At 43.1% G+C, this 72,089-nt stretch overlaps 1 protein-coding gene across 2 annotated transcripts; it reads right to left on the reverse strand.

Moving 5' to 3' along the window:
* Window positions 1-4,916: 4,916 nt before the first annotated feature.
* Window positions 4,917-41,888, reverse strand: COP1 (Transducin/WD40 repeat-like superfamily protein). Of its 2 annotated transcripts, XM_086499376.1 has the most exons (14): window positions 41,088-41,888; window positions 40,621-40,833; window positions 30,747-30,824; window positions 30,481-30,636; window positions 30,022-30,399; window positions 29,476-29,648; window positions 29,315-29,380; window positions 7,417-7,495; window positions 7,196-7,351; window positions 7,014-7,112; window positions 6,508-6,612; window positions 5,789-5,968; window positions 5,605-5,715; window positions 4,917-5,450 (listed from the first exon to the last, which is right to left on the reverse strand). In XM_086499376.1, the coding sequence occupies exons 1-14, from the start codon at window positions 41,373-41,375 to the stop codon at window positions 5,283-5,285; spliced, it is 2,250 nt and encodes a 749-aa protein (XP_086355502.1). In that variant the 5' UTR covers window positions 41,376-41,888; the 3' UTR covers window positions 4,917-5,282. The 2 variants fall into 2 exon arrangements, with proteins under 2 accessions (XP_086355502.1, XP_086355503.1); XM_086499377.1 differs by lacking the exon at window positions 40,621-40,833 and having other exon boundaries at window positions 41,088-41,886.
* Between the last annotated feature and the right edge of the window lie 30,201 nt (window positions 41,889-72,089).

Genomic DNA, 72,089 nt, shown 5'->3' on the forward strand with positions numbered 1-72,089 from the left:
TCTTTGTGCTTACTTATGCATAGTTTTTGCTTGAGGGTTTTGAACACTGCTTTGGTAGAGCTACATTGAGCTATAGGTTGTATATGTGAGCATCAGATTGATGCATTGATTATGATTATGATTGTATAGTAGTTGAGTGACTTTCCACTTTGATGCATACATACTATTCACTGATTTAACATCATATGTGACGAGTCAACAATGATAACTCATGAAAAACGGCGGTCTCATTCTTACCAGTTTATGTGATGTTGGCATTGTAGTCACACAAAGCACATTAAGCATCGTTGCTTTTGACGTATGAGACAGCGACAATAATGTATACAAAATGTCGATATGATTTTGACACATGCTAGAGAGGTACTGAGTTTTCCAGTGATAGTGATGACGCGTTTATCTTTAACATTTCTTTTGCTTACATATTTGGTATAGGTGACACTTCTTCTAGTTGGTTACCAAGTGAGGATGAAATTTACCACATCACATCAAGTTGTGAATAGTTTAGTACTTTCTCTAGTGAGGATTTTGGTAGTACGTATTTTACATATGGTTTAGCATATGAAAGGTGCGTGAGATACATATTTGTCATTGCCCAGTGGTGCATCTTATGCTACAACATGTGCATTATGTTCCTCAGTTGAAATAAAGTTTGATCTCAATGAAATAGCTAGCAAACATTAGATGTCATTTAATGTTTTGGGAGTAGTCTTTTTAGATGCATTGCGGATCATTAGTGATTGCACTCAAAATACTTTGGGCATATATCTGAGGTTCGATATGATTCAATCTCAATTTGGTTACAGACGTGTCAGCAAAAGATGAAACAAATCTCTTTCGCAGATCTTTAGATTGTTGTGCACGATGTGTCTGTAAAGACAAAGTTGGAGTGGCTATGCTCTAGCAGATACCAATGCATTTTTTAAGATAAAGATGTCTCCTACTATGGAGATAGATGATATGGAATTTTTTATATGTACTTGCTAAAGTCTAAAATGGTGATGTCAGGACATGTAGATCCACTAATGAATGACAAGGACGTGATGACCATCCCTATGTCGATTACGGCAGCACATCTATGTGCCAAGTAGTCTTGATAATATAGAGAATGCACATAGCATTGAAGTACCTACCACAGATAGATTGACAAAGGTCATCGAGTATTCATACGAATACTAAGGATTGACTAATAAATATCATGCAATTATCATCGGCCTTCAAAAGTCTCATGTACAACCTTTTGGCGTTGTCAACCGTATGATGACTGACACTAGCATGATGCATCATGGAGCTATGCATGTCATTACGGGACATTTGCAAATGTATGTGTACTCTAGTAGAGATACGTGCTTTCACACATTGTTAGAGACTGCACGATGGCATGCATGTATTTTGAGAGAGACAATGGATGTAGGTTGAGTGTCTCTCACCTATCATTGTATATTTTACTAAATTCTAAAGCTTATCAATGCACTCACCTTTAAGTGAGAGGTTGTTGAGATAAAGGCGGTGTGCCTTACCCTACACGATACATAGTGTTGTTAAGCAAGAGGTTATTGAGGTAAAGGTGGTGTGCATTACCTCGAAAAACACATAGTTTTCAATTGTCCACTTATTCTATATACCTTATTCATCATAGTATAGAGAATAGCTCCTCTCATTCTGTGAAGTTAGCTCCACCCCAAACTCTCTCTTCTTCTCGTTCCTCTTCGCACACATGCATCACATGCTTTCTCTACAATGATTCATCTTGCTTAGGAGGAGAAAGACAATTTAAGCAACAAGCTCAATCTTAGAGAAAGCAATACTATTTAGAGACATAGTAATTGCTCGAGAGCAGGGGGGAAACCTTTTGACGCACAAGGAATTGATTAGAATAATGAAAAATTATTCAACCTCATAATACTTGCTCTAAAGGGAGAAAATCCTTATGAGAGAATAAGGAACCGTATAGAAGAATAGAGGAAAACAACAAGAATCTTGATCAATGGATACATGATTAAGTGGTCCAAATTTTAGTAGTTGATATACCTGTAGGATTTGACTTGGAGTCTCAAATTGGGAAGAAAATGATATCGGTTGGGAGGTCCATAGTTGAGAGTTGTTGCACATGTACTTAACTACAAAAATCTCAATTTAAGGAATATCTTGTTTTCACAAGTGGGGTTATAAAAGGTTATATTACCTTTGCATGCATCCACCTTGATCCAAGAGGAGAATAAAATCGTGTCGCGGACACTATATGTCGTCTCCTAGGAAGGGAAGGAATTCCTCTCTTTCAAATCAAAAGCATCAACACGGAGAGCACAAGAGAGAAAATTATTGTGTCAACAACTAGTATGTTCAGCACTTTGTAGAGGAAAATCCACAAATAAGGCGATATCGAGACCACTCTTTTTTTTTTGTGGAAAATAAAGAAAAGGACAAATCCATGTTAAAGAAGGATCTTAAACAGTTGGCTCCTCTAATTTTAAATGTGATTTAAGTAAGGTTCACTTTGCTCTTAAAATATCAATAGAAGAGTAAATAAATAAACATTGAACTACTTTGATCTATGGATTCCAACATACAACCATTATTGAGCTATATTATGACTTAAGTGTGCAATAATTTCATCAATTTTTTTCTAAATGAGCTCAAATTGTTTCTCTTCATCAAAAAATACTTTCAATCATTGCATCAAAACTCAACCAAAATGTAAAAGTATGATATTCACTATCTAGTTTAAAGGAAAAAAAGTTCTAAGGCCTAGAACAAAAACAAGGCTTGGAAGCTAGCAAGAATAGCAATGTGCCACTAGCTACATGGAATATTCAAAAATGAGTAGCAAATGTTATTATAATTCTGATATTGTTTTTTCTCAACTTGAATTCCCAAACTTGACTTGAAATTGTTTGAGTTCTCAGAGGGACTCTACCTTATCGAATCATATGTCTTATTGAGAATTAGAAAAGTACCTTAGATTGCTCAATGTTGAATTGAGATAGCTTAGTTATCAAATTCTATCAAATGGCCAAACCCTTCTTGACCAAAGCAACACTTGCTTGCCAAGTTGGGGGGTTGGAACCACAGCTAGAAAGAATATAAGGTGGACAGGACCATAGATTGATCTTTGATCATCCATGTCAACCATAGAAAAGTTGGATAGACGAGAGAGAGAGAGAGAGAGAGAGAGAGAGAGAGAGAGAGAGAGAGAGAAAGAGAGCGAGCACCACTTTTGCAAGAATAACCCAACCAATACAACACTTTTGGAAAAAAACGATTTGTAATAACCTGTTTTGCATATTTTTCTATAATAGCATAGGTCCCTATGACTATGTAGGCATGCTTACAATCAACCTTCACCACCTTCAAAGGGTTCTTTACACGATGTGCTCCTCAACATCTATACTACAACAAAAAATATCACTCAATAGACAAGATCCTACTTCCCAAAAGCTTAAAAGAGAATTGTTTCATAGAAATATTGCCACGGTTAAGATTGCATGAAGCCTACTCTATTGTTAGATTTGTTGCAATTAGTAGCATTATGCCTACTATAATATTTACAGATTCCCAAAATATGATCACAAGGTTTATATAGGAGTTCGTGTTTTAAATGGTCATTAGGAGTTCATGTATCAATAACCATGTTCTAGAAGCTACGCGGAGTCAAAAATAAATTAAAACTCAAGTCTGTGGTGGGAGGCAGAGGAGATGGTGATTTGCTTTAATTATCCTTGTTATATACTAGACCACTTTGAACAAGCTTATGCTGTGAAGTTGATCTTTGGATATAGGAATTACCCACTTGTAGAAACAAGGTGAGGAGGCACGAAGGCCTGCTAAGTTAAAGGGAGATAGAGAATAAATTTAAATGAGTGCTTGCAATCACATGAAATTTTTAGTGTGTTTTAATATAGAATTGTATTATCTACATATATAATCACAAATGGTTTGTATATTACAAAGAGCCCCACTTCAATAATGTGAAAAATCCACATTGCACATCAACATTTTGAAACAAAACAAAATGAGAAATTAAAAAAACAAAAAACTCAAAGGAACCTTTATTGATACATCATGGGATCAAACTCCTATGAACACACTTTTTAGGTGAATATTACTTTTAAAAATAGCATCTAAAAGACCATGATTTCTTTTCATCCACAAAACTTTTAAGCCTCTTTTGGGACACTTGTCAACCAATGAAAATGAACGACCTTCACCCATAGTGCATTAAGGCCTTTCGCTGGCCAAAGAAGATGGCTGAAGGCATCTCTAGCTAAAAAAGATGGCTAAAGGCATCTCTAGATGGTTCTTGCATTTCCTGCTTTTGGAAGTGCCACACATTTCACGTGGCAAAATAAGTTCCCATTAGCTTGGACCATCATGTAGTGCAATAAAGAATAATCCAAGGCCTTTCGTAGTTTATGGCATACACTCGTGATCTACAATGAGATGCAACAGGCAGAGATTAGTTGCCTTGTTGAACAACATTTTTTTCTCCATGAGAAGGCATCAACCCACCACATATCTCGTTTGATGAGGCAATTCTTCTCTCTCTCTCTCTCTCTCTCTCTCTCTCTCTCTCTCACACACACACACACACACATACACACAAAGGATTTGCATTTTTCACTGACAGGATCCCAGAGACTGATAAGAGTATTATTGCGAATACAATAACAGTCCCAAAGGACAAAAGACCCGCAAATTGGGAGAAGAAGAGAAGAGAAGAAGAGAGATTTTGCCATTGCAAGAACAATCCCAAGAGACCTCAAAGAGTTATCCGACGAGTCTTGAACTCAAAGACTGCTACTCTAGAGGGAACAAGGATCACCACTTTACAAGACTGCTACTCTAGAGGGAACAGGGATCACCGCTTTACAAGGACAGCATGAGAGAGAGAGAGAGAGAGAGAGAGAGAGAGAGAGAGAGAGAGAGAAGACTTTTAAATATACATTAACAACTTACAAGGACAGCCTTAGATTCACCGATCTTGTGAAAAAACCCGGTGTAACCATCCACAAAAATGACATCAAATCTGTGTAGCCATTTGCACACAAAGTTACATCTTGTATGTATTATGCTAGAATACATGGCACCTGAGGAGGCAGAGACGGGCCACGAGCTTGCGCGCTAAAGAATGGGCGTGAATCAACCATAGATAAGAGAGTCCCGAACCGCTGTGTGGCATTAGGAGGCCATAACTATAACTCATATTGTTGTTGGCATCACATATGATGGCAGCTAGCATGAGGGGCCAAACATGTTTGAAAAGCCGCTAACCTCTATGATGTGTGTCACGGAGCCAGCACAAGCACCTTGATTGTCCCTTGGCTATTGGCAGCTAGCATTGTCGGACTCTCACTCTTCCAACACACTGCACTTATGAAATGAGAAGAGTCATCATCGCTATCTTCGAGGTCTGAAGATCCAAACCTATGCCAAGCTGCTGGTTTTGAAATTGCCTGTTCCAAAAAAAAGGTCATCATCTATATAGATAGGTTGATTTTGTGCATGCATACATGTGTGTGTGTGTGTGTGTGTGTGTGTGTGTGTGTGTGTGTGTGTGAGAGAGAGAGAGAGAGAGAGAGAGAGAGAGAGACTTCTGGTCCAGCTTACCTTATGGTAGACACAGACTTCATTTGTTTCACTGCCACAGGCAATGTAGTCACTGTTCACCGACAGCCCAACGAAGTTTTTCTCATTAGTATGTCCTTTCAAAGTCCGTATCTGACGACCAGTGCATAGTATGTCAGCAAGTTGGTATCTGTTTGCAAAATTTTAGTCAATCGGAGATACATACATGTGTATTCTCTGCAACATCCCAGAGGCGCAGCGTACTATCTGTGGATGCAGAAGCAAGTTCCGTGGACGAAGTAAACTTCACATATGAGACTGCCTTTCTGTGCCCACTGAAAATGTGCAATGGAGCAACCGTATTTCTTAAATCATAATAATGAATGTGATGATCAGCTGAACCCACCTGCCCAAAACAAAGAGTAAAATTACTACTCCAGCCACTTTGAAAGAGATTCCCTCTTCACATTGATCAAACAGAGAGAAACTCTCATAACGTTAGCCTATGACACCCCGCATCAGCCCCTAGATACACTTAATTTGCTACCTCGACTAAATCCACCCCTCTTGATTAAACACGGGGTGAAACGTAGGCTTTTTTCTCCAAGGACCTCTCTAGCATAAGAGCACGGCAAAAGGCTTACCACCCAACCATAAAAATCCCCATAGATATAGACTATGCCATTCACGCTTGGCCGGACACTGGCCAACCATGACCTAAGCCCACGATGTGCAGGTCTACACACCCCTGTGGCCGTCTAGACCTCCTCATATCCTATGTGGACTCCACACCTGAACTCTGCATCCACGGTGTGCACACTACACCTACCCGTGCAGGCCATCTGTGCTCTGTGGTCCCGATGCTATAGCTTGTGACATATGGGCATACCAATAATTCCAAGCTCAATATGCACTCAAACAGACAATTGGTTGTATGACTCTTACTGCCAGAAAATGGCTAGATCCAGGATTGTATTTGACGCAGCAAATATTGGCCTTCATATCAATATCAAGCACACTGGATTCCTGCTTCGTACACCACACTTTCACCTGCACCACCCATAAAGCAAACATGGGAAAGTTAGCTAGCCTGTGATGTAAAGCAAAGCAAAGAAAGTACGCCAATTCCTCTAAAATGAAAAAATCAAAGCAAGTTTGAATTGAAGGGTGACAAACCTTAGAAGATGAAAGATGAAAGAGAGAAAGAATTGCAAGGTCAAAATTAATACATTAGCTAGAAAAAGGTTTGTACATGCTGCATTTTCAACTTCATTCCTTTCATCCTTTAAACTTTCCTATAGCTTCCTTAGACCTTAGTCAAGAGCAGAGACAGTAGGAAGAAAATATATGACTGCAAATAAAAATCATCCCTACAACCCATTACGCGAAGCACACCACTTATGAGCTTATGCATAGATCCTACTTTTCAAAAACAGAGTTCAGATTGCAACCTTGCAATCATCACTTCCAGAAACGAGCATTGAAGGATCTGTTCGTGAAAAATCCACGCTCCATGCACGCTTTTCATGCTCTTCGTACTCCATAATGCTCTGGCCAAAAAGAAAGCTCACACTGAAAAATTGAACGAAGATTGATTTCTATGAGGTGGAAATGAAATAGTAAAGCATTTTACCTGCCGCGTATTAACATCCCAAACGGTAATAATGCCCTCATAGTCACTGCTGGCTATTTGATTTTTTATATACTTGTTCCAGCTGAGACTGCTTAACTTTGATCTTGTGGGCATCTCAACAACAGGAAAATGCACCTCTGCCGGAACATTCACCACCTGCTAATACAACCTTCAGTATCCAAAAAGGATATCAAATTAGAAAGCTCCAGCAGGCTACAGACCGTTGAAAATTCAAAGATCTTGATGCGTCTTGACACTCCAGCAGTTGCAAACAGTTTGTCGTCCCGGTCAAATTCAATGCTGAAATTTGGTAAACCAAAAACTCTAAGCCACGATTCACTTTTATACAAAATATAAGGGTAAAAACACTTGAACAAATTGCAAAATCAAAACACAAAAATTATGCAAGAAAGATCACAGCCAAGCAAGACTAGTTAAATATTAATTTATTGTGTTTACAAAACAAAGAAACAAAAGCCACTTAAAACGGACTTACTCAAGAGTCAAAAGAGGCAAACAACAAATGAAATGCTTAAGCTGAACTCAACTTTTCACCGTGCAAAAGAAAAATCTTGAAAATCACAGTACAAGCTACTTAAAACGACTTACACGAGACGGAAAAATAAATGAGAAGCACTGTTGAACTCAATTTTTCACCAGAACATGGAAGACAACCACCTAGACTCAATTCCTAAGCCTCATACTCATCCAGTACAGCGAAAGACAAGAAAATTTCTTAAGATCTTAAATTGAGATTCTACAGTCTCTCTCTCTCTCTCTCTCTCTCTCTCTCTCTCTCTCTCTCTCTCTCTCTAATCACTTCCGGTAAGTGATCGGACGAAAAGACAGACAGAGCCACAATCTACACATTGACAACACTTTTAGTACTTCAAAACAACTAGAAAAGAGAGAGAAGACGACACGGCACGTCGGAGTTCCGAGCCAAGACGCGTTGGCCCCAAAGACTGACGCCCTTTCAGTGTTCCTTTAATATTGATGATTAGCAAAGTAAAACAGCCGGGGAGCGGGGAGCACCTCCTTTGCAATCTGCGCATTGAAGAATGCCAGAGAGGGCCCCCAAGGCTCATATTTAAAAGCCCAAAGCCTCAAATATGAAAAGCTGAGTCCAAAAACCCACTTTCCTAAAATTACGGAATTTCCCTAAAAAACCACCGTGAATTCCACGATGTCCGTACAGGTGCCACATCATCATATTTTGAGGTTATAAACTAGTCTGACTTCGTTTCGGTCACTTTCGGGCGCTTTAAACAAGTTTTCTTTGACTTTTAGGATTTTTAGGCCCCTCGGCCGTTGATCTGTTAGTTGGTTAGGGATTCCTATTGTTTCTTCTTCTTCTTCTAGGTTTTAGGCCCCTCGACTGGGATCTATTCCTTTGGTCGGAACTTGGTGGGAACAATAGGCCGGTAAAACATTTTTTGCTGCTTTTGCTTCTTCTGTTACTTCTTCTTAGGGTTTAGGCCCCTCCGCCGTCGGGGTTCTACAGGTTGGCTCCATTCTTCAATGGCTTGAGACGTCAACAGTTTGTGACACTCTCTCCAGCGTTTCTCTCTTCTTTGTAGAGTTTCTTTGTCTAGTGTTTTTCCCCCGCTAGCATTTTTGCTAGATTGCCCTCCCCCTCTCTTCTGCCTTTGAGTTTTTGCAGGTTCTCTCTCCTACTATGGCCTCTCCTGCCCTACGCGAGTTGGTACCCTGCAAATCTAGGAGATCCCCGAGACGGGGTTGCTCTTGGAGGTTCCACATTCGGAGCTTGCTGCTGTCTGCCATCGCATACAATGGGTTGTGCACTTGTTGCCGCTGTTTTCAGCCATATCCGTTCATCTTCTGCTACCACTTCTCACAAGGTGTAAGAGCTGCGGCAACCTTGGAGCGTTTTTACCGCGAGTTCAATGCTTCTATAGAGTTTTGGGAGAGGAGCTTACTGTTTTTTCACATTCAGATGTGGTACTATCGCATTCAATGCAAGTTTTCAAGGATCGGGTACAAGTTTTGCAAGTACAAAGAGGTTGTCTATTGGCTGCAGTAAATTTCAGATTCGGAGCGGTCATTTGACGGAGTATAGAGCCAGATTTGGAGGTGACAAAGTGGTCAAGAGGAGGGACAATTGGCTCACTGGAACCGCCTAGGGGAACTGCAACATGCCCACGAATATCGAAATGGGACCATGGGTTGCCCCAAGGTTGGAGCTCTCTAAAGGAATGTACGGGAGAGACCTCCAAATCTTGCTGATTGCAGAAAAAATAGATGTCCTGACCAACTGCAGACGCTGCATGCAAGCCTGTCATCCATAGGATTTTGAAAAATCTATTGTCGAATATAAAGAATACGGTCCATAAGAGATTGAAAACCTATCCCACAAACACTACTGACAAGTTCACAAAAGGGCATAGGAGTGACCCAATCTGTAGGGCCACACTACCATCAATGAAGAGAAGACATGGAGATAGGAAGAGTCCATACTACAACAAAACTTCCTTGAACTGTTGTCATTGTCAACTAAGCATTTGGCACCACTACTACACCTCTAAACCTCATCATCCGAAGTCCGATGATCATACAAGAAGTGGTACTAGAGAGAGAAGAATCCCCGTCAAAGCCAACTTCAACACATGTACTAGAACATGCACCCGGTCTGCTGCATACGGGATGAACAAGAGTCAACTGAAGCCAGAATTGAAACTTCCATCCTCAACTTACTGAGAGTCAAGTTTTCAGGACTGGATTGTTGGAGTCGTCGTCTCTACCTGATCTACGTGATGACTCCTCGGCCTCCTTGAGTGGATTGCTCTTCGAGGAGACCACGTGCAAGACCAAGTCTTGCATGTGTTTGTCTTGCAGCGCCTTAAGCTCTAGCTCCATCGTTGCCCTCTTTTCTTCAGCCGCTATGCATTGAGCCATAGTTTTTCCATATTGCAACCACACGTTCGACGCACACGGGTTCGGAAGTACGGAATAAGTACGGATCAAACTACCCAAAAATTCCACACGTCAGATAGCCTACTGCATAGGATGCTTAAAAGCCTACATACTACACCACCATGTTTTAAACTTTATACACAAACACAAAACCATAGAAACTTTAGAAATTAAAATTTAGAGACTAGCTTGTTGCTCAATCTACACAGTGCACACGATACACCAATCAGTCAATGACCATCATGATTCATAACTAGACAAAATTGATTGGCTAAGGCCCAAAGGCATGTAGACAAAGAGTAAAAAGTGGAGGGATGGAGCCTCAAAGTAATGGAGTACGGAATCACTTTCCGTAAGCTTCCGTACTCAGACGACTATGGAAGTACGGCTGGGAATCCACACGCGTACGTAAAAAACTATGCGTTGAGCTTGCGTGTTTGTTCACACTCTAGCTCCATAGCTACCCTCCTTTCTTTAGCAACTACACATTGAGCTTCGCGTTCCCTCTCTAAAGCCATGTGCTCCCTTTCCACGGCAACCCATTGAGCCTCCTTTTCCCTTTTAGCTTCGGCCTCGCTTCGGCTTGTTGAGCTTCCTTTTCCCTCTGGGCGGCGGCTCATTGAGCCTCCTCTTGTAGCATCATCTCCATCATAGACTTTACCAAAGCCTCCATAGACTTTGGTGCAATCCGTGGCGTAGATGGGGACAAAGAAGAATCCAGAAATGGTCCTCCTGGTAAAGGGACTTCTTCTCCAATTCCACTTTCATCACCTTCATGCAAACTTGCATAGTTACTCGGAACGGGAACGGGGAACAAGAACGGAAGGGTCCGGAATGGGACGGGGACGGAGACGAAGAGGTGGAGGGGGACCGGAACGATCTACTAAAGTAAGGCTTGAATTACCTCCATTCAGCTTAGTCCCAAATCAACTCCAAAATTGCCCCCCAAATCTACCTCCAGACCTGCTCTCAAACTACCCCAAATATGTCTCCCAAACTACCCCAAATCTGCTCGCAAATGCCTACTTTTTGTCCCCCAAACACCTAGTTTTGCCTCTTCCGCCTCGCGTTCTCCCATTCCCACTCACATTCCACCCCGTTCCCCCCGTTTCAGAACACCGTTCCGGTTACACCCCATTCCGGAACGGTGTTTCGTCCCGACTCCATTTCGGGAACGGGACTCGCCCGGAACGCCGTTTCGAAACGTTTAGGCTGCGTTCCGCCCGTTCCCTGTTACACTGATGCAAAGTATCCATCCCGCTTATGGTGATGACCATGCACTCAATATTGGAGTACTTGGGTTCTTGGGTGCTGGGGTTCTTGATGAAGGAGTACGAACGGAAGTGCGACGCGAGAGAGAGTGCGAGAAGAAGAGCACGACGATATGGTGAACTCGCTCTAATGTAATGTGTAGAGCATAGTGAGTTCTTATTAGGTTATTACAAAAGAATATGTGTACATACCTGGCGGCCCGCCCACTTACCTGGGCGACCACATTGGGCTTTATACCCCAACAACCTCCCACTTAAAGTCCAATGTGGTACTTTAAGTGTGAGAGAAGCTACTATACAAGCTAATATACAAGAGATGTAGAGAAGTGATGTACTACCCTACACCTAACTGCTTGCGAAAATGCGCAAAGCTCTCTGAGGGAAGTCCTTTTGTAAGTAGATCAGCAGGATTTTCTGTGGTGTGAACTTTGACAAGCTGAAGTTGCTTATCCTCGAGCATTTCCCTGATGAAATGATACTTCACATCCACATGCTTTGTCTTTGAGTGATAAACTGGATTGCGAGCCAATTGTATAGCACTTTGACTATCACAATATAACACAAGCATCTCTTCTTTGATTCCCAAATCTATTACTAGTCGATTAAGCCAAATTGATTCTTTGCATGCCTCTGATGCTGCAACATATTCAGCCTCTGTAGTAGACTGAGTAACACAATCTTGTAATCTAGAACGCCATGATACTGCTCCACCAGCCAATGTAAAGACATACCCTGACGTAGACCTTCGGTTGTCTAAGTCACCTGCATAATCTGAGTCTGTAAAACCCTTTACACTTAGCTCCTGACTCCCATAGCATATACGCATACTCTTTGTAGCTTTCAGGTATCTCAATATTCCTTTCACTGCCTCCCAATATTCCTTTTACGTATGCAAAAGGCTCTTGCCTCTGCAAACGAGCATAATTCCACAACCTGACGTACCACCCACGACCAAGCAAGCTCAAATTTCAAGATGATTTACCAATGCGTCATAGAATCCAAGCAATCGCCTCAGAGAATCGGCAAGCAGCATATCACCTGGCAGACCCACATCACTCCCGCAGGAGATCTAGTGGCCAATCTACCACCGTGAGACCTCTCCCTATCTCATCTTGGTTCATACTTGCAAACCCTAAAACGCAGCAGAAAATCAGCCCTAATTTGACCACTTTTTAGCAGGGCGTACATGAGGAATTTCCTGTTTGTCCTGTGAAGAGGAACCCTCTTCCATAATTCCCTTCCCCTTGTCGGCCATAGTGTAATCCCCGTGTTCTTGCACTGTGTGTCTTTACCCTGAACAATCCAGGCTCACTCTTTGAGGAAAAAGTGATTGATATCCCGGCAATGGAACCATGAAACCGGCCCGTAGGGCGGTAGGCGTTGGCTTTCACCCGAAATTCTTTACTTTAAACACACACACAGAGCACTTTGCAAAGAGAACCTGCGACGGGAGTTAACACTTGAATACACACACGGCTCGGAAGCTAGAATGCTCCGAGCAGACGCCGACAACTTGTAGGCCCCAAAATTGGCGCCCCTTTCGGTATTTCTTTATTCTTTAGGAGGGTATATTACAAGGTAAGGTCCTGGGAATCCTTCACGTGTATCCACCTAGATACCATTTGATTTGGCCAAATTTCGGCAGCATAACAGCCCCAAAACTTGCGCGAAACCAATTCCCCTGCTGGAACTCGCTTGCACTGTCGTATACCCTCTGATTCCTGTCCAAAAACAGTAAATTCAGCACGCTGTATTTACTGGTTTTTGCCCTGTTTTCAGCCCCAAACAGTCCCCTAACTGTCCTTTGCCAGTGGGGCACGATTCCCAATGATCCTGGCGTCCGTATGGCTGAAAAACAGTCAAATTACAGCGCATACACAGCGCTGATTTTGCACCTGTACGGTGAGGTTATGACCCTCACCAGTGCCTGCTTTGGAGCAGCAGTTAGCTACCCCTGTTCCTGCTCAAGGAGGCTCTTGCCTCAGCACAAAAGCATGAACCCACACAACTGTACATCAGTCAAATGAGTAGCCCTCTTGTGGGGCATCACATAACTGCACGTAGGGGAGAAAGAGAGAGCAGTATGTAGCGTGCGGGGCATCACTCCCATCACCATACTGTACATAGAGGGAAAGAAAGCACTCCATAGCTCTTAACCTGTGACAGGTTCTCAATGAAGCATCCTCCCAGCATAAATCGAGCGCCCCCTCTTCTGCCCTTAACCTATAATGCATCTGTGAACAAATAGATGCAAAAAGGAGAAGATTTCCATGGCTGCCAAAACCTACGTATCGCTGAAAACGCAGCAAAACAGCCTTGTAAACACCCATTTGACGCCTTCCAATGCTGAAAATGAGCTCCTTGGACCTAGGCAAAGTCATGGGAAGCTCAAAAATGGAGAGAAAATGGCTGAAAATCCAAGTTAACAGCCTCCAAAACTGCTCTCAAAAGTCAGTTACGGGTTCTGTTCTCCCAGACTTGGTAAATTGACCACAAAGTGCCACTTGGCACTCATACATGCAATTTCCCCGCATTGGGCTTCCTGCTTAAAAATCTCTCAACTTGTGCATCAGTTGACTTTGCAGCAGAGTACTAAAATGTTCCCTTGGTCATACCGAAGGTAATGACGCGAACACATTTCACGGCCCAGAATAGCAGTTCCCTAATTTTTAGGAGATGCTTCCGTCGGGCTCCCGCTGGTCTTTTGACCATCTATCCTCATTGGGACCGCATCCAAAAGTGCAATGTGGCCCAACTGTCGGATACTTTCTGTTGGTGATCCCACCTTGACTTTATGCCTTTATTGAGTTCACTTCCTAGTATCCACCAACTTGCTAAGTGCGACGGGGGGGACCTGTATGATCTTGCTCTAAGCCTAGACATCCTCTTACTGTACGAATTCCAGTGCCGACCAACTTCCCGTCTGCGGGTGAAACTACCGTTCACATTGGCCATACAATGTCCGACCATTTGCAACTTCAAAAAGAGGGTCTCAAAAATAAAACAAAAATCATTGGAAGAAACCAACAACTAAGGTTAGCAATTGCCACGTCCTCGTGACATACCCCCCTCTTGAAATCGCAAACGTCATCGATTGCATACCATAAATACATGCCACTGATGATCTTGTGTTGTTAGCACTCTTTTATCATCGCATGTATCCGCAAGAAAGACTGTCAAAACATATGTACAAATGACTTAATGAGACCTTCATACTTTTGTCAAACTGTACACTGCTGTTGCACTGAATCCATGAGTACATTTGATGTGCTAGCTCTATCATTACCCCTCCTTTGCACACGTTGGGTTGGGGCATAAGTAGGCTGTAACCCAAAGGCCTCAAGGTAAAGCTGCAATACATTTGGTGACTCTGACAGTTCATGCTCTTCCATCCACTTTGCATCCATAGGTGGATAGTTCTTGAACTTCACCATAGCATCTTGCAACCTGTCCCTTAACTTTTACGTATGCAAAAGGCTCTTGCCTCTGCAAACGAGCATAATTCCACAACCTGACGTACCACCCACGACCAAGCAAGCTCAAATTTCAAGATGATTTACCAATGCGTCATAGAATCCAAGCAATCGCCTCAGAGAATCGGCAAGCAGCATGTCACCTGGCAGACCCACATCACTCCCGCAGGAGATCTAGTGGCCAATCTACCACCGTGAGACCTCTCCCTATCTCATCTTGGTTCATACTTGCAAACCCTAAAACGCAGCAAAAAATCAGCCCTAATTTGACCACTTTTTAGCAGGGCGTACATGCGGAATTTCCTGTTTGTCCTGTGAAGAGGAACCCTCTTCCATAATTCCCTTCCCCTTGTCGGCCATAGTGTAATCCCCGTGTTCTTGCACTGTGTGTCTTTACCCTGAACAATCCAGGCTCACTCTTTGAGGAAAAAGTGATTGATATCCCGGCAATGGAACCATGAAACCGACCCGTAGGGCGGTAGGCGTTGGCTTTCACCCGAAATTCTTTACTTTAAACACACACACAGAGCACTTTGCAAAGAGAACCTGCGACGGGAGTTAACACTTGAATACACACACGGCTCGGAAGCTAGAATGCTCCGAGCAGACGCCGACAACTTGTAGGCCCCAAAATTGGCGCCCCTTTCGGTATTTCTTTATTCTTTAGGAGGGTAAATTACAAGGTAAGGTCCTGGGAATCCTTCACGTGTATCCACCTAGATACCATTTGATTTGGCCAAATTTCGGCAGCATAACAACCCCAAAACTTGCGCGAAACCAATTCCCCTGCTGGAACTCGCTTGCACTGTCGTATACCCTCTGATTCCTGTCCAAAAACAGTAAATTCAGCACGCTGTATTTACTGGTTTTTGCCATGTTTTCAGCCCCAAACAGTCCCCTAACTGTCCTTTGCCAGTGGGGCACGATTCCCAATGATCCTGGCGTCCGTATGGCTGAAAAACAGTCAAATTACAACGCATACACAGCGCTGATTTTGCACCTGTACGGTGAGGTTATGACCCTCACCAGTGCCTGCTTTGGAGCAGCAGTTAGCTACCCCTGTTCCTGCTCAAGGAGGCTCTTGCCTCAGCACAAAAGCATGAACCCACACAACTGTACATCAGTCAAATGAGTAGCCCTCTTGTGGGGCATCACATAACTGCACGTAGGGGAGAAAGAGAGAGCAGTATGTAGCGTGCGGGGCATCACTCCCGTCACCATACTGTACATAGAGGGAAAGAAAGCACTCCATAGCTCTTAACCTGTGACAGGTTCTCAATGAAGCATCCTCCCAGCATAAATCGAGCGCCCCCTCTTCTGCCCTTAACCTGTAATGCATCTCTGTGAACAAATAGATGCAAAAAGGAGAAGATTTCCATGGCTGCCAAAACCTGCGTATCGCTGAAAACGCAGCAAAACAGCCTTGTAAACACGCATTTGATGCCTTCCAATGCTGAAAATGAGCTCCTTGGACCTAAGCAAAGTCATGGGAAGCTCAAAAATGGAGAGAAAATGGCTGAAAATCCAAGTTAACAGCCTCCAAAATTGCTCTCAAAAGTCAGTTACGGGTTCTGTTCTCCCAGACTTGGTAAATTGACCACAAAGTGCCACTTGGCACTCATACATGCAATTTCCCCGCATTGGGCTTCCTGCTTAAAAATCTCTCAACTTGTGCATCAGTTGACTTTGCAGCAGAGTACTAAAATGTTCCCTTGGTCATACCGAAGGTAATGACGCGAACACATTTCACGGCCCAGAATAGCAGCCTCCAAAATTGCTCTCAAAAGTCAGTTACGGGTTCTGTTCTCCCAGACTTGGTAAATTGACCACAAAGTGCCACTTGGCACTCATACATGCAATTTCCCCGCATTGGGCTTCCTGCTTAAAAATCTCTCAACTTGTGCATCAGTTGACTTTGCAGCAGAGTACTAAAATGTTCCCTTGGTCATACCGAAGGTAATGACGCGAACACATTTCACGGCCCAGAATAGCAGTTCCCTAATTTTTAGGAGATGCTTCCGTCGGGCTCCCGCTGGTCTTCTGACCATCTATCCTCATTGGGACCGCATCCAAAAGTGCAATGTGGCCCAACTGTCGGATACTTTCTGTTGGTGATCCCACCTTGACTTTATGCCTTTATTGAGTTCACTTCCTAGTATCCACCAACTTGCTAAGTGCGACGGAGGGGACCTGTATGATCTTGCTCTAAGTCTAGACATCCTCTTACTGTACGAATTCCAGTGCCGACCAACTTCCCGTCTGCGGGTGAAACTATCGTTCACATTGGCCATACAATGTCCGACCATTTGCAACTTCAAAAAGAGGGTCTCAAAAATAAAACAAAAATCATTGGAAGAAACCAACAACTAAGGTTAGCAATTGCCACGTCAAATGAACCAAGAAAGCTTCAGATTCTGTAGAAATTTTGGCAGAGTCTCCTTTGTAAAATGGTTCTGGTGTACTGAAAACAGACCAAAAAACAGCTCAAAAAATCACTGTCTCTCTAACACTGTAAGCTGTGGGTAAACCTGTCCTGCACCTGTACTGTCTCTGACTGTCCTGTCACTGTCCTGTAAGCATAGACTGCGACAATGCCTCAACAGCAGTAAAGCAAAGATGCAATCCCAACTGTCTAACTCACAGTCAATACATCCTAGCTGCCTATCTAAGGGTGCTCGAGGGATCGCTCCAAGACCTGTATCACCGAAAGGATCTCAACATTCAAGAATCCCCCAGGTCAATAAAACCTCACTCGACCCTCAACAAAGGCTGCAGTAAATCTGACAATACATAGACTTCCCACAAAGTCATACATCCACAAATTTCTCACTGTATGCTGTAACCGCTGCGGCGGTTATTTGCTGCGTGACTCACAGCCAGCAAACCCTCAACAGACATACATCATCTTTGACAATACATCCCATGTGGAAGTACCTGCAATGTCAGGATGAAATCTGGAATATCAAGCAGCAAACACAAGCTACCTGATGAACTAGTGGATGTCGCCTACAGTCTGTGTGTAGATGCGCCCGTGTCGTATGTGACATGCCTCCAAGAACTGTGAGCCGTCCTTCGATGTGTAGACAGCCACAGATCAACACTCTGGGAGTGTCGATATCCTCAGCACCCACAGTCGTAGGCCGAAAACCCCAAATTTGCAGAGTCCGATCTGCACCTGCTGAGACCACGTAGTCGAAAATGGCCTGCGCAAAACTTTGTCGAAGCCGAACGATGACCGAGACGACCGAGATGGCCGTGTCTTTGCCTGTCGAATTTCACTCCAATTTGAGCTAGTGACTCTAGCCTCCTGCAGTGCTGCCCAGAGCCTCGATCTGAGCTCTAATACCAGTTGAAGGAGTACGAGCGGAAGTGAGACGCGAGAGAGAGTGCGAGAAGAAGAGCACGACGATATGGTGAACTCGCTCTACTGTAATGTGTAGAGCATAGTGAGTTCTTATTAGGTTTTTACAAAAGAATATGTGTACATACCTGGCGGCCCGCCCACTTACCTGGGCGACCACATTGGGCTTTACACCCCAACACTTGAGTATCGGGGGTACTTGGGTTAGGTACCGGGGGTACTTGGGATACTTGGTACTGCTTGCAATCAGCCCAAGCTCAACTCCTTCCTATGGGTGTACTCCTTGGCGGCCTAGCGCTCACACCAAGGTTGCTTTTTCCCACATCACGTTGATTGGTTGTCACAAGGCGGGCACCACGTGCCATTAGAAAAGAACAGACTGAACAGACTTTTAGCACTTCAATAACAACTGAAATGAAAGAGAGAAAGAGAGCACACATGACACCGAGTGGTGCAATTCCACCCCAGAGAGTATTGGCCCCAAACCTTGGCACCCCTTTCGGTATTTCTTTCATGGTTATAGGGAATGGCCATTTTCAAGTCTCCGTTCCCATCCCAATTTCCTGTTTTGGATCCGCGTTCCGTGTTTCAAACGTGAGTATCTGAGACAGGGAATGGCATTCCATGCATGTTGTCGTTCCCTGTTCCCTGTTCCGATTTCTCGTTCCCGGTAACTATGATTTCTTTATATTACTTGAACTCGGTACAATGCCGATACTCGTGCTCTGCACCTTCTCACCGAAGCGTGCTAGAGAATGAGCCCTCTACACATATTTAAAGGCCCTTGGCCTCAGAAGCAATTACATGAAAAGTAGTATACTCAAAAGAAATCGGCCCAAAAGCATCTTTTCCAAAAGCTGCCATCCAGCAAAATGCGAAAATCCGTGCAGGTGCCACGTGGCACTGCCAACGTAAAACGCAGAATTCCGTACTGACTACCACTTCAACATGCCAGTGTAAAATCCGAAAACTATCAATACAAATTGAGGATTCAATACTGCTCTGCCACATCATCAGTTGGTTACGCTTTTCGTGTGTGTGTGTGTGTGTGTGTGTGGTCCACTTCAATCTTTAGGTCCCCTGGACCCCATCAGACAGGGTCCCATAAGTTGGTAGGACTTCTTCTGCTTCTTCACTTAGGGTTTAGACCCCTCGGTCGGGATCTGCAAGTCAACTGCGTTCTTCAATGGCTTGACACGTCAACAATTTGTGACATCCTCCCTTCTTGAAAGAAAGTAATCGTCCGCGATTATAGTATTTCTACAAAACAACTCAAGTTAGCTCAAAATTTCCGAGGGTCATTCCGATAGACATTCTGAGGGACAATCAGTTTTCTCATTCCAAATCAGAGCTCTTGATTTCTTGGGTAGTTGGCTTCCCAGAAGAATCTCATCCAATAAGGAGTCTCATTCCAGATCGGAACTCTTGATACCCTGGGTCGTTGGCTTCCGAGAAGTATCTTATCCAATAAGAAATATTCAGTGGGTGGCACATCACAATGCAACACAAATGCTCACTATTAGGTGCAGTGGAATGAATGTTTGAACTTTGCTCAAGATGAGTGCTCCGAACTGTGCTCAAGGTTCCTTTTGTTCTTATGGAAGGGAGAGCCTTCCATTCTTAATGAGAGAGTGCAATGATCACAAAAAAAGTGAATAGACACTGTGCGTGCAAGTGTATGAGACTGAGAGATAGAGAGAGAAGAGAATACGACACCAGAGACATAAAACCCTCCTCCGAAGGCCCCACTCTCTATGGCGAGAGCGGTCTACTTATGATTGCACAAATCTCTACAATGCTTGGACTTGCCGCCGACGATGAGGACGACGACGAGACGGGCTAAAGTCTGAAAACGCCAAGGGCTGAAATCTGCAAAACTTGTATCTACTGAATTCTGACTCTATGTTGATGACGACGATGCGACGACGGACGCACTGAAACGCAGATGCTGAAATCTGCGTTTTCCGGGCTGAAACTGTAAACCTTGCGGAAACTGACCGTGCGGCAAGGAACTGCTGCGGGAAGGTGAGGTCTGCAAGGTTCGGGACTTGATCTGAGGTGTCTAAAGGCTGAAAACTGAAAACACTGGTGGTTCTTGAGGTTCCGTCGCGGAGAATCTGCAAAACGCTGGGGTATAATGCAGATGCAAAAAGGCTAGGGCTGAAAATCTGTTGTTGTCGCGAGTTGCATTTGCAAAAATCTGTTGCTATCGCCGGTTGTTCTGCAAATGCAAAACGCTAGGCTGATCTGTTGTGTCTTAACGACGCCGCGGCTGATCTGCTGTGCACAAATCGCCAAGGCTGATCTAATGCAAAAACGCTAGGTCTTCTCTGGAGAAAACACCAGAGTAATCACGGGGTTGGTCTTGCTGAGAAGTTACCTGTTGAGCAAAGTGCTCTTGCTGCCTCTTCTGCCAAATAGTGCTAGCCTAGGTTTGGTTATATACAAACTTACTCAATCTGCCCTACCTACTTTCCAACAAAAGTCACTAAAAAATAATAAGTGAAAAATGTCAAAAATAGGTAAAATAGGCTAAATGCACTGGAAAACTCCCCTGAAGGATTCTGATGGATTTTGATGGGAATGCTTATGATCTTGCTGTGTGCAACCAGAGGATTATGCATCTACACTAAGTGACTCGGTATGCACGGTCTACGAATAGACTCACAAAAGTGCCAGATCACTTCTAATCTAGACTGACTGGACTGACTGAACCCTTGTCGTGCTGTAGCTTGTCCACGGACACATAGGGTTGGATGTGTCACGTGACATCCCTTCCTTTTCAAAGTGAGGTACTGGACCCTGGTACCGAACTGTATGGCGTCGAGGGAGATCGCCAAGAACATCCGGAATCCTGGAAGTGACTCTTCGCTGGCCCACTCTGATGTGTGGGTCGTGCGGTACTTGAACTTCATAAAGGTCTGTAACGCTTGCTTCTTTGGGCCGCGCCGAAAGCAACACAAAGTCTTCTGAGGCTCCTAGTGTCATGCTTCTTTCTTCTTCAAGAATTTCCATGGCTGAAAATTCTTGAAACCATTTCCAACACAAAACCATGAACATACCCATTCCATGTAAAGTGAATGGAATAAATCTTGTCTTCCTCAAAGACTGTGCATGCAATGTAGATGAACGTAGAGACGGAGTGTCAAACCGTTCACCACACACGCAAACAATGAGACTGAATCTTTCTCTTTTGATCTAGAGTAATCAACTTTGGCAATTCACAACGGAAATGCCCATGCTTGGTGCTCATACTTTCATGTGCTCTTTCCATAATTGTGTCGTGCCAAGGAAGAGACATGGAATGTGACTTCCTTGAATGCATACTTTTCAGCTTTTCATGAACAATCCGCATACATTCGTCCTCATTCATGAGTGAAACGTGCTCAACGTACAATATGTCATGCCTAGTAAAAGGGATCACATAAAGACGCTGACAAAAATACAGGAAACGATCACGAATGAAACACTCGTACAATGCGTGTTGACTAATCATGCGGACACATAGTACTTCATATAAAGGTTCTTTGGACCTAGGCTTGAGAGCCAAGACCGGTTCTTCCTGAAGGGATGCTTTGGACCTAGGCTCGAGAGCCAAGATCGATCCTTCGTGATTGATCGAATCTGCAACGAGGTTAGCTTCGCTAGAAAAAGCATCCACTAACACATCATCCTTGTGAACAATCACATCATCTTCATGCAAATCATCATGCTTGTGAGAAATCACACCTTGATCATGCAAATCATCATGCTCGTGAGAAATCACCTCTTGATCATGCAAATCATCATGCTCATCATTAACATCTAAATCATCATGCATATCATTATCATTTAAATCATCATGCAAATCATTGTCATTTAAATCATCATGCAAATTTTGTGTGTCTGCACTTGAGAAACGAGTTGCAAGAACTCTTGCAGGTGTCGGTCGCTCTGTTCTTGTCTTGCTTTGGCTGCCTTTCTTTCTGCTTCTCTTTCTGTGTGTCTGCGATCGATTTCTGCTTTTCTTTCTACATGTCTGCGATTCATTTCTGCTTTTCTTTCTGCGTGTCTTGCTTCGCGTTCTAACTTCATGTCCATCACCATCTTGTCAAAAGCCTCCATAGGAATTAATGCAATCCTTAACGTAGATGGGGAAGGGGGAGGGTTGGAAAAACCTCCTACTGGGGAAAATTCTTCTTCGCCTCTCTCATGCTCCTCACCTCTAAGCGAAGTATCCATTCCGCTTCGAGTGATGACCATTCTAAAGTCGTGGGTTCTTAAGTTCACGAGGAACTTGGGTTCTTGCGGGTCTTGAGATTCTTGAGTTCTAGAGATCTTGAGGTTCTTTCGCTTGCAAGTCTGTGTTTGAGAAGGATCTTCTCTTCACCCGAGTTCTGCTCTTTTCCGCGGGCGCACCCCTTGGCCGCCTTGCGCTCACACCAAGGTTGCTTTTTCCCACCTCACGTCGATTGGCCGGCCGCTAAGTGCACGGTCCGCTCTCAATGAGTGAAAAGAGGCACAAGGGGAGGCTGGACAAGCCCTTCTTTCCTTGGATTCCTGTCACTCTTCAAAAACACGATTAGGAATCGACATGCCCAAGCGAACTTGGGTTTGTGCGACCTCAACAAGCAAAAAAAATTATTGTGATTCTTGTGGTTCTTTCCTTGAGTGATACAGAACATTGCCAAAGCTCTGATACCAATGTTAGGTGCAGCGGAATGAATGTTTGAACTTTGCTCAAGATGAGTGCTCCGAACTGTGCTCAAGGTTCCTTTTGTTCTTATGGAAGGGAGAGCCTTCCATTCTTAATGAGAGAGTGCAATGATCACAAACAAAGCGAATGGACACTGCGTGCAAGTTTATGAGACTGAGAGATAGAGAGAGAAGAGAATACGATGCCAGAGACGTAAAACCCTCCTCCGAAGGCCCCACTCTCTATGGCGAGAGCGGTCTACTTATGATTGCACAAATCTCTACAATGCTTGGACTTGCCGACGATGAGGACGACGACGAGACGGGCTGAAATCTGAAAACGCTAAGGGCTGAAATCTGCAAATCTTGTATCTGCTGAATTCTGACTCTATGTCGATGACGACCATGCAACGACGGACGCACTGAAAACGCAGATGCTGAAATCTGCATTTTCCGGGCTGAAACTGTAAACCTTGCAAAAACTGACCGTGCGGCGAGGAACTGCTGCGGGAAGGTGAGATCTGCAAGGTTCGGGACTTGATCTGCGGTGTCTAAAGGCTGAAAACTGAAAACACTGGTGGTTCTTGAGGTTCCGTCGCGGAGAATCTGCAAAACGTTGGGTATAATACAGATGCAAAAACGCTAGGGCTGAAAATCTGTTGCTGTCGCCGGTTGCATTTGCAAAAATCTATCGCTATCGCCGGTTGTTCTGCAAATGCAAAACGCTAGGCTGATCTGCTGTGTCTTGACGACGCCGGGGTTGATCTGCTGTGCACAAATCACCAAGGCTGATCTAATGCAAAAACGCTAGGTCTTCTGTGGAGAAAACGCCAAAGTAGTCGCGGGGGTTGGTCTTGCTGAGAAGTTGCCTGTTGAGCAAGGTGCTCCTGCTGCCTCTTCTGCCAAATACTGCTAGCCTAGATTTGCTTATATACAAACTTACTCAATTTGCCCTACCTACTTTCCAACAAAAGTCACTTAAAAATAATAAGTGAAAAATGTCAAAAATAGGTAAAATAGGCTAAATGCACTGGAAAATTCCCCTGAAGGATTATGATGGATTCTGATCGGAATGCTTATGATCTTGCTGTGTGCAACCAGAGGATATGCATCTACACTAAGTGACTGGGTATGCACGGTCTACGAATAGACTCACAAAAGTGCCAGATCACTTCTAATCTAGACTGACTGGACTAACTGAACCCTTGTCGTTTTGTAGCTTGTCCACGGACACAAAGGGTTGGATGTGTCACGTGACACTCACATATGCATATTACAAGACATAGAAACATAAAGTCGTCGATGAATACACACCCCCCCCCCCCCCCCCCCCCGCAAATAACCATCCAGGTTCGGCCATGAGCTGTTCAACAACTCCCTCATCACTCCTCCCGCAAATAACCTAAAAAGGTCCGGGCCATGAGATATAAAGGCCTTTTACAACCAAAAGCCCCCAAACCGTAGCCTGCGTCGGTTGGAGGTGTTGAGAGTAACCACTGCTCAGACTTCTTAATACTTTCCCCGCAAATAACCATCCAGGTTCAAGCCATGAGTAACAACAATACTCCCCCCGTAAATAACCACAAGGGTCCGGGCCATGAGTAAAACCAGCACTTTTCAAACATTCAATACTCCCTCCGCAAATACTCCACAAGGGTCCGGGCCATGAGTATGAACAAGCATTCTCAAACATCATTTCTCACTACTCCACCGGGGTGTAAATCACCAAGCATTCAAGTGGAGAAAATCACCAAGGATTGAAACCAATATTCAAACAAGAGTCAAACAGTTCAAAGCGACACCAACACAGGTTCAAAACACATACCATCCATTTCAAACAAATTCCAGACAAGATCACCACACAAGTTCTCAAACAAATCCTCAAACAAAATTCAAACTTAAAAAGCAATCTCAACATTAGCCGAGCTCGAAAAGTCAACTAACTTTCCATCCTGAAACCTGCACCAAAAATTAGGGTTAATTTCCTTCCATAAGGTCGTAGCCGACCGCACCATGGTCCATAAGCCCTTGGACAGAAAATGTTCCTGTGGCGATGATTGTAGTCCCAAGACATAGCAATCACACTAGACCTCCAAGGTTATCAGCTCGAGAAGAGACACCTACTGAGAGATGTCGAGAAATTTCAAGTTATAATCTGCTAGGGTTTCCATGGCAAGCATTTCAAGATACCCCACTCTGCCAGAAGCTGCAATCTGAAGAAAGATGCCGGACACCATATAACTTTGGGCAAAAAAAAAATCTTGAAAGCTTGCCAAGTCCTTGGAGTGTGCGGCTTGGTAGCTATAGACATCACTGCATGGCACTACCTCTTAGAAAAACAACTCCTCGAAACAATTCTTGGATCCTTCTCTTGCAAGTGATCTTTATGGCTTATGCCATGTAAGACATGAGCGGTGATGACGGGAGCGCGCCTGATGCGCAATGAAGTAAGGGTGCGAGTAGCTAATAAGTCCGGGATCGGAGCACAAAGATTCTTCAAATACAATTCCAGTAGCCTTTGGAAGCGTCGGTTTGCTCTGTCTGCTCTTTTGTAGGACCGGTATGCTTTCGGAAAAGCACACGCCTGATGCTCTGATACCACTGTCACAAGGCAGGCACCACGTGCCATTAGAAAAGAACAGACTCCAGAAGAGACATCTACTGAGAGATGTCGAGAAATTTCAAGTTATAATCTGCCAGGGTTTCCATGGCAAGCATTTCAAGATACCCACTCCGCCATAAGTTGCAATCTAAAGAAAGATGTCAGACACCATATAACTTTGGTTTTTTTTTAAAAAAAAAACTTGAAAGCTTGCCAAGCCCTTGGAGTGTGCGGCTTGGTAGTTGTAGACTTTCACCATTGCATGGCACTGCCTCTGAGAAAAACAACTCCTCGAAACAAATCTTGGATCCTTCTCTTGCAAGTGATCTTTATAGCTTATGCCCTGTAAGACATGAGCGGTGAAGACGAGAGCACACCCGATGCGCGATGAAGTAAGGGAGCGAGTGGCTAATAAGTCCGGGGTCGGAGCACGAAGATTCTTCAAATAAAATTCCAGTAGCCTTTGGAAGCGCCGGTTTGCTTTATCTGCTCTTTTGTAGGACCGGTATGCTTCGGAAAAGCACACGCTTGATGCTCTAATACCACTGTCACAAGGCGGGCACCACATGCCATTAGAAAAGAACAGACTTTATAGACTCGAGAAGAGACACCTACTGAGATATGTCGAGAAATTTCAAGTTATAATCTGCTAGGGTTTCCATGGCAAGTATTTCAAGATACCCCACTCTGCCAGAAGCTGCAATCTGAAGCAAGATGTCAAATATCATATAACTTTGGGCAAAAACAAAAAATCTTGAAAGCTTGCGAAGTCCTTGGAGCGTGCGGCTTGGTAGCTATAGACTTCCACCACTGCATGGCACTGCCTCTAAGAAAAACAACAACTCAAGACAAATCTTGGATCCTTCTCTTACAAGTGATCTTTATAGCTTATGTCCTGTAAGACATGAGCGATGAAGACGGGAGCGCGCCCGATGCGCGATGAAGCAAGGGTACGAGTGGCTAATAAGTCCGACGTCGGAGCACGAAGATTCTTCAAATAAAATTCCAGTAGCCTTTGGAAGCACCGGTTTGCTCTGTCTGCTCTTTTGTAGGACCGGTATGCTCTACAGTTGAGGACAATTGTTTATAAGTGAGAGGGATGTTGCTAAATTGGCTTTACCTGACAGAAAAATCATTCTAAATGAATTACTGGATTTATAAGTGAGAGGGTTTTCTCGCTTGGAACAGCAGGAAAAAATAATTCTAAATGAATTATTGGAATTTAAGTGAGGGTTTTTCGCACTGGAGACATCCGAGTACAGATATTTCTAGTGTGTCATTTAGAGTAATGATGGGAGCACTGTGAAAGGGAATATTTGTAAGGCCACCAGGAGCAGGTACTTCTGATGCATCACATCGGATGGGAGCATTAGGAAGAAGTATTCGACCATCCGGGAACGGACATCTCTAATGCGTCATAGGATGGGTGACACAAAGCATCGCGAAGGAGACTGTATCGTAAGTTCGGTAGGAAAGGACTAGGCGATGGGTATTCTTGATGCGTCACAAGGTGGGTGACGGGGGACATCGAAAAGGGAATATTCCATAGTCGGGAGGAAATTCCGAATTGTGTTAGAATTGTGCACAAGGAAGAGCAAGCACTTGAATGAAGATGGGTTCAAAGGAAACTTTGAGGAAAAAACAGATGCTTTCTAAAAAAGCGGGTCTATGTCTGCATTGCAATTGTGCATGTGATTGCATCTAGGGACGCCTAGGAAGTGTTGTGTAAGCATTGTTTTCAACTTATAAGATTTTATTAAGTTTTTGGGCAGGTTCAGACCATTTTTAAAAAGTGACCAACCATGGCGGCCTCTAACTAATAAAGCAGCAGATCAGCCAGCGCTTTTTCTCTCCCTCTCTCTCTCGTAGAGCAAAAGTGATCTCTCCCTCCCTCTATCTGAGGCGCCCCCACTTTGCCTATTTTTACTGGGAAACGTAAGGAGATCCCCTTATTCTGGCCAGCTCCAGACACCTGTAAAAGCAAACTTCAGCACCCTCTCTCTACACAGAAGTGCCAGCGCAAAAGAGCAAGGATTTTTTCGCAGGGAAGATGCAAGAAAAGCCAGCGCTAGAAAAAAGAACAGGCTGCCGCAGATTTCAGCCAGGAAGGTGATGCCGCCGATGAAGCCCATGGCTGCCCCGAGTGTACCAGATGACGCCAAGACCAAGTGCGCGAATTCCATCGCGAAGAAGTGCCTATGGGAGCAAGTTGCCATCGCGACAAGCTGCTGTTTTTCTCTGTTTTCAGCCCATAAACGTCGTAGACGGGGCTGATTTACGAGAAGGTATCTGAGAGCACACCTCTTCTGGATGTAGGATTGGAAGAGAGGATTCTTTGTGCAGAGATCTCTTCCGGGAAGATGCTTTTCGAGAACAGAGTTGCGTTTCGAGCATCAAGACTTTGAAGGTAACGATTTCCATGTTATGATCTCTGAGTGTTTGTGTACTTCCTCTTCACGAGGGAATAGGAGCAAAGGAAGGCATGAGCCTCTACAGGAGAAAGCGCTCTGAGGAACTAAAGCCAGATCAACCCAAGGGTTTCGTACCCGAGTTTGGGAAGTAGATCCACGGATCGGAGAGAGGTAGTCTCGCAAGTCGTGATTTGGAAATTAAGATTCCCAAGTAAGGACTTCGTGTCCGGGAAAGCAGAGTTGTTCTGCAGGAAAAGGACTCTGGAAATAGAGTTGGAAAAGAGTCCAGAGTCAGAAAAGAGTTGCAGGGATGCCATGCTCTGAGTGTGGAAGGTGAGATCCAGAGTTGAGAACCTTAGTTCTCGAGGATTAAGGAACGGAAAGTTCCATGGAATAGGGTTTTGCCCTAGGAATCGGAAGTTGAGGCTTCCAAGAACCATCAAGCCTTATTCTAGAACGAGTGTGGTAATATGTTCGAATCAAGTGCTTGTATAGACTTCTCCTCAGTAATAAAGATACTATTACGGGGGGGGGGGGACCAGCCCATCTTCTGGTCCCAGTATTGTGTCGATCTTCTCACTCTCTATCTCTCTCTATATCCTCTGGCTTCAGTAATAAGTGATAAATTCTATAAATTCTATTTATCCCATCTATATTGGTATGCGCTCCAGTTTGTGACAGGTGGTATGCGATATGAGGACGCTTTCGCGGAGATCTGTCGCGATAGATCCATGATCCATTGGCTACCCGGTCTTGAGAGGAGGTTTCTCGCGGTTGCAAACGAGCTCATCACCCGATTCACCTTTTTCATTGCACCTTTGACACCTTTCCATACAAGTGGTTCCATGCGCAACAGACAGGATTTGGCAGTCTATTTGGTGACTTTCTACAACACCTTGTTCTTCCCTTGCAAAGGTTGGGAGCAAGGTCTCTTAATCTACTGTACTAGCTGCAGTCTCAGTACTGATGTGTGTTCCTTTCTGTTGGATGTATGTCCCCAATTCACTCTGAGAGGGGAAGTCTTGATAAATACAAAGGAAAAGTAATAGAACCATAATTTGAAAAAGCCTTCAACATGGAAGAGGCAAAAGAGAGAAAGGCAAGGTGGGGATGAGACACATACGCATGCACGTGCGTGTGCCAATGAAAGCACATATAAATGCTCAAAGAGGTTGTGATGATCACATGGGTACCCAAAGAACCCTGCTATCAAAGAGGTAAGTCACAATTCCCCTATTGTGTACTAAGTTCCAGATAGTGAACACAATTTGAACCCATGTCTCTGCAAACTCAACAGCATTAGCATGTCGTCTATGCTAATGCCACCACACGCACCATACAATCACATATACACCCACACAAGTTTGAGAGAGAGAGAGAGAGAGAGAGAGACCTGGAAACTATGTTAGAAGAATTAAACAAATCACCCTGGTGAACTTCTGCTATTACCCGGAGGCGGCTGCAAAATTTCAAATAGTAAGGAAAGGATAAGTGGATTGGAATCTAGAAAAATGGTAAAAGCCAATCAAAGTAATTTACGACTTCCTAAACAACCTGTAGCGCGTAAAAGCGTTTAACACGTTTTGGAAATCCTCTAGCCCTGCACTGCCAATATTCTTGTCATCACTGTCTTTATCTTTTTTTGAATTCGGATCTAGTTGTCTGGGTCGTGGAGATGATGCCATCCTCCTCCTTTTGAGCAGGTAGCACTCTTGTAAATCTTCAAACTAAAATCATAAAGAACACTAGGTTAGTAAGACAATTGAAAAAAATCAGAATCTGGATTGAACTAGAATGGGTGGAAAAAGATAGGACAATTTTGCAGAAATAGAATCTACTCATTTCTGAACACAATTTTCCATGTGCACTACATAACTCTAACAAAAGCATTCAAACATGAGATTTAAGAGTAGTTACTGAACAAGCCACAAAGTTTCTAACTACAGTATGCTATATAAAAATATGCTGGCTATGGAAACCTAAAACATCACAAATTTTTACCCACACCATTGAGCAAAAAGCATATAAATAAATACATAACATCATGAAATAAAACAAAAAGTATGCTCAGGGAGCTCAGTACCACTAAACGAAGCATACCTGTGCTAAAACCCTTTTCTTCTTAGCAATCGCCATGCTAGGCGATGGGACTGGGCCTAGAAGGTTTGAAATGCAGTCTGATGACCCACCAAGCCGTTGATCCCTCTTTTGGAAGCTTATCGAAGAAACCCTCTCTTTGCAGTCCCCTTTTCTTGCGACTGCCACTGATGCAGCCATTCCTGGCTCAGTTTTAGTAGGAAAGGCAATGGCATTGCCAGTGCTTGGAGATGCAGTGGCCCCTTTGACCAGATTAGGACTTGAACCCTGTAGTAACATCCGTAACTTCACTGAATATCGTTCCCTGGCTCTTAGCAACTCCTGTCTTTGTTTCTCAACAGAAGAGACATCTTCTCGGATGAACTGCAGATCAGCCTGTAGCTGAAAAAAATAAAAACTACATACATATGAGCATTGGTGTACACAGAACTACAGTCATAGAGTGACTTCAAATAAATTTACCTCATTCAATTCTTCCTGTTTCTGTTGCTGAAGCCTGTGTAAGAAATCAAGAAGAATTTCCATGTTAGTCTCTGCTTCCTCCTGTTCAGCTTTCCTTTTTTTATCCGCAAGAAGAGAAAGAAGCGAGTCAAGCTCCTTCACTGAAACCTCTGCTCCCTGCCATCAGATGAACCTTTATAAACGGATCTATCCAAAATCCCATCTCACTGCTTGGTATTGTTTTATGAGTAGTTGAATATACATGATAAAAATGTTGAGGAATGTACCTCTTGAAGGTAAAGTTTAAAGTGCTCCAATGGAGTTGCACTGCTAACAAGTTGGCATGTTGAGGCCTTTTTCAACAACTGCACAATACATCAACCCAGAAATCACCCTTAAATAGATGCGACAGCCTTTACGACAGTAAAATGTAGATTTAAGTGAACAGATAGGATGACCACGCTCAAGGACGAAAAATACCTTAAGTATGCAATCACAGACCAGCAATTAAATAGGTTGTGTACTAACCCAAACCTGAATACACGCTATCAGAAACACAATGCGTCGAAGGAGAGAGAAATAATAAACAGATGCAAATCCTGCCTAGAAGAAGGTACAATGATCACAAATGTATCAAGATATTCAAACAATGCCACAAATACTTAGCCTAAGACTAACCTTGTGCCTCATAAGCTAAGAGTTGTAAATTAAAAGCCTCTGACTTAACGGTGTCTATAGAAGATTGCCTTTGCATGGTTATTGCCAAATACAAGACTACACTAGCATCATGTACACAAGGTGGAATAGTTTCCAAATAGACGTGAGACCTACATTCTTAAATGGTGACCTCTTCGAAAAAATCCTCATTAAGCAACCTCCCCGATTTGTTGAATTTGGTTCTAAAGACTAGCACAATAGCACAAAGCAAAGTGTGCATACAAGAACACTAGCAGTCACAAAGATGCATGAGAAGAGAAGAGTAGACAATTTTCAACCTTGTGGAAGCAATCCCAAGAGAGTTAAGAGTATGTCACCTCTCAGGACGGTCTTGGAGGGCTACTAGTGCCCCAGTATCTACTAGGGGCTGATCATAGGGAGTGAGGGCTGCTTTGTGGCCGTGCCCGGCCTATGCAAGGTAGTTTTCGCATCTTCGGCCTGTTCCCGCCATTGTTTTGGCCACCCTATATTGCTGGCAGTGTCATATAGGTTGCCTCTTGCTGGCCCCAGATTTAGAGCAATGTCACAGATTGCTAGCGTTTGAAGCCACTGAAGACCTAAACCGACTTGCAGATCCCGGCCGAGGGGCTTAAACCCTAAGAGGAAGTAGCGGAAGAAGTCTCACCAACTTACAGATCCTCGCCAAGTGGAGGCAACTTATTCAAGAGGTTTTATCAACTTTTGGGACCCAGTCCCCGGTGGGGGCCCAAGTGACTATAGACAACAAGACCCACACACACACACACACACACACACACACACACACATATTAATTCGCAAGCGGACGATGACATGGCAAGTTCGTACGGACATTCCGTGATTTCCGCTAACATGCTGACGTGGCACTGTATGGGCCACGTCAGCATGTTAGCGTGAAACGCGCTGAGAGCTTTTGGGTTCCACGCTTTGGACCAGATGCTTTTAGGCTTCATGCTTTTCATGTAAATTGTTGTTGGATAGGCCCAAGGCCTATAAATATGTGGCATGAGCTCATTTTCTGGCACGTCTTCTCCGCGGGGGAGTGCAAAGCATGGAGTACCGTCTTGTACTCAGTTGAAGCAATATAAGGAAATATTGAAAGGGGTGCCACGGTTTGGAGCCAGTGCTCTCTTCAGGTGGTGTCACAAACTGCTGACCTGTCAAGCCACTGAAGGACGAAGCCAACTTGCAGATCCCGGTCGAGGGGCCTAAACCCTAGAAGAAGCAACAGAAGAAGCAGAAGCAGCAGAAGAAGTTTCACCAACAGGCAAAGTCTTGACAAGTGGCCTATTTTTAAAGAGGAGTTCCCACCAACTTATGGGACCCCTCCGATGGGGCCCAAGTGACTAGAGATAAATAAAGCAGGACCAGCACACACACACACACACAGAAGATGCGCAACCAATTGATGACGTGGTAGGACTCTATGGAAGTCCCGGATTTCGCGTTGACATGGCAGCTATATGGATTCCTGTAAAACGCGTTGGCAGTGCTACGTGGCAACTGTACACGTTTTTGCAAAATGTACGGGTTGCTTTTGGGTTAGATGCTTCTGAGTTTGAATCTTTTCATGTAAACTACATTTGAGAGGCCAAGGGCCTTTAAATATGAGCCAAGGGCTCATTCTCTGGCACACTTCAATGTGAAGGTGCAGAGGATGAAGTACCGGTGATGTACTGAGTTCAAGCAATATAAAGAAATACCGAAAGGGGCGCCAAGGTTTGGGGCCATTGCTCTCTTGGGGTGGAACTCCGCCACTCCCTGTCTCGTGTCGTGCATCTCTTTCAGTTCAGTTGTTATTTGAAGTGCTTAAAGTTGTTCAGTCTGTTCTTTTCCGTACGCACCGTCCCATGACGGGTGGAACCTCACCACTCCCCATCTCGAGTATCCTGCATCACTTTCAACTCAGTGTTATTTTTGTTCAGTCTGTTCTTTTCCATTGGCACAGAATGCCCTTCTCGGTTCAGGCAATTTATCCGATAGCTATGTCATCGATTTCCACAGTTTCTTATTTTATCTGTTTTTCCCTCTCTTTAGCGTTTTTGCCATATCGCCGTCCCTCTCTAATGTGCTTTTGTGTTTTTGCAGGTTCCTCTCCTCCTATGCCCTCTTGCCCTAGGCGACTCTCCATCTACGGTACGCCGTACACTGCAAATTCAAATCTCCAGTGACGAGGTTGCTCTTGGAGGTTCCACATTCAGAGGTTGCTGCTGTATGCCATCAGATCCAAGGGATTGTGCACCCAAGTGCCACTGTTTTCAGCCATATCCATCCATCTTCTGCTGCCACTTCTCATATGGCATCAAAGCTCTGATGTTGAGATCCAACCTTGGAGCGTTTTTTGCAGCGTGTTCGATGCTTTTCTGGAGTTTTTGGAGAGGAGTTAGCTTGCTGTTTTTTCAGATTCAGATCTGGTATTGTCGCATCTGGTGCAAGTTTTTGAGGCTCCGGTACAAGTTTTGCAAGTAAAAACAGGTTGTCTATTGGCTACAGTAAAATTAAGATTCAAGCAATTGTTTTCAATACCCGGATTTGGAGGTGAAGAGGTGAACGAGGAGGGACAAGTTGCTCACTGTCCATTTGTGTCTCAGAGTTGGTGTTGAGTTGGAGTTGTACGCGCTGATTTGGAGCAGTTTCTTCCAAGTATCCAAGCTTGTCCTCTTCACACGACCATACCCTTCCTGTCAACATCTCAGATAGTGAGTCCAATGGTGATGGTGTTGGACCATCGTCCGGTGCTACATGGGATGTGTATCAAAAGGAGACCCATGACTTACCTGTGAAGATACCTACCCTTCCAACTTTTCCAGCTAATCGCTAGTTAGGTGGTACCAACTATAGTGCTTGGAGAATGAGAATGATGGCGGTATTTGACTTGTATGATCTCGGGTTTTATGTGACCGAGATAGTGGAGAAGCCATCTACAGCGGAGGACAGTGCACTTTGGGAGCATGTCAATGCTCAATTGATCATCTTGAATTGTACACCGCATATTTTCAATCATGTGACGAGTGCCAAGTAAATTTGGGATCATTTGAAGTATATCCATGAGCATGTTACATCGATGATCGGATGGGTGACTGAGAGCATCGAGAAGAAGTGTTTGACCATCCGAAACGGACACTCTGATGGGATGGGTGACAGAGAGCATCACAAAAGAGTTGTTCCCTACGTTCAATGAGAAAAAACCAAATGATGGGTATTCCTAATGCGTCACAAGGTGGGTGACGGGAGCATCGGGAAGGGTATATTCCATGGTCAGAAGGAATTCCGAACTGAGCTAGAATTGTGCACAAGAGATGAGACAAGCACTTGAATGAAGATGGGTTCAGAGAAAGCTTTGAGGAAATGCACTTGCTTTTTGAAAAAGCCAGTTGCTTTTCAGTAAGGCCCTCTTCTGTGTGTCACGTGACACATCCAACCCTATGTGTCCGTGGACAAGCTACAGCATGACCAGGGTTCAGTTCTGTCAAGTCAATCTAGAATAGGAAGTGATATGGCACTTTTGTGAGTCTATTGGCAGACCGTGCATGTCCAGACACTTAGATTAGATACATATCCTCTCTATTTTTGACGTTTTTCACTTATTATTTTTAAGTGACTTTTGTTGGGAACTAGGTAGGGCAATTTTGCTAAGATAATATATAAGCAAACCTAGGCTAGCACTAATTGGCAGAAGAGGCAGCAGGAGCACCTTGCTCAACAGGTAACTTCTCAGCAAGACCAACCCCCGCGACAACTCTGGCGTTTTCTCTCCACAGAAGGCATGGCGTTTTTGCACCAGATCAGCCAGCGTTTTTGCACTTGCAGATTCCCGGCGACAGCAAAGGACAGATCAGCACTAGCGTTAGTGGATTTCACCAGTAGATTCACAGCGTGTTTGCAGCAGGACCCATTTTCAGCCCTAGCGTTTTTGGTTTGCAGATCAACCTCAGCGTTTTTGCAGATCTTCGTGACGGAATCAGCCCTAGACTCAACGTTTTCAGTTTTCAGCAGTCAGTTTCCGCAGTAGAACCCCCAAACCTCGCAGATCTCACCTTCCCGCAGCAGATCCTCGTCGAACGGTCAAATCCATTGAAGTTTGCAGTTTCAGCCCAGAAAACACAGATTTCAGCATCTGCGTTTTCAGCGCGTCGTCGTTGCATCGTCATCATCGACATCGTCACCGACATAGAGTTAGAATTCAGCAGATAAAGATTTATAGATTTCAGCCTTAGCATTTTCAGATTTCAGCCCGTCTCGTCGTCATCCTCATCGTCGTCGACATCATCAGCAAGTCCAAGCATTAAAGAGACTTGTGCAATCATAAGTAGACCGCTCTCGCCATAGAGAGTGTGGCCTTCGGAGGAGGGTTTGACAACATTCTGGTATCGTATTCTTCTCTCTCTATCTCTCAGTCTCAGCACCTTCATTCACAGTGTTCACCACTTTGTTTGTGTCCATTGCACTCTCTCACTAAAGGAATGGAAGGCTCTCCCTTCCGTAAGTAAAAGGAACCCTTGAGCACAGTTCGGAGCACTCATCTTGAGCAAAGTTCAACATTCACTTCTGTTGCACCTTACATTGGTATTAGAGCTCTGGCAGTGTTCTGTATCACTCAAGGAAAGAACCACAGAAATTTTTTTGCTTGTTGTAGTCGCACGCCAAGTCCTCTTGGGCGTGTCGATTCCTAATCGTGTTTTTGAAGAGTGACAGGAATCCCAAGAAAGAAGGGCTTATCCAGCCTCCCCTTATTCTCTTTTCACTCATTGAGAGCGAACCGTGCACTTAGCGGCCGGCCAATCGACGTGAGGTGGGAAAAAGCAACCTTGGTGTGAGCGCAAGGCCGCCAAGGGGTGCGCCCGCGGAAAAGAGCAGAACTCGGGTGAAGAGAAGATCCTTCTCTAACACAGATTGCAAGCTAAAGAAGAACCGCAAGAACCTCAAGAATCTCAAGAACCCAAGACCCGCAAGGACCTCAAGACCCCCAAGAACCCAAGACCCACAAGAACCCAAGTTCCTTGTGAACTTAAGAACCCACAACTTCAGTGGATGGTGTTGTTTATTCTTCCTCTCTCATTTCTAATGTGTAGGCGAAGATTGAAGAGATTCGGGATAAGGAGACTCTCTTAGTCTCTTCTTCTCCCAAGCATGACACACAAGATTTGCATGATGATCAAGATGTGATTTCTCACAAGCATGATGATTTGCATGATCAAGATGTGATTTCTCACGAGCATGATGATTTGTATGACCACGATGTGATTGTTCACAAGAATGATGGGTTAGTAGATACTGTTTCTAGTGAAGCTAACCTCATTGCAGATTCATCAAACACGAGCCTAGGTCCAAAGAACCCTTACAGGAAGTACTATGTGTTCGAATGATTCGTCAGCACGCATTATTCGAGTGTTTCATTCGTGATCGTTTCTTGTATTTTAGTCAGTGTCTTTATGTGATCCCTTTTCCTAGGCATGACAGATTGTACGTTGAGCACGTTTCACTCATGAATGAGCACGGATGTATGCCGATTATTCATGAAAAGCTACAAAGTATGCATTCAAGGAAGTCACATTCCATGTCTCTTCCTTGGCATGACACATTCGTAGAAAGAGCACAAGAAAGTATGAGCACCAAGCATGGGCATTTCCGTTGTGAATTGCCACAGTTGATTGATTTAGATCAGCAAGAAAAGATTCGATCTCATTGTTTGCGAGTGCGTGGTGAACGGTTTGGCACTCCGTCTATTTGTGCACAGTCTTTTAAGAAGATCAGATTTTTTCCAGTCACTTTAGATGGAATGGGTATATTCATGTTTTTGTGTTGGAAGTGGTTTTAGGAATTTTCAACCTCGGAGATTCTTGAAGGTGGACCTACGTCCATAGAAGATGTGGAACCATTGAAGGAGACTCAGAAGACTTTGTCGCTTTCGGCGCGGCCCTTGCAGACTTTTATGAAGTTCAAGTATCGCACCACCCACACCTCAGAGTGGGCCGGCGAAGAGTCCTTTCAATGATTCCGAATGTTGTTGGCGATCTCCCTCGACGCCATACAGTTTGGTACCAGTACCTCCCTTTGAAAAGGAGGCGATGTCACGTGACATCCAACCCTATGTGTCCGTGGACAAGCTACAATATGACCAGGGTTCAGTTTTGTCAAGTCAGTCTAGAATAGGAAGTGATATGGCACTTTTGTGAGTCTGTTCGCAGACCGTGCATGTCCAGACACTTGGATTAGATGCATATCCTCTTGTTGCACACAGCACGATCGTCAGATTCCCATCAGAATCCATCATGGGAATTTTCCAATGCACAGAACCTATTTTCCCTATTTTTGACATTTTTCACTTATTATTTTTAAGTGACTTTTGTTGGGAACTAGGTAGGGCAATTTCGCTAAGATAATATAAAAGCAAACTAGAGTTAGCACTTTCTGGGAGAAGAGGCAGCAGGAGCACCTTGCTCAACAGGCAACTTCTTAGCAAGACCAACCGCTACGACAACTTTGGCGTTTTCTCTCCACAAAAGGCCTAGCGTTTTTGCACCAGATCAACCAACGTTTTTGCACTTGCAGATTCTCGACGACGGCAAAGGACAGATCAGCACTAGCGTTAGTGGATTTCACTAGCAGATTCACGGCATGTTTGCAGCAAGATCTATTTTTTGCCCTAGCGTTTTTGGTTTGCAAATCAACCTCAGTGTTTTTGCAGATCTTCGCGACGGAATCAGCCCTAGACTCGGCGTTTTCAGTTTTCAGCAGTCAGTTTCTGCAATAGAACCACCAAACCTCGCAGATCTCACCTTCCCACAGTAGATCCTCGCCGCACGGTCACATCCATTGAAGTTTGCAGTTTTAGCCCAGAAAACGCAGATTTCAGCATCTGCGTTTTCAGCGCGTCGTCGTCGCATCGTCGTCATCGACATCGTCACCGATATAGAGATAGAATTCAGCAGATAAAGATTTGCAGATTTCAACCTTAGCATTTTCAGATTTCAGCCCGTCTCGTCGTCGACATCGTCAGCAAGTCCAAGCATTGTAGAGATTTGTGCAACATAAGTAGACCACTCTCGCCATAGAGAGTGTGGCCTTCGGAGGAGGGTTTGACAACATTCTGGTGTCGTATTCTTCTCTCTCTATCTCTCAGTCTCAGCACCTTCATTCACAATGTTCACCACTTTGTTTGTGTCCATTGCACTCTCTCACTAAAGGAACAGAAGGCTCTCCCTTCCGTAAGTAAAAGGAACCCTTGAGCACAGTTCGGAGCACTCATCTTGAGCAAAGTTCAACATTCACTTCCGCTGCACCTTACACTTTGTGTAGGATTGGAAGAGAGGGTTCTCAAATCTCTACATAATAATCTCTTCCGGGGATTTGCTTTCCAAGAACCGAGTTTTGTTTCGAGTTTTTGAGTCTTCACAAGTGATGCTTGTCATGTTTTGATCTATGAGTGTTTTTTTGCAAGTGCAATTCCTCATTATGAGAGGAAGTAGGAGCACAGAAAGGATGACTCTCTGCAAGAGAAAAGCACTCTATGGGAACAAAGCCAAATCAGCCCAAGGGTTTCACACCCTAGGTTTCAGGAGTCTAGTCGACTTCTTGTAGAGAAAAAATTTTCCTACTCTGCGAGCTTTTCTTGCAATTCTTTAAGTTCCACGTAGACCGGTTTAGTAAGCAAGCACACTTTATACGATTTTATACGAGTCAAAAAGACTATTAAAGCATACCATAAGGCAACCCTCTTTATTTCACATGTCCTTAAGTATCATGGCTTACCAACATCTATAGTGTCCAATAAAGATCCAAGAATATGACCGGCACTTTTTGGAAGGGTCTCTTTGAGAATTTGGGTACTCAATTGAATTTCTCCTCGGCCTATCACCCACAAATTCAACTATCATTGATCTACTTAAAGCCTATGTGATGGGAGTAGATGCTTGCTTCTCTCTTGACTTGTCATGGCTTCTTCCTGTATCTTCCCATAGTCTTCCTCCTTTACAAAGAAGGCCAGGAGACCATGCTCTGACACGGTACACCACTGTCACAAATAACAATACCACTCTAATAAATAGAATTTATCGCTTAATATTGAAGCCAATTTATATATATATAGAGAGAGAGAGAGGAAGAAGATCGACACAGTACTGGGGATCAGAAGATGGGTTGGTCTCTTGACCTGAGAGCAGTCCAATCAAGTTTGATACTTTTGACGAAAGCACAGATGTTCCAAAAACTTCGTCTCTCATTCAACACTTTGAAGTTTCCTTTGCCTAAAGCAAGTACTCATAGTCCCCTTGAGGTACCTGCTCATAAGCATCATCTTCGACTCTTCCAAGAAATTGCTGCTGATTTGGACTAAATTAAAGACCGCGTTTTCCACACAAAAAAAATCCACACTTTTGAGAAAGGCATCAAAAAAGATTGGGATCAGTTTTCCCAAAAGAAGCACGAGCAAGTCACAAATTACATGAACAGATATTAATTCACTCTTTCCATCCTTGAACCTTTCTGATGAAGAAAAGTGTCAAAAAGTGGAAGCTGAAGATGCAACGAAGACAAGAATTGGCTCATGTTTCGGTGGACAGCTCAACTCCGGTCTAGGACATCTAAGAGAGAGAGAGAGAGAGAGAGAGAGATCTGGGAGAGGCTCTCCATGCTTATAACAAACTGCTCATACAGGTGACCAAGGGTGGTCATATAACTGCAAGCAAAAATTGTCTTGAAAGCTTGCCAAGTCCTTGGAGGAGCATGTGATTGTGTCGCGATTGAACTCCACCACTACATGGTATTATCTTTAAGAAATCCCGCATCTCGAGAAACCCAATTCTTTTTGTATAATTGCCCAAAGCATAGATGTTGTCGAATTGTTGTATTGTAAAAACTATAAGGCTTTCTTTCGATCTTTCACTCCAAAAAAAGTGAAAATTTTTATTGTCGTCTCGCCATCCTTGAAATCCTTTGGCTGGGTAGGTGCATACCCTGGATATGGATAATAAGGATATCCATACGACCTCCTATTATCGTACCCAGGTGGCGGTGGTTGTAGGGGAGGTGAAGGCAACTTCGGTGGCAGAGGCGGGTGCACTCCATCAAGGTCAGATGGCGCTTTCTGGTGCCGAAGGAGGGCGTACCACCTAGGGCATTCAAGGAGGTAACATATAGTTCAGAAACCGTTGAAAACTTTGCAACATCGAGAGATTTTGCTAAGGATGCCACAAAAGTATGTCGCGAAGCTCATCGAGAAGAAACTACATGTACTCTGCCAAATCCATGAATGCCATCATACTCTGTCTGTTCTTTGTAGAATCGGTATGCTTTTAGAAAGCACACAACTGGAACTCTGATACCACAGTAACGTGAGGGCACCACGTGCCAATGAAACAGAACAGACAGAACTAACTTTAAATACTTCAATGAAAACTAAACTAAAAGAGATGTACTACACGCGAGTCATATAGTGGCGGAGTTCCACCCCGAGAGAGCACTCACCCCAAACCCTGGCACCCCTTGCAGTATTTCTTTATATTGCTTCAACTTTAGTACACAAGAGGTGGCTCGGCTCAGCTCTTGCTCCCGCAAAGATGCCAAAGAAGAGAGCTCACCCTCGTATTTAAAGGCACTAGATCCAACAGCAGTTGAAACTCTTAACGCTCTCAAGCAGCCAGTGCGTTTTGCGAGAATCTGTAGTGCCACATCAGCAGCCTGTCAATGGAAAAAACGACACTTTCATTGAGGTCGCATTTTCAATCTACAGTCACTAAACCTCAGATCTCAGAATATTAAAGCAATGTCTCTGTATTCCTATGTCCTTTGTGCTCTGTATCCCCCATGTCCTTTGGAAAAATCACAAAAGTTTAGAACGTTGTATCCTCTACGTCCTTTGAGGAATGCCAAAGCCATAGAGCATTTCAGCGCTTTAGACATAACAGAAATAAACATAAAGCTAAAGGACATACCTTGTTCAAAAGAAAATTTGGAAAAACTTGTGTATTCGTTAGATAAAGTCCACAGCAAGGGCAATTCTTCTTATTGTTGAGATGAGTCATGATGCACATATAGCAAAAGCTATGTCCACAAGCTGTAGAAAAAGCATCCTTCATGGTTTGGAAGCATATTGGGCAGAGGATATCCTTATCAAGATCACGTTTTGACTGCCCTGTATCCGTATCATCTGAACGTGCCAGTTCACCTTTCCGACCTGTTACTGAAGGAACCTGAACACCAACTGAACCTTCCTGGTCCATGGTGGGGCCTGTGTAGCTATTCCCGTGTTTGCATTATGTGCCCGATAAGGTAATAGGGTAGGTTCATCTACTGAGGGGAGCTGTGGTGGAAAGCTCTAATTGCATCGTTCAATACATGTATGGCATCGATTATTCGTTCATCATCCATAAGCTCCTATTGACTCGCAAATCACTTCTTCGGGCAACATCGATAAACGCTGTTATGAGCGCATTGCTGGCCTGTAACCATACAACGAGAAGGGACATGGGCATGCAGATGGAGAGTAGCCTGCGGGGATGAGCGGCGAGGAAGAACTTGGAATTGGGAGGGTGGATGAACTTGGAATTGGGAAATAAACCCAGATCGACGGCAAGGAAGGGCCCAACTTGCGGAGGAGGGGGTGGGTGTAGAGAAGGGAAGTTGAAGAGGAAGACGCAGCGAGTTACCCTGCGGACGCGAGCCTGCCTCTGACTCCCAACCAAATTGATTTTCGATCGCCCACAGTAAAAGCGGAAACGCATCTGTCCCTCCACCACCCAAATCCCTTGTTTCGAGCATTTGCTCTCGTGTCACTCTTTCCTTCCTAGAGTGTGCGCCACACATTTTCTTTCTCTATGGACTGGACGGTTTTAATGAGTCAAATCTTTCATTTCAAGTTGGTGTAAAATCTGAAAATGGTGGTAATAGGAGAGAATATTCGCGTGTGTGAGAAGATCGAGCAAGGGGGGAGGGGAGAAGTGCCGCAAGCGATGGGGGGGCTGAAAAGCTTAATTCTTGAATTCAAACAGCAAGCGGCAGCAAGCGAGTTTGGTTCTACTTGTGTTTACAACAGGTACGATTGGGATGGTCTCTGTTGCATGTGCGAGTTCAAAACCTGCGTTTCATTTTGAAGGGTTAGTTTCACGGGTGGGGTATGAGGTCCAAGATTAATTTCATAGGAATCTTGGAACGAATGAATAAGATCAGATGCAAGCAGCCGTGAGAAATTCACAAAAAAAATGAGAATCAAGTGAGATCCTTTAGAGGGGAAAATTGAAGGGGAATGGCACGTGCCAGGCGACGCAAAGGACGCGCAGAGGTCGAGGAAGTAGAGAAAAAAAATATTCATGGGTTAGCACTTAGAGCACCTAAACAGGCATGCTCAAGTAGTTATAGGAGCGAATCAAAAAGTTGATATTCTAATGGTGTGGGTTCAAATCCTATTCTTCCTTTTGTAAGGGTAACAAATTCTTGAGGGACAAGAAAGAGAATCGAGAGGAATCTCAGGAATGAATTGAATTAAATATGAGAGGAGTAAGTAGAAGGTAGGCGTTTTATTAAAATCGGGGTACCATCCGAGAGAAATTCTTTTAAAAAAATGAGAATCAAGTGAGATCCTTTAGAGGGGAAAATTGAAGGGGAATGGCAGGTGTCGGGTGACGCAACAGACATAGCAGATGCAAGCAAGGCAACAGGCAGACGAACAAGATGCGTGCAGAGGTTGAGGACGACAGGCAGATGAGTAGGGAACACACAAAGGTTGAGGACGTAGAGAAATATTTGTTTTGCATGGGTTGACAGTAAGAACAGTTGATGTGGTTATATGAGCAAATAAAAAAGTTGATGTTCTAATGGTGTAGGTTCAAATCCTATTCTTCCTTTTGTAAGGGTAATAAATGCCTGAGGAGCAAGAAAGAGAATCGGGAGGAATCTCATGAATGAATTGAATCAAATATGAGAAGAGCAAATAGAAGGTACGCATTTTACCGAAATCATTATGAGAGGAGCGAGTAGAAATTATAGTTTTAGCAACGTTTTACTGAAATCGTTATGATAGGAGAGAGTAAAAGGTATGCGTTTTACCGAAACACAATGAGAGGAGCGAGTAGAAGGTACATGTTTTACCGAAATGGTTATCGATAGAAGATACGTGTTTTACCAAAACCATTATGAGAGGAGCGAGTAGAAAGTACGCGTTTTACAAAAATCAAAACCAAAATCCTGGATACCTACATTTTATCGAAATCATTTTGAAAGGAGTGAGTAGAAGGTACACGTTTTACCAATTTTTTATCAAAATCGTTATCAGAGGAGCAAGTAGAAGATACGCGTTTCACCAAAATTGTTATGAGAAGAGCAAGTAAAAGGTACGCGTTTTACCAAAATCGTGGATATATGTGCTTTAGCAAAATAGTTAAGAGAGGAGTGAGTAAAAGGTATGCGTTTTACCGAAATCGTTACTAATAGACGGTACTTGTTTTATCGAAATCATTATGAGACGAGCGAGTGGAAGGTATGTGTTTTCCCAAAATAGGTAAAATCATATGTGTTTTACCGAAATCATTACTGGTAGAAGGTATCAAAATCATGGATACCTTCTATTTGGTTTTACTAAAATTGGTAAAATCGTTTTCGAAATCGTTGATACCTACTTGTAGAGAGTAAATAAAATTCATTTGTATTAACATTCATCAACATCTGAAGAACGTAAATATAACGTGAAAGATGAAGGGACATGAAATTCAGCTAGCAATGGAAACAAAACGAAAGTATGAAACATAAGATATTGTTAAGTATGGAGCCTGTTTTACCCCTTGTAACTTTTAGTCTCAAAAACACAAATTGTAAGGCCCCCATTACGAGGAGAAGCCATCGTGCGTAAGAAAAATCTCTCATCAGAAAACCAAACTTTCACGCCCCGAATATTTCCTTTTCGTTGGAACATTATGGCCGAAAAGTGATCGGAAAACCGTCGGTCAGTTGGTCGGTGGTCGGCAGTAAATGGCCGGTGTCCGATGGTTGGAAGACTTTGGCCGGTAGCCTAATTCATGGCCGACAGAGGCGAACTTGTCTATGGTTGCATATGGGCGATTTCTAGATAAACTTGTATTTTCAAGGGTGGCCACATATGGACGCATTGGAGAGTTCAACTTGGACTTGTCTACACAAGGGCGGCTACACGCGATTATCTCTCATGAGAGAGGGCAGCCCTTTTGGCCCATAAAAGGAGGCACAAAACACATTGTGAAGTTGATGAAACAAGGTGTGTGTGTGTGTGAGAGAGAGAGAGAGAGAGAGAGAGAGAGAGTTGGTGAGAGTGACGCAAGGCGGGAGTTCCATTAAGAATATGATCCCTTTGTAACCTACTTCTAATTTGAAGTACTAAAGCCATCGAGTGGCTGTTTTTTCGTGGACATAGCTCACCTTGGGTGAACCACATATATCGTGTGCTCTCTCTCTCTCTCTCTCTCTCTCTCTCTCTCTCTCTCTCTCTCTCTTGTGTGAAAATTATCCATCTCCTGTGAGAACCATAGGAGCTAGAGACCTGGATCCACCACCCAACCGCCCATACTTATAGGCTCTTAGCCCTAGGATCCCCTGTCCACACTGCTAGCTGGCCCGTGGCCGGGGTCCGTGACCCCCCTTAGGGTAGGGCCCTGCCCGTAGGACCCGTATCCTGACATCTCCATTAAGTAAACTACTCTAATATCTACTTAGCTACACCCTATTTCGTAACAATTGGTATCAAAGCAAATTTTGCTCGTACCTAAAGTATCTTAAGGAAAGGATTCTTTGAATTGAGTGGGAGTAATGGCAGAGGAAGGTAAGCTTAAGATCAAGAAGTTCAACGATAAAAACTACCAACATTGGAAGATACAAATTGAAGACTATCTCTACCAGAAGGACCTTTATTTTCCACTCGCAATAATAGAAGATGAAGCATAGATTGTCCTTGATCGAAAGGCATTAGGAACAATCCGGCTAATTTTGGCTTCAACGGTGGCCTTCAACGTTTTGGAGATGAAAACCATAGAGAACTTGATGAAGTTACTTGACGGTCTCTACAAGAAATCATCCAATAAGGTATTCTCATGAAACGCTTGTTCAATCTAAAAATGGCATAGAGTGGTTTAGTTGCATAACACCTAAACGACTTTAACACGAGCATAAGTCAAATTTGATCAGTGAAGGTCAATTTCGTCGATGAGGTGCGAGCTCTCCTTATACTATCGTCTCTACCGCATAGTTGGGACAGTCTTGTGATGGTTGTAAGTAACTATGTCTCTGACACAAAAACTCTTAAGTTTGATGATGTTGTGGTGTTGTTCTCCTAAGCGAGAAAATGCGAAGGAGAAGCACAAGTGAATCATCAAGTGTTGCAATGTGAGAGAAAACGAGGAGAAGATCGAAAGAGAGGTTTAAAAATCAAAAGGGTCGTGATCGCTCAAAGTGAAGCAAGTCACGCACAAAGTCAGTTCTCAAATGTTGGAACTACAACAAGAAGGGCCACGTCAAGAAGGTTGAGTCGGAGTTTCAATACAACAAGCCAGCATCGGAGGCCAATGTTGCAAGTAAAGTAGAGCAAGACACTCTAACTCTCTCATTAGACAATGTGTCTAATTCTTGGATAGTAGACTCTGGGGCTTCATTTCATGCAACACCACACAAAGCAACATTTCAAGATTACACCAAAGGTAATTTTGGATATGTATACTTGGGAGATGATGAAGCTTGTGAAATTATCGGCAAAGGTACAGTTTGTGTAAAAATTGCAAATGAAAATGAATGGAAGCTTAATGATGTTAGGCATATTCCTTCTCTTCGCAAAAATTTGATCTTTGCAGGACAATTGGACGATGAAGGTCACAACATTGCATTCGGAAACAAACGGTGGAAGATCTCAAAGGGATCTTTAGTGGTTGCCAAAGGAGAAAAGCTTGGTACACTTTACTTGTGTACTGTCAACACCCAATCTCTCAACTTGTGCAACAACTATAGAAGTCGACAGTGCGGTGTGGCACTACCGGCGTGGGCATATGAGTGCCAAAGGAATGCAAATCCTTCAATCCAAGAAGCTTCTACCAGGTTTGAAAGAAGTGAAAATAGAGTTCTGTGAAGATTGTGTTTATGGTAGACAAAAGAGGGTTAAATTTCAAAAAGCAAGAAATGAAAGAAAAAATAAAAAACTTGAATTGGTTCATTCTTATGTTTGGGGTCCTGCACGTACACCATCTGTAAAACCCTAAGACTGCCCTAGCCTTGATCCTCCGCCCAACCTCCCTTTATAGGCCTTGCCCCTAGGATCCCGTCTCCTTTAGCAGTTGGCCCTTGGCCCGATCCTTGACCTCCAAGGCGGCCCTTGGCCTGACATTACTCCCCCCTTGGAGAAGCGTTTTCGTCCTCTAAAACAAAGTGATGATACACTAATGTTTTCCTTAGTGGCATCCTTCATGGATCTAGCTGCTTGCTGGACCGGAACACGGTTCAGTAGGAGGTTCAATGAAACCAAGAATACCATCTTGATTTTCCACATTGTTGTCCATTTGCAACCATCTTGTGTTACCGGTTCCTATCCAATCATAGTGTGTAGACTCCATGTAGAACGCACATGAGCATGCTAAACGAGTTATCACAACAAAGATGTACCCGAAACTGTACCACTTTTCATGAAAGCAACTTGCTGACATAACTCATCAGCCAAGTTTAAGTCCTTGACTTGTTCTCAAATTTCATTAGTAAACAACCCCACCATACTAGTGTTCAAGGTTGAGAACCAAACTTAAACATGAAGGGACTAAACTGAGTCACAAACATGCTTTACGTTATTGTAAGCAACACCAACTAGAGCAATACATTCTTGCTAATTGGATTTCTTGGTGCTAACGTACGCGCTTTGCATATCCTTCAGCACAAGAGTACACTTGTAAGTTGTAATCTGCCTATCCTCTTTGGATTCTGACAGTATTGAGATGTGTTTTTCTCCACCGTTTACAGACAGTCATCCCAGAGGACTGGTAAATGGAGATCACAATATCGTACAACGTTGTTGAGGAATCAGCAATGTCATGAATAACCATCGTGGTTAACTGGAAAAATCCACAAACACCCAAACCGAGCCATGACCTCTATTGGTGATTGGTAGACCCCAAAGTAAGCTCATAGAGATACTGCACATAGAGTGCAAATTGCTTCATAAGCAAACTTCATGAATATGCATGCTGTTCCAAATCAGCCTTTGCTAAACACTAGGGCCCATAACACCTAGTGTGCATGCATTTAGCAAAAAACAGATCCGAACCTGTATATCCATAATCGTCCTTGCCAATACTGATGGCGAATATGGTGTTCCTGGCACACATTGAAGAGGAGTGTAAATAGTTGCAAAAAGAAACTAAATACTTGCTAGTGCAATCATTTGCAAGTCTTGTGAAACGTTTGAACCATAATAGAAGGTGAAACAGTGATCACTTCTAGGTACAAACAATGAAACCTTTTCATTAACAACTCATAGCCTTGCTATATGCATAAACAACCATCTGTAATGTTGTTTAGCTGCACTTGTACCTTAACAAGACATTCTAAGTATCCAACAATTTTTGGCCACCAAAATTACTCCTGATATGTCGTGCTGAAATTGGCCTAGAAAACAGATTTGACCAGCACCTAGGGACTTTGTCGTGACACAAAATTGAAATAGTGGGCGCCAGTGTCAGTCCCAGAGACTCATATTCTCCACATGTGGAATATGTCTCATGTAAGAGTGTCTGAAAAAAAAACATCCTTCCAAGTACAAAATGTACTTGTGCGTGGAGGTAGCTGCAAACACTCTACGACGGGAGTGAGAGGGACCCTCATTAGCCTTGCTCCACACTGGCTAAACCATGTTGTATCCCATGTGACAACATGTGCCAAATAAACCCTACAAGTGGGTCTATAGCTGCATAATGCAGAAACTTATTTCGGGCACCACAGCCCAAATTGCGTGGCTCTTACACGACCTTGTCATTTCTCTGAAGAGCAAACATTGTTTATGCATCCTACATACAAAAATCAAACCAAAAGAAACCAAACCAAAACAGATGCGTACTTGTAGCGGAGTGAAAAGCACCTGCCCAAATTTCCCACCGACAAAGGCCTAGGAACACTAATTGAAAATTAGTGAAATGCAAGTAGTATTGCACATGTAACCTTGGGTGTTGCCTTTGCAAACCAGACCCCTTGGTTAAAATCAACATTGTCAAACCCCTTGGTTAAACTGTACAGGGAAATTGCTCAACTAGCAGCCAATAGTATCTTAATTCAACTTTGGAAGCTGAAATTATCCACGAGCCCTTGGCAGCTTATGGACTTATTTCGTTGAAAGTGCAAGTGTGAAGATTCCAAAAATTGACCATCACACTTAATAAGTGATTTAAGAATCACAAGCTGGGTCTTACCCCAAAATTGGACTCATATAGACACTCGTAGTGCTAGAGATAAAATAGGAGATCCACTGAAGTTGGAAGCATATTCACAACTAGATCTTTTCCGGACCCAAAAATCCATAATCTTGGGTTTTTGTGAACAACCTTGGTGTCTGAAATGCTAGCGTCATCTATACACCGTGGTAGAGATAAGCCCTTACGAGTTTAAGCGTTCAAAATGCAACTTGATTTTCGCACTCAAAAGTGTGTAGTGCTAGAATAATGCCCAAAAAAATGGCAAGACTCTTGCTTGTCCATTATAATCGATGGGTGCTTAACTGAATAAGTGTTCAATCTTGAAATCAATCACTGCTGGACTATAAACAGATGGCTCTTAGCGCCATGCCAAACTAGGTGGTAATAGATGGCTCTTAGCCCTTCCTATTACCGTATTGACATAGAAAGATTTCAATCAAATCATGCCTAGTTTCACCTTTCCCGCATAGAAATTGGAAAGAGAGAGAGAGAGAGAGAATGTTGGGCTGAAGAAAACCCCTTATTCAAATGTACTATATGCCCCTTGTTTGTGGTCTTAGCTTATCCTATAAGCGTACAACTACACGTCCTCGTAGAGAGAGGCTTAGCTTATCCTATAGGCGTACAACTGTGTACTTGTACCACGCTCTTGTAGAGAGAGGTACCATAAGTCAGATCTTGACCCACTGACTTTGTATGGGAGTGTGACTGTACAAGGGTAACTTGAAATACAGCACTTTGCCTGAGAATAACATAAAAAATGTTTTAAGATATCAATTACTTACCTTGTCCATGACAGAGTATTTAATGTTATAGCGGAAGCGTATGCAATGATGGGTGTTGTATGGCCATCGTACTAGTATGCCATGCATACATATCAAAAAATAAAATGTATGAGTTGCTGGTAGACGTGCCTTGCACGATTAAACTGGCATGGATACATCACAGTGTAGCGTGGCGAGAACTGTGAGCTTATATCCACATAGCGTTAAAGGTGTCTGTCCTTATCAATGATTGGAAGTCAATCAATAATACCTGGCCACATAAGAGAAGTCGTGCTTCGCATGAAGACAAGCAAAGCACTTTGCTTTGTACAATGGCTTCTTAGGGAGTCTGCCCAAGCACTTTGCTTTGCACAAGAGAGAGATCTTTTTCAAAATGAAAAAGAAAACATAGACAAAAAGAAACGTAATGTGAAATTGACTAACCTTGACGCCCACTTGTGGATAGGTTTCTGGTAGTGCGCTCAAAACCGGCGCATAGCCATATATGCGAATAACTCGAGAGTGGTCGGATGTCCTGCACATGCCTTCTTGGCTTTGTTGAATCCGATCGCTAGTAAGAAAACATGCAGACATGTTGCAAAGATTCCCAATTATGTATGCATAGTCCGAACGCCAGATACTGCTTGGTCGTATGTCTAAGAGGGAAGCCTTGTTTCCTTGGCAAAGTGTAGGGAATGGGCGGCCTTGTCTAGGTCTCTGAGCCTTCTTGACCAATGGTAGTAATAACAGGTTTTGTTGATCTCCTTTGGGCGTATGGGCCCCATGCTCCTAACTCATGACTGTGTCGAGGAGGATGCCACATTGGAAGCATAAAATCACGACAAGCAATAAGTAGCTCAAAAACAAAGTGTACCTGTAATCATTGTCAATCACGCTTGGAAACGCGTTGGATGCAGCATGTCAATATTGGATTGAACAAAAATAACTAGCCGGCCATGGCTAGCATCTTTAATGGACATGCCACAGGCCTTGCCTATACCTGGAAACTTTATTGTTATTGAAATATGTAGCAAAATGCCTTGCATTTGGTCATAGTTCAAATGTCTTTACCAATGCCTCTACATGATTCCTTGCTCATGCCCGTGCATGCATTCACAAATAACCATGGAGAAACATGCCACATATACTACAAGCTGGGTCTGTAGGTACATGCCATGATTGCGATGCCATCGTGTTGTCATAGCAAGATAAAATTTGAAGTTCCTACCATGGAATCGTGGAGAACCCGTTGATAGGCAAAGACAAAGCAAAGGGCTTTGCAAATTGCCATAATTTCCTTATTATCAAATTTGCTACACGATTTGGGGCTCATGCCTTGCATGCTAATGATCCGTTTGCGATCTTTGTACTCAAGGGAAAATCGCATACACTGTATTGCACACATGCAATGATTGCCGATATGGAATTACCTTCACAATATGTCTCATCCAAAAATGTTCAAACTTTGTCTTGATAGCAGGAAAAAATTTGTAACGCAGAAAAATCATGCAACTCATGACGCATTTGGCAGCTACTATGGCGACCTCGCCTTTGGAATGGGGTGATGGGGGTGTGCAGCGTGGGTACCCTTCCTTAGCGAAATAAAAAATTTCCAAAGCCCAAACTTTAGGGCTTCTTGGTGGGAAAACCAATTTGCTGCACAACAGCGATGGCGTGCAGAGGATGCCGAGCGCGAGAGAGAGAAAGACCTAGCGCTCGCCCTGCTGCACCCCGACCTTCGAGCCTATGAGACGGAAGTTGCACCCCTTGGCCCCGCGCTCCCATCGAGCCCAACTGCACGTGATTCGGCTTGGGTGTGCCCATGCCTCTTCCCCTCGTTAGGGATTGTGCCCGCGGCCCCTTTTGCTGCTTGTCTTCCACCCCTGCTAAGCAGCGGTTCTCGTGCAGCCAAGCCTAGGATTCTTCTTCTCCACCATGCAAGCATGCAAAACCCCCCCCAATCTTGAGGACCACGCCCTTCATGACGCGCGCGAGAGAGAGAGAGAGAGAGAGAGAGAGAGAGAGAGAGGGAGAGGGAGAGAAGAGAGAGAGAGATTCACTCTACCATGCCCAAGGCCATCTTCCCCTTTCCTCCATAGCTCCCTCCTCCACCGAGCTCTGATACCAATGTAAAACCCTGGGATTGCCCTAGCCTTGATCCTCCACCCAACCTCCCTTCATAGGCCTTGCCCCTAGGATCCCGTCTCCTTTAGCAGTCGGCCCTTGGTCCGATCCTTGACCTCCAGGGTGGCCCTTGGCCTGACACCATCCCTTGGTGGCTCTTTGTACTATGTAACATTCATAGACGATGCAACTAAATCCAATGTGTTTTTCATATTTCAAAGTGGAAAGCCTTTGTGAAGAATGACGCAGGTACCGAGCTTAAATGCCTCAGATCCGATACTAGAGGTGAATATTGTAGCCAATATTTTGAAAGCTTTTGTGCTACCAATGGCATTCGGAGGCAAAGGAAAACCCCAAGGACACCTCAACAAAATGGCATTTTGAAATGGATGAACAAAACAATAATGGAGTGAGCACGAAGCATGCGGCTACATGCAGGCCTACCGCTTCAGCTTTGGGGGGAAGCAATAAGTGCATCTACTTAATCAACCTCACCCTCAATGGAACTAGATGGAAATGGAGTGAGCACGAAGCATGCGGCTACATGCAGGCCTGCCGCTTCAGCTTTGGGGGGAAGCAATAAGTGCATCTACTTAATCAACCTCACCCTCAATGGCACTGGATGGAAATGGAGTGAGCACGAAGCATGCGGCTACATGCAGGCCTGCCGCTTCAACTTTGGGGGGAAGCAAATAGATAGAAGCGTAAGGTCAAATCTAGATGCAAAGTCCAAAAAGTGTTTCTTCATTGGCTATGGAGAAGCTGACTTTGGGTATCGCCTATGGAATCCTAAAGATGGTAAAATCTTGAGATGTAGGGATGCAATTTTCAACGAACAAAATATGTACAAAGATTACTTGGAAAGAAAACAAACAAAACATAAAAGCGATGAGTACCTCGAGCTTGAGGACGGTGAAAACTCAATGAGTGCAAGCGTGACAACGTGCAACAATGTCAACCAAATGAGGAACCTCAACCTATGCCCCGAAGATCTACGAGAGCAAGTAGATTTCCAGAAAGGTTCGTTCCTTCCTTGAACCATCTCTTGGTCTCAGATTCTAGAGAGCTGTGGAATCATACGAAGAAGCTATGCAACACGAATCCAAAGAAGAATGGATGAAGAGCATGCAAGTGGAGATGGACTCGTTACATCGCAACCAAACATGGGAGTTGCCTAAAGGTAAGCGGACGTTGCATAACAAATGGGTGTACAAGCTGAAGGAAGAAGAAGGTGGGAAGAAAAGGTACAAGTCCAAGGTTGTGGTAAAAGGTTACCAAGGTATTGGTTTCAATGAAATATTTTCTCCTATTGTAAAAATGAACTCAATTAGGCTTGTCTTAAGCCTTGTGGCTGCTCACGACTTAAAACTTGAGCAAATGGATGTAAATACGGTGCTCCCTCATGGTGACTTAGAGGAGGAAAAAATTTACATGCTTCAACCAAAGGGGTATGAAGTAAAGGGTAAGGAGAAAATGGTTTGCAGATTAAAGAAGAGCTTGTATGGTCTAAAGCAAGCATCAAGATAGTGGTACTTGAAGTTTGATCAATGGATGATGGATCATGGATTCACGAGATGCAACTTAGATCACTTCATCTATACGAAGAATTTGGGAGATGGGAAGTTCATCACCCTAATGGTGTATATTGATGATTTGCCGATTGCAAGTGTTAACATGCAGGATTTAAAAGACGTAAAAGAGGAGTTTTCTAATTTTTTTTCAATGAAAGATTTAGATTGAGAAAGATTTAGGTGTTGCAAAGCGGATACTTTGTATGAAGATATCAAGGAATAGGACGAAGAAGGCAATAAAGCGATCTCAAGAGCATTACATCAAGAAAGTACTAGAAAGGTTTGCAATGCAAGATGAAAAATTGGTTTCTACACCTTTGGCTAGTCACTTTAAACTAACCAAGGAAATGTGTCCAAAGACACGAGAGGAGATAGCCTATATGTCTAAAGTTCAATATGCTGCAGTGGTAGGTTCTCTAATGTATGCTATGGTTTGGACAAGGTCAGACATTGCACATGTGGTGGGAGTTGTGAGTAGATTCATGGACAATCCAGGTAAACAGCACTGTCAAGCTGTGAAGTGGAAACTGAGGTAATTAAAAGGGACAATAACAAATGATTTGTTTTTTGGAGGCACTGATATTTGCTTGCAAGGGTATACTGATGGAGATATGGTAGTGACAAAGATACTTGAAGGAGCACTACTGGCTATGTCTTCACATTTGGAGGCACAATAGTAAGTTGGGCTTCAAAGCTGCAGAAAGTGGTCTCCCTTTCTACCACGGAAGTGACGGAGGCACGCAAAGAAATTTTGTGGCTTCACAGATTCTTGGAGGAGCTTGGATACAAGCAAAACAATTGTGTCTTATACAATGACAATCAAAGAGCCATTCATCTAGCCAAAATTCAGCCTTTCATTCAAAGGACAAAGCACATTGAGGTGTGATATCACTTCATACATACGCTTTTGGAAGAGGGACAACTAAACCTAGGAAAGGTGCACACAAGTGAGAATCCTGCAAACATAGTTTACAAAGGTGTTCAACAAGGAGAAGTTGAGCTTTTGCTCATCTTCATTTGCATTAAAGGATAAGATGCCAGGATGGAAAGCAGTATTAGTTTTGCTGTGGAGATATGTCTCCAAGTGGGAGATTGTTAAGTATGGAGCCCCTTGAACGTTTACTCTTAAAAACGCACATTTGTAAGGCCCCAATTATGAGGAGAAGCCATCGTACGCAAGAAAAATCACTCATCAAGAAACCAAATCATGCTTGGAATATTTCCTTTTCGCCGAAATATTATGGTCGAATGACGGTCGGAAAGTGATCAAACAATGGTTAGTCGGTTGATCGGTGGTCGGCGGTTGGAAGTCTTTGGCCGGTAGCCAAATTCAATGGCCGGCAGGCAAACTTGTCTACGGTTGCACATGGACAAATGGCCGATTTCTAGGTGGACTTGTCTTCTCAATGGTGGCCACACATGGGCACATGGGAGAGTTCAACTTGGACTTGTCTACACAAGGAGAACTACAAACGGTTATCTCTCATGAGAGAGAGCAGCCATTTTGGTCTATAAAAAAGGAGGCCTCTTCTACACACAAAACACATTGTGAAGTTGACGAAACAAGGGGTGTGTGTGAAGTGGTGAGAGTGTGTGTGCTTTGCCACACGTGTCAGAGGTTGGGAATATGTATGTGCACTGTGTGCAAGCCACGAATGGCTGCAAGCACACAACTAGAAGATCCTAGCAAGCTCAAAGGGGCAGGGGTGTGTCACTCACCACTCAATGCTTCCTTCGTGAAGGATCATGTGCCCTAAAGAAGAAGGAGCCGTCATCGTCGCTGCGTTCAACCAGCGCCGCCGCCGCCAATGTCACCACAATGCTTGATTACTCTCTCTCTCTCTCTCTCTCTCTCTCTCTCTCTAGCATACACACACACACACACACATACACACGTGAGCACACGAAGGAGAAGGAGACATAGATGGAGCAAGAGCACTTCTTAGCTTGCACCTCAAAGAATGAGGATTTTTAGGTCAAATGGACCTTTTATAACGGTTTGGCCCATTCACACATGGGCACCCACAGTGGCCGATCGTTTGCAAAACTACTGTAAAAATAAGATAAGTGGTGCACCTCTCATCGACAATCACCTACACACCTATTGGACCAGAAATCCCGGTCCATGACTCAATCAAATAAATTATAAGGCATCCGTCGAATGTGATAGGGTGTCTGTGAGGGTTAACATGCCCCCCTTCTTGATGTAGATTCCGACCTCAAAAGCTATTGAGATGAAACTCCTTTGTCGACGTGGAAGAGCATCTGAGATTGAATGTCCTCAACCTTCTTCAATCACTGCAAAATCAACCAAAATTGGCACAGTAATTGCATTCTCATATACAATTAAAAAGCATATGCAGTTTGTAAGCACACAAATTGATTGGTAAAAGAATATTAAAAAATTTGTCAACTGCTGTAAACATTAAACTATAATATAGTCAAACGCATAAGCAGTTGTAAAGGTAAAAAAACTAAACAAGTTTGGGGTCGCTAATTTAATGGCCAAAAGGCACTAGAGGTCAACTATTAATACCATGAGCAAGCTTCTCAATTCTCTCTCGTCAATTAAGCTGTTTAATCGCGAGAGCAAATTATTTCATGTTCGAGGGCTGACTAGAGGCTATACCTAGAAGACCTACAATAAAAGGAATTGCTTATGAAATCATCACCCGAATTATTCTCTGTGTTTGACCCCCCAAAGTGTTTTTTCACCTTGATTCAATTCATTGATGTGTGTGCTTATTTTGTATGCCTTGGGATTTTGCTTTCCAAGGAAAAGCTCCCACAATGGGAACCTCTAGGGCTCTAGTACCATAAGCAATACATGTAAGTGAAGTACCAAATCAAGCTGGGATTTCTCTTCCAACTTAAGATTTTACATTTGTGGCACTTTTGTTTTTTTGTTTTTCATTGCATTTTAATTTTGTAACTTTGGGGGGTCATATGACACTTTTACCCTTCCCAGACTCATCACACTAGTAAGCTCCCTTTATAATACTTAAGCTAAAGGTCAATAGAGACTAAGCCCACTAGAAAGCCCTAGTTCATTGCACACAATGTTACTTAAATCAATTAAGAACTTAAAGTAACCATTGATTATTAGAAAGGCATTCCCCATGGTATTAAGAGAAGATCTCTAACGCCTAAATTGGTCAAACTAGTTTAGTCAGACTGCTTGATTCTTAAACCTAAACAACGAATTATGACAGAAAATTTTATAGAATATAATGTTTAATTTAAGAAAATGTGCTGAATATTTTGCTGCCAATCACATTTAAATTAGACAAACATGGATGCAAAAAAAAAGGTTAAGGGGAAATGCTAATGGACAAGAAACACCCATTCGTGTGATGATCGTGCTCAATTCGAAGAGTGAACAAGACAAAGATTCCATGAAGTTCAAAATCGCAATTTTGTAATGCATTTTTGTACACACTAGAAAACACAAGGAATACCTCTAGGAGGCACATCAGTGGGAAAAGGTACGAACCTTTATTGAACACAACATAAAGAACCCTAACCTAATTATTTGCCCCCCCCTAGAGGGTCAGGGGAACACGATTTTGAATAGATGGGCGGGTAGCCCTAGTAGGTCTAAACCCCTATCCTTGTCATCGTTGATAAGAACAAAGTTATCATCCGTGAGATCATACGTGCCATCTGTGTAATCATGTAACTCTTCCTCATCATTAGAGGTACAAATGTTAACTAAGAACGTCACTAGGCGTCTATAGTCATCTTGGTCAAAAGGGTAGGCTTGTGCAATCAGAGAGACGTTCTCTACTAAGTATGGATCAATTTTGGTCAAGAGACGTATCAGCCATTCTAATTCCTTGAAATTATTCTCACACGCTAGCGTATCTACCAAATCCCATGCACAGGAAAGCACCAGGTAGACTATGTGAAACACATGTGAAAAGTAAAGAGGGTACCTCTCACCCAGGGTAGGAGTGGATGATTCTATCGTACTAGCCATATATGTACACATAGACAGGTTTTGGTTAGTGTGTAAATATTATAAGGGTCATGTCAAAAGGTTCGTCCTTATGCATAATGTGTTATTATGATTTTTGGGTCAGGTGCAAGAATTTGTAGATTTCCACATTTTTATTTGGTGGCTCTTGCTCTTTTACTTTTTTATTTTTGTTTTCTTGAGTATAGGGCTATCTATATATATTCCCTAAGATTGGGAGATTGATAGGTCAGGGAGGAAGGTTAAGAGGGGAGCAAGTGGATGATGTATGCCAACAAACACTCACCCCTTCCTTGGGTAGATCATACCTTTTGGAACGACGTCGTCACCTTTTGAAACGTTCTTCCAAGTTGTCATGGGTGAAGAATTTTACCAATAGTTTCCGACCGCCCTAGGGGATTTCATCTAGTTGCAACGGTGGTAAGGTACTCTCCCATGATTTTACTTGCAACATTGTTGTAGGTGGTGAACTTACAACGGGAGATGCAAATTCTTTCTTGTTTGTATTGATATTTACAATGGTAGGCGGAGGTTGTATCGAAGCTTGTATTTTCGTATATGAACTACATGAAGAGCAAGAAGCTTCATTTATTTTTTCAATGTTGGAGCTGAGCGAAACAAGCCTTTCTCACTTGGGTACCCAAACTAGCTCCGGACCATGTGTATAGTGTTCAGTGATCTTACCCTTCCCACAATCTTCAATCGACTTTATCGTTACAGGATTTGACTCACATGAGTTAGGTGACAGGTAAGAACACAATTTACGTTTTGGCACCTGATTTTATTATTTCCTTCATAGTAGCCTTAGGCTTCCAATACTCGTTTAGGAATCCAATTCAACATTTTCTTACATTTCTGGGAGCGAGTGGGGAGTCTGTTACAAGGCTTTTTTTTTTTAGCATCATCAATGGTCGTTAAAGAACCTTTAGGGACCATTTGTATGTTTTCTTAGTTATATCATGATGGGTCTTGTGTGTCTCATTTTTTGTTTCAACTACAGAAGTTGAAGCTCTAGAGAGTTGGGCTATAGTTACAGATGGTTCAACCTCATGGACATGCATTGTTTTGGGTTGTATTTTTTCGAAAGGTGATATCTCAGGGACTATGGCTTGAATGACGGGGCTAAGAGTTGTTTTCTATGTTGTGACACTCCTAGTCCCCCAATCAATAGTGCATTTGGTCGCTTTCATCCACGTTTGTCCTAGGTTTATATTGCCTTCCATAGTTCCAGCAGGCATGACCAAAAGGTCTTGAGCTACAATTCAATTGTCATAACTAATAGAAGTGTGCCAAATTCCAAAAATCGTAGTTTTTTTCTTGTTGATACCCTTGACTTGGATAGTACTCTCATATAGAGATGGATTTCCTAATTGACACCGCATCCCATATGACAATAGATTATATTTAGCACCCGTGTCCAATAAGGCGTTATATAGCACTTTTCCATAGGTGCTATTTAACTAAATATCATAGAGGTGTGTTAGAGTCCAACAAATCATCCTCTATTTCAACATGAAATGTATGTGTAACTCTAAGGTTGGCCTCTCATTGGCGTTTTATACGTTGTTGTCACTCCTTAGCCTCAGCTTGAGCTTGTATCTTTTTCAATTTTGCTCGTGCCTTGGCTGCCTTTTTTTAATGAATGGCATGTAGCTCCTCTTGGATTAAAGGATCATAGTATCTTTTGAATTTACTCCCATTGAGGAATCCAATGGTTTCAACTCCATCGAGAGTTCCACATGAATGGTACCTTATGGGTGATTTTGCATACTCTATTTGGTCCTTTTCCTGCATATTTCAATTTTTCCTTCTCGTTACACACTCCATACATAAGGACTTTATCCCCAAACTTGATATCTTTGTTCCTTAAATGACGATCAAAACATTTCTTTCTCCTATCTTTCTCCACCACAACTGCGTTTTGCACAACCAATTGTCTTTCTTCATCTAACCTCTCAAGGATATATAAACGCTCAACTAAAGGGTTACCATCCCAATCTTCTTGTGAAGCTACCCATAGACTAAGAATTATAAATTCCCATGGCATTACTATTTCTTGGCTATATACCATTTTGAATGGTATACAATTAATAGCCACTTTGTAAGCAGTACGGTAAGCCCATAGAGCTAATGTCAGCTTCAAATCCCAGTCTGTACGATGAGCTTACATTGTTTTGGTCAAGATAGAAATTAAGGTCTTGTTAGTGCTCTCAGCTTAGCCATTCACTTGTGGATAATAAGGCATGGACTTATGGTTGGCTATCATGAAGTTTGGCGTGAGTTCCTTTATCACTCCATTTATAAAATGAGTACCATTGTCACTCACAATCTCAAAGGGACAAACAAATCGTGTAATAATGTTCTTAAAGAGAAACTTAGCAGTTGACCATGCATCAGCCTTGCGTATTGCCCTGACTTCCACCCACTTTATCACATAATCAGTTGCAACAATAATATATTGAGATTGAGTGTTGCGAGCTACCAAACTAATTGGGCCTACAAAGTCTAAACCCCATTTTTCAAATGGTTGAGTCACTTTAATAGATGTGTAAAGGCATCTTATCATTTTGTTGTGTGATTTTGTAACGTTGGTATTCATCACACCCTTTTGCAAAAAGTGATGCATCTTTGAATAAGGTAGTCCACCAATAGCCTGGTTGCAACACCTTTCTAGCAGTTAGTTCCTGTGAGAAGTGTCCTCCGGCTATACCCACGTGGGCTTCTTACGATATGTATAAATACTCATCCTCACGATCACAACGTCTAAGAATATCATCCTTCCCTAATTTGTAGAGAATTCCTGCATCAGAGAATAAGGTTCGCATTCCTTTAATAATTTATCGAGCTATATCCTTATACGAAGCTCTTTGGATGAAAAACCACTAACTAAAAAGTTAACAATCTTCTCACTCCATTCAGGCATGGTCTTGACTAGGAATAGGGAAGTATCGGGCAATCCATCATCAATTCCAGTAGGGGCTTCACCATTGGGTATGCGAGACAAATGATCTGCCATGACATGTCTTTTACTGGCTCTCACCACAATGGTAAAATCAAACTGAAGAAGAATCAACAACCATCGTGTAATTATTCTCGTGGAATAGGGTTTATTTACTAGATACAACAATGCTTGATGATCCACATAGATAACAAACTTGTTGGAAAGAAGGTAGTAGCGAAATTTCTTCACTGCGTAAATCATAGCTAACCCCGCTCTGTAGTGGTGTAGTTCCTCTCAGCATCATTCAATTGATGACTTGCAAAGCTAATGGGGTAGTCCAATTTATGTTCTCCTGGTTGAGCTAGAACACACCCAATAGCAAAGTTTGATGCATCAATATGCACATGGAAAATTACATTCCAATCGGGCACTCGTAAAATGGGAGCACTTGTCAAGGCCTTTTTTAATAACTCATAGACATGGTCACACTCCACGGTCTAGTGGAACTCGATAAGAATCTTGTACAATGGGCAAGCTATCTCGGCAAAGTTTAAAATAAACCGTTGGTAATAACCAACTTGGCCCATGAACCTTTGAACTCATTTATAGTTTGTAGGTGGTGGCAAATCAACAATGGCTTTAATTTTGCTCTCATCTGTGGAAATCCCATTTCTGGACACTATATGCCCTAAAATGACTCCATGTTTAACCCAAAATTGGCATTTCAAAGGGTTTAATGAGATGCGATACAATCTGCACTTTTCAAACACCTTTTGTAGACATGATAGATGTTCTTTCCAAGAAGAATAAACACAAAGGTCATCTAAGAAAGCTTCACAAAAGTCCTCAAATGTTTCCTAGAAGTAGTGTTTATTAATCTTTGGAAGGTAGCAGGGGCATTGGTTAAGCCAAAAGCCATATCACGAAATGCAAACACTCCAAATTTGGTTATAAAAGCACTTTTAGCTTGGTCCTCTAGCACAATTGTGATTTGATTGTAGCTAGAGTACCCATCTAAAAATCTATCAGCTTCCTTCCCTGCGACTCTTTCAAGAACATGTTTTGAATATGGCAAGGGGTAATGGTTCCTCCTAGTGGCTGCATTGACTTTCTTGAGGTCCACGCACACTTTGAGTTTCCATTCTTTTTTGGCACAATTACTATTGGAGACACCCATTTTGAGTGCTCAATAGGGTATATGAATCCGCATTCGACAAGATTTTCAATCTCTTCTTGAACAATCTTTGCATACTTAGGATTCATTGGGTAGGGTCGCTGGACTGGTTTAGCCGTGCTATTCATGGGAATTGTGTGTTGCACCACGGAGGGTGGAACACCTTTCATATCGTGATATGTCCAAGCAAATATATCCTTGAATTCCTTAAGAAGCTCTTTAAGTACATACTCCCTCAGTCTCAGTCAGATCTTGGGCAATGAAAACAGGTTTGGACTCCTTACCTAGGTCTACTAACTCTATTTCCTTAACTATTGCAGGACCATCATAGACTCCATTTCTTCCATCGATAGATTTTCTTTAAGCCTTTGTATACACAACCTTATGCTCCTCCGTTGTGTAGGATTTGAAATGCTCAGGTGCAGGGTGTAAGTCCATTGGGTCTTATTGTTCTGTGGACTGTGATTTCTCTTCCGCTTCCTTTTGTTGTTGAGCTAGCTCTCGGTTTTTGCGTCTCCTTACAGTACGGCTCAACTTTGGCTTCTCTGTAGCCATTAACTATGCAATGTCAATGGGTTGTGGACTGCACCACACGACGCTTTGAAGGTATTCACCCCAATTATCTACCAACTTATGATGAGCATCACATGCCCCTATATAATTAAGCCATTCTACAGTAGATTTCTTTTCATTTATCCTAGCATGCACATTTGCTTAATATCGCGGCCTCTTATATCTCTTACTCTTCTTGTCTAGTTTTCTATTACATCCTTCCTCTAGTGAAGAGTCACTACATGAATCACTACTTGTGTCTTCTCCTCTCCCGGATAGATTGTCATCTAGGGTACCGTTGGGCCTTGAATGGTTTGTCCCCACATTTGCGCCAAGATTTAACTCAGATTCTTCATCTTTAGATTCAATTTCAATTCATGATTCCGATTTTGAAATGTGTGGGCTATAGTCTTTTGAGACGCTACTGGTTTTAATGTCAGTCAAGCCAGCTGGATCTTTGTCTATCAAATCATAAGTAGCAGATTTGACTACTTTGTCCCTTGCTGTCCTCGGAATCAGGATTAAGGCTGTCTGGTAGGTCATTCGAAGCTATATGCATTGCTCCTATCATATTTAAAGGTACGATTTGTGGCATTTCATCCCCCTTAGGTGTTACCCAGCTCATCCCCTCATTTCCCCAAGTGTCTATAGTTGCTGCTAGGTGGACCCAATCCACATTGTCAAACTCAGTCATCCCAGGTAGAACATCCATATAAGGGGAATCTTCCCCAGCATCAGTGTCCTTTTTACACGTGTAACAATATTGCAATGGGGCCGAGCGAACTGTGGCGTTAGATCTATGATCAATTATAAATCTGTTCCCTAGAGGATGAGCCCGACTAGTTACAAGATCAACTCGAAAGACAGAGTCTTGGAACTGCAAGTAGACATGGTTTTTAGACTAGTCATGCACCATTTTTGCTTCCCTCATGAAACGATGTCCTAAGATCATCTCCGATGATATAGTGTGCTTGGAAAAATCCATAACAATGAAGGTATGCCTTATTTTGTGTCCAAAGACCTTGATCTTGAGATCTTATAGCATCCCAATAGGTTTGACAATAGTCCCATTGGCCATTTTTACTACTATGTTTGTAGTCCCAAGGTGAGGTCTTCCCATAGATTCCTAGCAATTTTTTGTTACAATGCTAACCCCAGTGCCACCATCAAGGATTCCCTTCACAATTAATCCCTTGGTAGTTATTGGTATTGTCATAAAAACTAATATCTAAATCTCCCAAATGATTTTCTCATGTTAAACTAATCATTTAATATGGGGAGGTACTAGGGGAATAAAAGCTAGAATATTGGTAAGGTTGCTAGACCGGTCTCAGCAAGGATCCAAAGGAGGAAAAATAGGGATCCAAAAGGGGACAGTCTTCAAAAGAGCAATGTGCATCAATGGAGCTTAAAAGACCTAAGGTTCATCTCCATTAAGACTTCCATAGGCTAAAGTTCCTAAATCTAATTAAATCATCAAATGGCCAAAGTGGGGGAAAATTGGATGGTTATGGGAAGACTAAAAAGTCTTCCCACATCCTAGGAAGGAGGGGGAGAGCCCTAATGGTAGGGGATGTGAGAGAAACACACACACACACACACACACACACACACACACACACACACACACACACACACACACACACACACACACACACACACACTCCCAAGCTCTCTCCCAAAGGGAAGAATACATGTTAGGCTCCTAGGCCAATTGCCCCCAAATTCCCCTCAAATCCTAATGGATGGCCATAGGGGTGGACCAATGAGAATTAGGCTAGAATAAAATTAGTTTAATCAATTAAAAAATCCTTGATAAAAGAACCAATAGAAATTAAGCTCCCTACAAGACTATTGGACATTCTACCAAGGGGTCCAATGAGCATCCAACAGCCTAATGGCTTGCTTGATTCCTGTTGGCCAGGAGACTAAAAGGTCCAATGAGAGTTTAAATAAATCATTTAATTACCTAAAGCTCTCACAAAAGGGGAAAGGGGGACACAAATCACAAGGCTATCAATTATGCTTCTTATTTGTTATTGGCTAAGCCCTAAAGGAACCAATGGGAAGCCAGCAAGAGAAAAAAGCAAGAGGGGTCGACCAAGTAGAGAGAGATAGTTGGCATTTTTAGTCTAACTCACTTTGCTACACACACACACACACACACACACACACACACACACACACACACACACACAACTTATGTGTTGAGCAAGAACTCCATCTCCTTCTCTAAGCATTGAGAAGCAGAGGCCTACACCAACAACTCTTGGCTGTGGAATGCAAAATCCAACCAAGAGCCGAGCTTCAATGGCATGCATGCTCATCTCCTCTACCATGCTAATTACTAAGCTAAGCTATGATATTAGAGTAATTATGTGAGGAGAATACTTCTTTCTCGTAAGATACATCTTCTTCCTCTCAATCTTTCCTCATTCCCTGCTAGCTCTCACCATTTTTGAAGGTGTGTGAGGTCTTGGATTGAGGCTAGGGACACTAGGTGTGTTTTTCAAGCATAATTTGGTGTATGAAGCTTCCATCTTCATTGCACCAACGAGTTTTGTCAAGGAACACAAAGATTGTATAATACAAAAGTCTCCTTTGATAGGAGATAAGAGGCCCAGGGAACTGCCATGCTTTGGATTCACTGCCCAACCTCCCATATATAGCCCCTTAGCCTCTGGTCTCTTTGCCCGGGTCCGTGACCCCCCTGGGTATGCTCTTGGCCATACATTACTCTCCCCTTGAAGAAGTGTTTTCGTCCTCGGGAAAAAAAGTGGGAAACTTCTTCTTAAGAGCACTAATGTTTTCCCAAGTGGCACCTTCTTCAAGTCAATCTTTCCACTTGATTAAAGCTTGTCGACATACATGATGACGCGTACGTAAATCATGATAGTCAAGAATCTGCTCAGGTTCATGCGGTGGGGTAGGAGGTTCAACGAAATTTACCAGAATCTGTTGGTCAATGACATTGTCGTCCCCATGTAATCATTTAAGTAAATGGCTTACATGAAACATTGGATGGACACGAGATGTGTTGGTAACGAGAGTTTGCAGGCATGATCACCAACTCGCTTGAGTATCTTGAAGGCCCACAATATCTTGGAGATAATTTAGGCGTTGGCCCAGTCTTTAGACTTTCCGAGTGCTGTGGCACACGCAAAAACAATTCTTCCCCTTCCTCAAAGGTAACTTGCCGACGTTTCTCATCAGCATACTTCTTATACCGATCCTGCGCTTGCCGGGCATTCTGACGAGTGAGTTTCAGCATATCCATATGGTCTTGGAGAAAATCCTTAACGTGCTGGAGTTTTTCAATTGCCAACCCCACCGTAACGGGTGACCTAGGCTAAAAACCATACATGAGCATGAAAGGCTAAATCCACTCGTGACATGCTCAACACTGTTGTAAGCAAACTCAAGAAGAGGTAGATACTCTTCCCAGTCTATTTCTTGCTAATGTATGCGCATAGCATATCCTCTAGCACTTGGTTAACTCGTTCAGTTTGACCATCCGTTTTTGGATGATCTGCTGGTACTGAGGTTAAGTTGTGTACCCAATCGTTTAAACACAGCCCTCCAAAATGACTGTTAAACTAGGGATCACAATCACTCACAATGTTACTTGGCAAGCCATACAACTTGTACAAATTGTCCACAAATAACTTAACTAGTTATGGAGTCTTTATGATCGGCTTAGTTGGAATAAACTTGCATAGTTTAGTCAATCGATCTACGACCACCCATACTGAATCATGACCTCGTACACTGGTTGGTAAACCCACAATAAAATCCATAGAGATACTTTCCCATTTCCCGTTGGGAATCTCCAAAGGATGTAAGAGTCCTTCATGTGCTCTGCTTTGTTAACTTGACATTTTTGGCAATGCAAGGCATAGTCTTGAACAAAGCCATGTAAACCTGGCCAATAAAACTGTCATTGTACGAGAGCATAAGTCTTTTTAATACTTGGGTGTCCTACACTTGGACTCTCTTGACATTCATAAGGAATTTGGCGCCGAATGTCTGTGTCTGTTGGTACACAAACTCTTTCCTTGTGGAGTAGGTACCCATTATCGATGGAAAAATTCTTTCATCACTGCAGTTCATCACTCGATGGAGGAGAAACTGGTGTGTGGAGGTTAATGACACACTACCATCATTGGAGTGGAAAGGATCCCTCATTTGCACATGGCTCCACACTTTGGAGTATGCATCATCATGCTCATATTTGCCCTTCAAAGAATCCAAAAATTCATTGGGAAGTTTCGTGAACAAAAGGGAATTGATCTCAAGCATACAACTAAGAGCATCGGCCACCACCACTTCGTATCGTCCTTTACGATATAGGAGCTTTGTGTCATACTCTTGAAGGATCTTATCCCACCTGGCCTTTCGACCCTTCAAGTCTGTTTGTTGTGTAAACCATTTTATGCTTTCATGGTCAAACACAATCTCAAATTGAGCTCCAAACAAATAATGCCGCCATGTCTTTAAGGCAGACACTATTGTGTAGAGTTCGCGTTCATAAGCATAATAATTCTGCTGCATTGAATCAAGATTTTTGCTTTCAAATGCAATTGGCCTCCCCTCTTGTAGAAGGACTACTCTAATAGCACGGTTACTGGCATCCATTTCCAAAATGAATGGCTTCAAAGGATTCCCAATAGCTAAAATAGGAGTTGTAGCTAATGCATCCTTGAGTGTATCAAAACTATGCTATTGAGCGGCCCCCCATTGGAAGGTCTTTCTTTTTCCTTTCAGTTGGTCCGTCATTGGAACATCAATATTAGCATAGTTTTTAATGAACCTTTGATAAAAACCTGCAAATCCCAAGAAAATCTGTAACTCTTCCAGATTTTTAGGAGAAGGCCACCGTCAAATGGCATCCACTTTGGATTGATCCATGTGCATCCCAGTAGCTAAGATAACATGCCCAAGATAGTGAATATCCTCCTTGAGAAAATCACACTTGGATTCTTTGGCATATAACTTATGTGTTCGTAACAATTCAAACACCTGCTTCAGATGTTGCAAGTGCTCTTCCTCAGAAGCACTATATACAAGAATGTCATCCAGAAAAACGATAACAATTTTCCCAAGTACGGTCTCAAGACACTATCCATGAGTGTCATGAATGTTGCGGGTGCATTGGTTAACCCAAAAGGCATAACCAAAAACTCGTAATGTTCAAACCTTATCCGAATGCAGTTTTGTATATATCAGCAAGTTGAATACATACTTGGTGGTAACCCGACCGCAAGTCTATCTTCGTAAAAATACGAGTGTAAGTGAGCTTGTTGAACAACTCATCCATGCGTGGTAATGGGCACTTGTTCTTAACCGTGACCGTATTTAATCCATGGTAGTCTACACACATGCGCATACTACCATCCTTTTTCTTCACTAATAGGATAGGAGAAGCCCATGGTGAAGAATTCGGCTGGATAAACCCTTTGCTAAGATAGTCAGCAAGCTAATGTTCCACCTCAACAGCTTCAGGATAACTCATTCTGTAGGGTGGTTTACTGAGTGGTTTACTGCTTGTAACCACGTTGATGCCATGTTGCACAGATCGTGTCGGTGGTAATCCTGATGGCAAATCATTAGGAAAGACATTGTGAAATTCCTTTAATAAATTTTTTAACTCACTACCAACCTTTGCTTGTTGAGAATTAGCCATTGTTGGAAGAGATGGGAGAGAAGCATGCGGCTCGAGGAATGTTCAATAGTTTCAACATTGGAAAGAAAATGACACAATGAGTAGCACAAGAAAACTTAGTCTATTTCATTATCAGAAACGAGCTTCATAAGCTCTATTGTACATATCAGTGGTGAGGAAGGCACATTCTTCTCTCCTAACAACAACCATGTGCGCCATGGGATTCAAACATCAGGCTGTTGTGCTTGTAGCTACGCTTTAGTGATGGTCCTAGGCTATGCAACCATTCTCTACCAAGTACCGCATCTGCCCACTCCATATTCATAACCTGGAAATCCAAGGATGTGGAATAGCCTTGTATTTCCAAGGGTACAGCTCTGACTTGAGTATCCCATACTTTGGCATCATAACCATCATCATTGCTACCTTGTAACGGTGGGAACTCAGAGTTTGGGGCAATTTGAGTTTTTTTCACTAATCCATAGTTAATGAAATTGTAAGTAGACTCGTCATCTACCAAGATACGCACCTTGTGCCCTTGAAGAGATCCGTGCATTTGCACTAACTCATGTGGACCAAAGGTCTGTTGCCACATAGACGTTGTGATACATCATTCATACACCACCTCGGTGTGTGTTACCTCCACCATGGAGAAACGTGAACAAGACTCAAGAGGCAGCAACTGCGCTGTGTGCATTGCTTTCTCCTTGCAGTGAGCAACATATTTGCCCTTGGGACAATCCTTTTTGCCATGGCTTCTCTTTTTTAGCCTTCCCAAATTCCTCAGGAGAGAGAGGACCACAAAGACCCCTTGGGGTTTTTAGCTGCTTCAGAATTGGCTACTAGAAATTTTCTTTTATTGTGCCCATACTGTGTGCGTGTATTACCATCTGTATTAGCAGGCACGTGATTATTATGTGATTTATTTTCATCTGGATCATCATGATTGTGTGCTTTCAATATGGCCTCCTCAAGTGTTTTAGGGTCATGAGTCTTGACGTGCTTCTTAAGCTCTGGCATCAGACCACGGATAAACCCACATACTTGTTGAAGGTGTCTAGCCCTTCCAACTTGAGGATAACATCCCGATAGTGAGAGATATATTCAAGCAATGATGGATGTTGGTGCATGAAACACGTATCCCAAGCCATCCAATTTCTATCTGCCTCATTTGTGGACAGAAACTCTTTTCAAAACATAGTCTCAAAGGCTGCCCAACTCTGTGGTATGATATTCTTCTCCTTGAGAGACATAGGCCTTGCCTTCCAGAGTCAGACTTGCCTGGAGTGCTTTGACTGCATCCGGAGTACGTCGTAAGGCGTGAATTCCATCCCACTTGCTGAGAAAGATACTCATTGCATCTTATTTGCGATCTCGGTCCTCTTCCTTAAAAGTTGGTGGCTTGGTGTTTTTCAACAACTCGTCCACCTCCTTTGCAGTGAGAGAGTGTAGAGAACCCGGAGATGGACCTTGTCCATGACCAGAAGGGCTTTGCCCCTGATCGGCAACGTGCTCATGCATGTGTGTGTCAATAGGGCCCTTGGCATGTTGTTGTATAAATTGTATCACTAAAGTGAATAATTTACTGACATTTTCCTTTAAAGAAGCAAATTCGTTTTCATTAATGGGATCTGTGCTTGAAGTGCTCAAAATTGCTTGGATATCAAGCAATTCATAAGCGTCATCTCCTCCTATCGCGTCGTGGACACCCTCCGTGAGAGTATCCAGCTGCGAGCCATAATGGGGAGGATCATGCGTATTGTGCTCTAAATCAAAGGTCATGTTGATATCTGAATCCATGGAAACACTGTGCAGTGTGTGAGAGAGAAAGAAGAATACCTTGATTCCAAAAACAACTTCGTAGCCGTAGTATGCACCACCGATGTGGGTAGGTAACCGGGCTAATGATACCTGCAATCGTATGGTAGTCGAAGTTGCAAATTCGAGATATTAAGATTGTTGTAATATCACCGCGTTTGATTTGTAGTACCAACATGTTCCGTCGAGCTTTCCTTGAAACAAGATTGATATTCAATCCGGAAATATTACCGTGCAAAATTTTGCAACTTCAGCAAGCGACTGGTGGCTTGCCGAAGGATGTCGAAGGATGTGCCAAGATGCAAGACCTTGCCAAACTATGTATGACGGGGTTGTGTGTTGCTTGTATGGGGTGTATGCCGGGGTGGGCATGCACCCTATCTTAAGTAATTTGCCCAAGGCCAAAGGACTCAGGGAATTACAATATGAAATTGATTGCAAAGCTTGGCAATGGCGCTCACTGTAGAGCCACCGAGAGAGAGAAAAGGAGAACCCGTTGCATGTGTTGCTTGGCCTCGCCCGTTGCAGTGACGGGTACCTTGCAGCTTGTCCTCGCGCTCCCGTCGAGCTCCACAGCACAGGGTTTCAAGCAGGTCGACCCGTCACCTCCCTTCGCCTCAAGAGGCCCTACACATGGGTCCTTCCGTCTTCATCCCCGCCTAGCAAGAGGTGAACTCCACAGTCCTTGCATGAACATGCAAAAAAGACCACGCCCTTCTTGGCTAAGTTTAGCTCTAATACCAATAAGAGGCCCAGGGAACTACAATGCTTTGGATTCACCACCCAACCTCCCATACATAGCCCCTTAGCCTCTAAATCCTCAGTCCACATTGGCAGCCGGCCTCTTGGCCTGGTGACCCCCCTGGGTATGCCCTTGGCCTGACAGGAGAAGTTATAATACATAGCCTTTTTGGAGGGCGGACAAGCATAATTTAAATTCGGTCATCAAATGTTGTCAATTGTTCTATTTTCTCTCTCTTTTCAAGTATTGTCTATGCCAAACTAGTTAGCTGTAAATTGCTATGTTGCTTTCTCAAATTAGGTACTCTCTCTATGCTCATTAGGAACTTGTTGTTAATGAAATGCTCACTATGTTATCAATTTCCACTACATGCAAGTCACTAGCGCAATAAATGTTACATTGGTATCAGAGCTATTGGTTTCTCTTTTCTTGCTCAAGAAGAGAGGTTCTGAAGCTTGCTAGAAATGGTTGGTGTTATTAATTGCAAAAGATTAACTAGAATATGAATTTTTCATCCTTGAAGCACGCTTGCTTTATGCAGTTAACGGGGATACCGTCGAGAGGTATGGTCTTAATAATGGAGTCATACGGGGCTTAACCATTTATCGAGCTATTAGAAGCTTTACAAGAACCTGTATTGTCTTGGAACTGTTGAACCCTCTCTTCTATTCCTTGCAATTAATAATATTTGAGCCACATGTATAGATGATTGAGTGCTTATCTTTGAAGGTAATGACGAGTAGCAACTAGGGCTTGAAGTGCCAAAGTACAAGTAAAAATTTACATCTAAAATTTGCTAGTATGGCTGACAAAGGAAAAGAGATTGAAATGAATGTTGATAGCTTTGATTTTGCTAATGAAAGAGTAACTAATGATGCCCCTATGCTTGTAAACTATCTTGTTTCTAGGATTCAACAAGCCCTGGGCAATCCATCCCTCCATGGTGAAGTGCTACTGCAATTGCTCACCCATGGTATTCTCCAAACTTCCCACCAAGAAGAGAGAGTACCTTGGAAAGCTCTTGGTGAGACTTCCAAAAGAGGACTCTCTCTGATAAGGGAAGAAGAGGAGGATCCGTACGAAGGGCTCAAAAACTTACTACTCGATGAGGCATCTCCCTCTCAAAGGAGAACCCAAGTTTTAGAGCCCCCACCAAAAGAATGAGAAAGAAGCGAGCCTCCTGCCGCCTCGATGGAGATGGATCCACGAAGACGGTGGGCAAAACGTTCTCCAACACCCCCTAAACGGAGAAGACCATCACATACTCCTCTTCACCATAATTCAAATAGAGAAGAGAGGATACAAGAGAAGAAAAAGGCGAGAAAGAGGCCACCCTCTTCTCCATCTTCCTCATCCTCTTCCTCTTTTGATGAAAGTGATGGTGTAGAAAAGGAGGAACAAGGGAAGAAAAAGGTGAGAAAGAAGTCACCCTCTCCTCCATCCTCCTTATCCTCTTCCTCTTCTGAAGAAAGTGATGGTGTAGCTCTCAAGCCGCCCAAGAGAAGAGGCCATAGGAAATCCTATGCCGCTTGGAAAAGGTCGTCCAAGCTCAAAAAGCTCAAAGAGGAAGGAAATTAATCTCTTTCCTTACCTATGATGGCACTTTTGGTGCTAGGGACAAAGTCTTAGCTTTTATCCAACAATTCAATGATGCGTTTGGAGATGAGGGCTTCAGGGAGTACTCTAAGCTACATCATGTAGCTATGCATTTTCAAAAGTCCACTAGGCAATGGTGGTCTAGCCTACAAGCAAACAATGAAGCTCCACAAACATGGAAAGCTTTAAGAGTTTCCATCATGAAGCAGTTTTTGGATAGCGATGCCAAAGACAAAGTACTCACCGAATGGCGAAGCTTGAAGCTCTCTCCCTATGAATCTATTCATAAATATGTAGACAAGTTTTGGGATTTACATCTCAAAGCCACTATCTACAAAAAGATGGATTTTGAAGAGCAAAAACAACAATTTTGTGCGAGTTTATTTGAGGATATGGCGGAGCATGTTAACTCCCAAAGGCCACACACCATATCTGCGGTCATACACCATATTATGGTGGCTTCAAGAATCAACTTCTAACAAGGGGCTAAGAGAAAATTAAAGCCCATGGAAAACAAGGACTGTAATGAGCCTAAGGGGAAGGACAACACCAACAACAACAAAGCTAAGGAGAAGGGAGTTTAAAATAAATTCTCTCCCAAAGAGCTAGAGTGTT

This window comes from Adiantum capillus-veneris, chromosome 25, assembly GCF_014529385.1.
Source record: "Adiantum capillus-veneris isolate H3 chromosome 25, ASM1452938v2, whole genome shotgun sequence".
Classification (NCBI taxonomy): Eukaryota; Viridiplantae; Streptophyta; class Polypodiopsida; order Polypodiales; family Pteridaceae; genus Adiantum; species Adiantum capillus-veneris.

Coding starts and splice junctions, on each gene's coding strand:
- COP1 (XM_086499376.1), bottom strand. CDS start 41,375: ATGGACCAGGAAGGTTCAGTTGGTGTTCAGGTTCCTTCAGTAACAGGT. Junction 30,637..30,746: donor TTAAACTTTACCTTCAAGAG/GTACATTCCTCA, acceptor ATCTGATGGCAG/GGAGCAGAGGTTTCAGTGAA. Junction 7,352..7,416: donor AGATCTTTGAATTTTCAACG/GTCTGTAGCCTG, acceptor TTGTATTAGCAG/GTGGTGAATGTTCCGGCAGA.